Below are 61,196 nucleotides of genomic sequence, written 5' to 3'. Positions count from 1 at the left end.
TTGGACTTGACAAGATTGTTGAGGGTTTTTAGGCAGGTTTTTTTTTTTTAACCTCTTACCATCCGCCAAAACCAAGTGCATTCTCTCATCTTTGCCATTGTCGTCACTTTTTATTTCCCTTATGTGTTTTTGCCATTTTTTTTAATTACTTTTCTGCTGGATTTTTGTCATTTTTTGCTGGATTTTTGACATTTTTCTGCTGGATTTTTGTCATTTCTTTGCTGGATTTTTGTCACTTTTTTGCTGGATTTTTGTCACTTTTCTGCTGGATTTTTGTCTTTTTTCTGATGGATTTTTGTCTTTTTTCTGCTGGATTTTTGTCGTTTTTTTGCTGGATTTTTGTCATTTTTTGCTGGATTTTTGTCATTTTTTGCTGGATTTTTGTCCCTTTTTTGCTGGATTTTTGACATTTTTTTGCTGGATTTTTGTCCCTTTTTTGCTGGATTTCTGTCCCTTTTTTGCTGGATTTTTGACATTTTTTTGCTGGATTTTTGTCATTTTTTTCTGGATTTCTGTCACTTTTTTGCTGGATTTTTGACATTTTTTGGCTGGATTTTTGTCTGTTTTTTGCTGGATTTTTGTCATTTCTTTTGCTGGATTTTTGTCTTTTTTTTTTGCTTTATTTTTGACATTTTTTGGCTGGATTTTTGTCTTTTCTTTTGCTTTATTTTTGTCATTTCTTTGCTGGATTTCTGTCACTTTTTTGTTAGATTTTTGTCATTTTTTAGTTGATTTTTGTCATTTTTTAGTTGATTTTTGTCATTTTTTAGTTGATTTTTGTCATTTTTTGCTTGATTTTTGTCACTTTTCTGCTGGATTTTTGTCTTTTTTCTGATGGATTTTTGTCTTTTTTCTGCTGGATTTTTGTCGTTTTTTTGCTGGATTTTTGTCATTTTTTGCTGGATTTTTGTCATTTTTTGCTGGATTTTTGTCCCTTTTTTGCTGGATTTTTGACATTTTTTTGCTGGATTTTTGTCATTTTTTGCTGGATTTTTGTCATTTTTTGCTGGATTTTTGTCCCTTTTTTGCTGGATTTTTGTCGTTTTTTTGCTGGATTTTTGTCATTTTTTGCTGGATTTTTGTCATTTTTTGCTGGATTTCTGTCCCTTTTTTGCTGGATTTTTGACATTTTTTTTGCTTTATTTTTGTCATTTTTTTCTTGATTTCTGTCACTTTTTTGCTGGATTTTTGACATTTTTTAGTTGATTTTTGTCATTTTTTAGTTGATTTTTGTCATTTTTTAGTTGATTTTTGTCATTTTTTGCTTGATTTTTGTCACTTTTCTCGCTGTTTTTGGTCACTTTTTAGCGCTTTTTTGTTGCGTTAACATCCTCATTTTCTTTTTTCTTTTTGTCGCCATTTTGAAGAAGCTTTTAGATTTGGAGAAATTGGAGAACAGGAGAGAACATGTTCAGGTGGGAGTTAAGAGGTTAATATCTAATTCCTGATCGAAACCTGATTCTAGGCCTGTCACGATAACAAATTTGAAGATCGATATATTGAAGCAGGGAAGTATCGCGATAAACAATATTATCGACTCTAACGATACTAGATACTGTAAACTCATAAAAACGGCAAACCTTTGTTCTAAAAGTGCATCATCATATCCTAAAATACCACACAAGCTGCAATAAACATGACATATAATGCAACTAAATGTGCTTCAGTATAAAAAACTAACAAAAAATTAGGGGGAAACGCTAATAAATGTACAGACGACGCCCAACAACATGTCGTTTTTCTGGTATTTATTGAAGGATAAGTCGATGTAGTAATTATCGTGAAAGCCCTGCCTGATTTATTCATTCAGCTTATTCAAAAACTAAACGAGATCCACAAGTGTAAAGCTTTAGTGCTGACCTCTGTTTTGTACCTTTTGGAGCCGGGGCCAGTGTTGTCGGCGTGGACGGCTGAGCTCTAAGCGGCTGCTCGCATCTCCAGTGTGTGGGTTTCCCTGGTTCTGACCAAGACAGAAAGACAACAGTGTAAGAAAACTGATCACAGTTAAACCGAGAACCAGGGATGATTCATACCTACTCTTTATGATGCAGATCTACATATGTTATTAAGAGTTTGACATCATATCATAGGAGGGGTGAAAAAGAAAAACTAACCAGAGGCAGTTCGGATTAAGGTTTGGATTCTGAATCAATGTGAAGTGAATAAATAATCCACTAAGCGTCTATAATGGATATAAAAGACTAAAGTGTTGAATGTACGAGGCCAGACACCAGGATTGTGGTTCCTAATTCCCATTCATAGCAGATCATAAAAAGCATAAGAGACAAAGAAAAATCAACACAAACTGAGAACAAGGAAGACTGAGGCGGTGTCTACTTTACAAATCAACAATTATAATGAATTATGTCAATTAAACTTCCCCCTGTTTGCCCATATTTAAGCTTCTATTTCACCCTATTGTTGTAGAGTTCTACCTTTTGTGTTAAGTCATTTAAAAGCAGGACAAATCAGAATGATATCAATGGGTTTGGATGCTAAGCTAGTCCCTAAACAGCCTCGGACAATCTTATTACGACACATATTCAGTCTAAGTCCTTAAATAACAGATTGTGTTCGTTATGGCTTTATTGTGGACAAAAATCGTGATAAAAACCGGCAAAAACCCGCGTATTAGCTTAAAACACAGCCCCAAAACAAAGGCTCGCTGATGCTGCACATAACGGAGAGCGCGAGCCCCGCAACAGGAGAATAAAATAACTACTTTACAAACTTTTACGGGATTTGTGAGTCGGATAATGCCGGGAACGTGACGGGGTGGGTGAATGTAGCTGTCAGTAAGCGTGTTGTTGTCCGGGCAGGTGTCGTGAGCCTCGTAAATCCAGCTTTGCTCGTCAGTTGGGGGGGGGGTAGGAGCAGCTTTAGCTTTAGCCGCTCAGGAGTCGTCTCACCTCGGCGAGCCCTCGCACTCCAGGCCGCTGTGGACATCCAGGGAGGGCCGCAGGTCCCCGGGCGGTCAGGAGGGAGCGCGGCGGGGGCACACGGCCATGGTTCGGCCCGCAGACAGACGGAGGAGACGGGGGGTTTTAATCACACGGACCCGGAGCCGAGCACAGGCGCTACGGACGCCATTTTCTGCAGAGGCGTCACTTCCGGTTTGGGCGGAAGGGAAGTGCAAACTTTTCATTTTTACTTTTGACAAAAATGTGACAAAAAAGTGACCAAAATGTGACAAAAAAATTACAAAAATGTGACAAAAAAAAATTACAAAAATATGCAAAAAAATTGATTAAAATGTGAAAAAATGTGACAAAAAAATTTACAAAAATATGCAAAAAATGTGACAAAAAATGACAAAAATGTGACAAAAAAGACAAAAATGTGACAAAAAAAAGACAAAAATGTAATAAAAAATTGACGATAAAATGACAAAAAATTTACAAAAAAATGACAAAAATGTGACAAAAAAGACAAAAATGTAATACAAATTTTACAAAAAAATGACAAAAATGTGACAAAATGTGACAAAAAAAATTACAAAAATATGCCAAAAAATTTATAAAAATGTGGCAAAAAATGAAAAAAATATGACAAAAAAGACAAAAATGTTATAAAAAATTGACGATAAAATGACAAAAATTTGACCAAAAAATGACAAAAATGTGACAAAAATGTGATAAAAATGTGATAAAAAATTACCAAAAAAATGACAAAAATGTGATACAAAAATTGAGGAAAAAATTACAAAAATGTGACAAAAATGACAAAAAAGTTAATATTTGTTTAGGTTCTACAAGCCCATTATGCATTTTAGGAATGGATGTAGTGAGGGACGGATGGAGCGTGAGATCGACAGACGGATCGGTGCGGCGCCGGCAGTGATGCGGTCTCTGTTGCGGTGAAGAGGGAGCTGATCGGGGGCAAAGCTCTCGATTTATCGGTCGATCTATGTTCCCACCCTCACCTATGATCATGAGATTTGGGTATTGACCGAAAGAACAAGATGGCTGATACAGGAGGCCGAAAACAGCTGGAGGAGGTGTGCGTGGATTGGGAAGTCTGGGCATCTCTGCTTAGACTGCAGCCGACGCGACCCAGCCCCAGATAAAGCAGAAGAAAATGGATGGATGTAGAATATAATATATTGTGACAAGAAAGAAGTACATCATAATATAATTTATGGACCCAAGTCAAAGTAAAGCATCATTTTGGGGACTCGAGAGACTTTTTATTTCTATGGAAGAGACCACAGCAAAAGGGGGAACTCAGAACTCGGTTACATTTTACATTTATTCAAGTACTTTTTGAAAAAGTAACGACTTTTGCAACTAGTTTTGTCATGAAGTAATTTTTAATTAGTAATATTAAACTGAAGTATCTGTTTCTTACTTGAGTTAAACAAAAAGTTACTTGTGCCACTGTGAGGGTCAGTGATTCTGTAAGTGACAAATCATTTTGATGTGTAAAATAGATGTATTTTGTGTTTTGTTACTTAATTCATAAAGATTTTTATATTATTTGCTATGTATTTTCTTTATTTATGTATTCATATTACAATTTTCACATTACTAGTCACCAGAGGGTGGTAGAGTCTCAAAAATATTTACTCAAATAAGAGTTACTTTGAAGTACTAGTACAAGCAGCCTAGTGACCCAAACAATTAGGATACTTGAGTAAAAGTAAAAAGTCTGATTTATTTTCAATGACACCATAAATTGTGTGAAACAAAACAGAAAATAGAGAAAAAATGAATCATTCTACAGAACAAGGAGCACGAGACGATTTGCTTGAATATTTACTCACAGTGAAATGAGAAACAATTATTTTTACTCAAGTAAGAAACAGATACTTCATTATCATTTTACTCAAGACGTAAAAAATACTGTATGATAAAACTACCTGATGTACAATTTATTAAAAAACAAAAGTTGTAACTGTAAAAAATGTAACTGAGTACTACCCGCCTCTGCTACTCACTGGAGAAAAAGTACTTTTTTTACTCTCTCTCTCAAAAAAAAGGACTTAGGCAATTTACAGCTCCTATAGCGCCATCTGTCTGTGAGACCGCTGTCCTGCATGTCCACGTCTCACCTCATTCAAAGTGAAAGCCGGACCTCAGACGGGAACATGAGTGCAGGCAGGAGCGTCGTGAGTTTGGCTCTGATCGTGACTTTGTTCAGCTCAGTCCGACTCCGGACCGGCCACTCTGTCAAGGTGTCAGCGGCAGGTAGTACTCGATATGAGTTCTTGAAATTTTACTTATTGGAGTAGTTATATCATTGAGTAGTTTTTATTTCTACTTGAGTAATGCTGTAATGAAGTATCTTTACACTTGAGTAAAAAAACAAAGTTACATGTGCCATCGAGAGTAAATTTTGAAGTAACAAAAGCTTCATGTCGACCTAAAATATATGTCGTTTGTGTTTCATGCCCCTTTTTCTTATAAATGAAATATACATTTTAATACATTTATGCAATATTCCGATTTTCACATTATTACAAGTTTTATTTCTCTTAGTTTATGTCACAACTGAAGCATAAATCAGAATAACATTTTCTCCAAGTACTTGTTAACTTTTCTTCTATCCTTTTTTAACCAGGAGAGCCGAGTATTTATTTGGGTCACTACTTTCTTACTTGTACTTGAGTTAGATTATAGTAAATACTTTGGCGACTCTACCGCATCTGCATAACTCCGGCTGAATTATGGTGAATGGTTTATTTTTTAAAACAACAACATTGAGCTATCACATCTTGCATCTTGTTTGTGTAGCTTTGTGTCCGTGAATACTATCAATATTGTTAAATGACCTAATTAAACAGTAAAAGTGAGTGAGTTTCTGCACGTGTTGGAAATATCCCAGACTTTTATGAGCGTGCGAAGGCTTGTGTCACTCAGAGCGGATAAAGAGGGCGAGTTCTGCATGTTTAGTGTGACCAGTTTGGGGAGATTTTTTTTTGTCGCCACGACAACAATCCTCAGACTGGAGAGAGCTTTCTTTGCTCTGTGCTGTATCTAAATTAGCCTGCATTATTAAGAAAATAGAAACTGGTATCTGTCATTAACCAATAGTTACATCACTGTTTAGAGACAGATTAAAACTAATCAATGCAGTAATAACTGAATAATCAACCATAGTTTTGTTCACTCTCAGCTTTACTTGTTTTAAGTGTTCCTTTCTTAACTAACTATAATATTGTATTGTTTTCTCTTTTTTTCTGTTTAGGATACAGAGACCTGTAATCTCTGATTTGAAACAGAGACTTTGAAACATTGTTGGCTCCGCTGCACTGAATCGTACTCAGCCTAAACCGCTCCTTTCTGTGTTGCAGAAGCCAGAGTTTCGTGTGTTTATATGGAGAGCTGTGTGCTGCCCTGTAGCCTCCCTGGTGTGGCGAGAATCCCACGCTTTCAAACCTTTCAGATCTACTGGACCAGGATCAGCCCTGAGTTCACCCCGGTCTACTCCTATAGCCATAAAATTACCAATCAGAAAATTACCAATCATGAAATTATCAATCATAGAATTACCAATCATAGAATTACCAATCATAGAATTACCAATCATAGAATTACCAATCATAGAATTACCAATCATAGAATTACCAATCATAGAATTACCAATCATAGACTCAGACCTGATGGATGGATGGATGGATGGATGGATGGATCATAAAATTACCTATCATAAAATTACCTATCATAAAATTACCTATCATTTATCAAAAGACACTAAGAACCCTTACAACAACAGGGCGGATCTGTTTTTCAACCAGTTATCACAAGGGAATTTCTCTCTGCTCCTCACCCAAATCCAGACCCAGGACCAGGGCACTTACAAATGTTCCATCAAAAATCATAAACCGATCAAAACCACATTGGTCCATGTTGACGTCCAAGGTATGTGTGATTTTACTTCAGTGTTAAAGGAATGGTTTTCTTTACCCTGTTATTCTGTTCTCTTTTCTCTTGCCGGGACACCTTTCCGTCTGCTGATGACTCATTTCCACATTGTTTGTCTTCTGTTTTGACGTCCGTATCATTGCTGGTTTTCACAAAGCTCCTTTAATATGAGTCCTTTGAGGCAACTCCTGCCATTTGATTTGATCATGTATTTAGATGAAATGATAATGGATCCCCTCATGGAGCCGCCACCTTAACGTGGTGGAGGGTTCTGAGCCCGAATGATCCTGGGGCTCTGTTGTCGGGGGCTTTGTGCCCCTGGTCGGGTCTCCCAGGGCAAACAGGTCCTCGGTGACAAAGAGCGGTTCAGAAGCTCCTTATGAGAGACCAACAGGCCCGGTTAATCGTGACGCCGTCCTTCCGTGAACCCACCACCAGCAGGAGGAGCCACAGGGGCTGGTGCAGTGTGATTTACCCCACGACCGGGCAACGGACAAGTGGAAGAAGAGGGATGGATGGATAATGGGTCATAATCAAATCAAAATGGCGCATTTTAATGGTCACAATTATGAAAATGCGATGCAAGGCGGCAGTAAATTTTCTCAAAACGTGCTTTCCATTTAGGCTTGTTCTAGTTGAAACACTCTACCTTTGACAGTTAGAGAAAGCAGCACCGACGTCTCATTTAAGAGACAACTGAAAGAACGGCTTTTCTGCCAACAAAGGTGTGACCATTAAAAGGCATTAGACAGGGACGTATTTTAAAATATTTGCAGGTTCAGGTGTGTGAGTGGGCGGGACGAGGGGAGTGGCTTATGAAAGAGATGCACTTTATGTATTGTGTAGTTGTTGTCCTTGCCTGTTTTGTCTATAATGTACTGCTGTGTGTTGTGGCTTATATGTTTTGTATGTTCTTGTCTTGTTTTTTAAGGGACTGCGGATGGAAATTAGCCTTGAGCTAAATCCGGCATATTTACAGCTCTAGTTGTCTGTTCATCAATATGCACTGTCCCATTCAAATAAATTAGTAAATGAAATGAAATGAAATAATTTAGGTAATATCATTTCCCCTGAAAGCAACAAATAAAGTGTCTGCTTCACTAAACAAGGGAAATCTATCCCTTCTCCTTCTCTCAGCTCCTGTCAGACATGTTCTCCTAGAAGAAGATGGAGAGAGGCTGAAGTGCGTCTCCAGAGACATTTTCCCCAAACCCTCTGTTTCCTGGAGCCCTCAGAGTGACCACAGCACCTCAGTGACCCCATCAGGGACCGGACTGTTCTCTGTGCTCAGCTCTGTGCCTCTGACGCAGCGCCCTCTGGAGGAATACAGCTGTACCGTCAGCACTGAGACCAGCTGGAGGAGCGCCACCTACAGGAGGAACCGTGAGCATTACTGCAGAGTGTTTACTTGAAAAGAATGTGTGGTTTTCAAGATGGAGGAGAGGAGCCGGTGTCTTTACGATATTAGTTCTTTATCCCTCTCTGTATTTAGCCAAAAGGGCTTCACAACATATCGCCAAAGAGTCGTTATCACACTATTAGTGGACATAATTTCCATCTCACATTGTATGTCTGAAATATTTGTGCTCTGGTGTGTTTGCAGCTGCTGTGTTCGCTTCACAGTCCGAGGTCACGCTCCTCTGTGACACTAACTCCTCTCTGACGGACCACAGTCGTGTTTGGAAGTTCAATCGCACAGAGACCATCGTGACCCAAACCGGGAACAGGACGGTCTACGGAGAGGCCTGGAGACCGTTTGTGGCCGGAGTCTCGGAGTTTGGCAGTTTGACTTTGAAGGTGAGCCTTTAGATCAGGGGTCCTCAAACTACGGCCAAATCCGGCCCACGAGATGATTTAATCCGGCCCCCCACTTGTAGAGCACAAATCCCTGAGTATGTCCAAAAAAAAAAAGTATGTTTCTAGCCCATTCCTGTGCGGAGTTAGGATACTTTAACTAAATAACCAGTTTACTCATTCCAGCCACTAGGGGGGGTAATTTGAATAAATAAAAAATAATTTCACAGGTGTCCAGCAGAGGGCACCTTTGCTCTGCCCAATCCCGTCAGACCTTTGCAGCTAAGCAGGGAAGGGCCTGGTCGGTACTTGGATGGGAGACCATTTAGTAACACCAGGAAGTCTAGTGAATGTAGTGAGTGAGTGGTTGGTGGTGGTCGGAGGGGCCGATGGCGCAGACTGGTTGCCTCGCTTCCGTCAGTCTACCCCAGGGCAGCTGTGGCTACAATAGTAGCTTACCACCACCGAGTATGGAGTGAATGAATAGTGCAATGTAAAGCGTCTTTGAGTGTCCAGAAAAGCGCTATATAAAACCAATGCATTATTATTATTATAAGAGATCATAATATAAACACATTATAGCCCCGTGGTAAATGAAGCTTACCACCACAGAGTGTGGAGAGAATGAATAATGACGACAGTACTTTGAGAAACTTGTGACACAGGCTTGTAAAGCACAATACAAGTGTAAGAAGTTATTACTTTGATCACATTACATAATAAATAAAATTAAAATAAAAATAAATGGAAATTAAAAGAAAGTGTGAAGACTTGATCACTATTTTTGCAAACCACAGTGAAACAAATATGAGCCTGAATCAAGTGTTGATCTTGTGGATGTAGTCGTGGGGACGACTGTGCAGGCGAGTCATCTCTACTTCACTATGAGGCATTTTGGTCTGAGTCATACAATTCTATATTATAGCCAACCCGGTCCGGCCCCCCATCACAGTCAGGAACAATAATGTGGCCCCCAGAGAAAAAAGTCTGAGGACCCCTGCTTTAGATGTAGGGTTTGTCCTTTTACTCAAGTAGAAGTAAAAAGTACTGTTTGGAAAAACGACTTGTACAGTTACTTCAAAAGGCTAATTCAATACATAAAAATGAAGGGAAAGATGTTCATTTTGAAGCACTGATATAAAATATTTAAACGTCAAAATAACGTGGAAACTATTTAATGTCTAAAGGGTGTGAGTAAAGAGCACAGGGGGCTGTTCTCCTGTGAGCTCACCACGGACAGAAAGACCCTCAGCATCCGCACACGACTGGAGGATCATGTTCGAAGCAGCAACCCCCCAGGTGAGCCCTGGTTCAGACTATATTAAAGAATATCCGCCTTAAGTCTTGGGAGAGTCCTGGTTTAGTCCCATCACCTCCTGCTCCTCGTCAAATGATTAAATAATGGTGTTTTCCCACAGACGTCTCCGTTCTGGACCCGGCTGTTTTGGCTGGAGTGGGCGCTGCTGTTGGGGTCATTTTGGCCGCAGGACTAACAGCTGGAATCTGCATCTGCCGACACAAGAAGGTACTTCATCTGTTGTTATTGTTGTTGTTATTCATAACTAATAACTTACATGTAATAATATTGTATTTAACAGCAGTATATTTGAACTTAGTACAAGCCTCGTGCATTTAGCTGTGGGGGTCCCCAGTTGTTCGCATTGATATTTTGGGGGGTCATGACCACAAAAGCAACAGGCTAAAGCTTGTGTATTGTGTGTCAGTGCCAATGTGCTGCTTTACCTCCTGATGAAGGAAGAGCATCAGCTCAACAAACAACAAAAACAATGAGTAAATAGTGATATCTTATATACGATGACGACCAAGGACTCTGTGGGTATAAAAAAGTATAAACAGTCAATAATAAGTAACTACTAATAAGTCAGTGTGAGCAGTGCAGGTGGTGACGCAGGTAAGTGATGTATTCTGCAAAGGGATTATTGCACATGTTACTTTACAGCCTTGTTCAGTCTGACAGCAGAGGGGATGAAGGACCTGCTCCTTCTTGCACTGAGGGTGTCTCAGTCTTCCACTGAGAGAGCTGCTCAGCTCTTCTACAGTCCCGTGCAGTGGGTGGGAGGTGTTGTCCATGATGGAGGTGAGCTTGGCTAACACCCTCACCTCCTCCACAGAGTCCAGGGGGCCCCAGGACGGAGCTGGCCCTCCTGACCAGCTTGTTCAGTCTGTTCTTGTCCCGCTCTGTGCGGCCCGGGGCCCAGCACACGGCAGCGTAGTGGAGAGCAGAGGCCACCACAGAGTCATAAAAAGTCCTGAGCAGAGGCCTGCTCACTCCGAACGACCTCAGTCTCCTCAGAAGGTGGAGGCGACTTTTCTTTCTTGTACAGGGCGCTGCTGTTGTGGGACCAGTCCAGTTTATTGTTGAGGTGAAGGTACTTGAAACTGTCCACCTCCTCAAATTCAACTTTAACTCTTTCAGCCCCTCCAAGAATCCTGCAACTGTAGCAAAACTGTTCCAAAAAACTGCAATTTCCTCGAACTCTGCAACTTCTCCGCAGCCAAAGTCAGGGCCGGACTGGGACTGAAAAACAGCCCTGGACTCTGACCAGCCTGGCCCAAATTAGCGTAAATGTGACACTTCCACAAATACATATCTTAACCTCTTACCCCCCGCCTATGTTTTGACTGGCATCATCAGCAAAAAGAGCGGGAAAGGTGGTCGTAGAAACAGAAGCAAAATCATTAATATAAATAATAAATAATAATGGTCCCAAAATTGAACCTTATGGTACACCATACTCCACGGAATTCCTTTTAGATTCATGTTTTTTTATACTGGACTTTTAACCAAATCTAAAAGCTTCTCGACTGGAGATCAACAATGTAACGCCTCATTTGAAAGCTAAGACCTACAAAAGTGATGGAAACTTTTCGTCACGTAATTTTTGTCATATTTTTGTTGGGTTTTTTTTTTCCATTATTTTTTCTATAATTTTTTGTTGTGTTTTTCTCATGTTTTTGTTGCCTTTTCATCACATTTTTTGCCACTTTTTTGTTGCTTTTCCAGCACATTTTTGCTTTGTTTTCATCCTCTTTCTTTTTTGCTATTTTGATGCTTTTCTTTTTAGCTTTTAGATTTGGGTAAAGCTCGGTTGAGGCGGGACTGGTGGCCCTTCTGTGCTCTTCCAGAATGGACATATGGCCAGTCTGCCCCTGGCCAAAGTGACATTTTCTGACGCAATCCTTTTTGTTTGTTAACCTCTTAACCCCCGCCTGAACAGAGCGCATTTTCTCCTGTTCAGCTTTACCCAAATCTAAAAGCGACTGGAGTTTACAGCCTCATTTTAAAGCTAAGACCTACAAAACTAATCGTGGCTTCTTTGTTTGGCATCGTCGCCATGTTTTTGCCACCGTTGTGAAGCACTTTTGGGGGGAAAGCAAAGGGAGACGCCGCAGCAGAACATCGCCATGGGAGCCTGTCCACCCCCTGTCCTGCCCACTTTCTGCACCAGGTCTGAAGATTTGCAAAGAGCGCCACCTGCCTGCGCAAACGTCTGGTCTACAGCTTGCGTAGAGTGTCGTTGAATGCAAACCTTTTCCGTTCTAAATCTTCTTGTGCATTTCTGAAGCGATGCATTATTCAGACTAGTGTGTCAATTCTACTAATCATAAAGGTTCTGTGCTGGTGTCATCCTTGTTCAATGCATGGAGATTTATTTGTAACTCGCTGTCCCCGAACAATGAAAACATCTTTGTGCTCTCAGGGCCAGGCAGCAGCGAGACGACAAACAGATCTGGAGCTGGACAAGACAAAAGAAGTCCCTCCAGAAAGCGGTGAACTCTTGGGGTGAGTGCTCCTGGTAGACACGACTATGGGCTTGAGGCACTAACTGAGTTAAACCCATTCACCCTCGTTCACTGCGTATGTCCTTTTTGGACAAAGGAAGATATAACACGAGGAGGACACTTGCTCAGGGTGTGGTTGTGTGCAGTTCAAAGGCACCAGTACGGCATCGGAAAAAAGACACTGTATTACTGAAACATTTAGTACCAGACGCTACAACTGAAAAATACCAGATTTGATCGCATGGGTCCTGAGGCAGCACTACAGAAAGTTACTGTAGTTTTCCCACAGGGCATTAAAAAAAGTTATTAAATTAATTGTGCCATAATCAAGGCCTTAAAGGGATATTTCAGGATTTTTGACATAGGGCCTCATTTCCTAGTTATCCAGAGTGTTGCTGATTTCTGGTTGCAGTTGTGGCTGAGATTTTGTTAATAAGTTGCTCCTTTTGTCCAACTCTCTTTCCTCTGTTGATGAAGTGTTTGCATATCTTAAGAAATTATTATTTTTTCTGTGAAAATATAGTGTTTGGCAGAGCTGTGAGAACATTTAGGTTAGAGGGTGCTGAGGGACAAGATTGCCTCCAAAAACATCTTTTCTGTGCTTATTTCCGATACACAAACCAGCCATTGGTATTTGGGCATTAAAAAAGGCATTTAAAAGCATAACATTTGACCTGCTTCTTCCTGCGTTAATACACCTGGTCAAAGCTCAAATAAATAACTGGACTTACCTAGATTTGCTGAAGGAAATTGTTTTATTTTCTAGATCATGAATGGCGGAGCAAAGGCACTTCAAAGATTAAAGTGTAAACCAAGAACGAAGAGGCGACACTGCCCTGACATGGACTGGTCACACTGGAAGAACCGGACGCTCCCAGAACTAAGACGAGGACTGAGCTCTGCCATGATCTGTCTGAAGTTCACCGTTAAACCTCTGTGAATAATAATCTAGATTTTGAATGGTGTAAAGTCCTTGGTGTCTATAACAGGAAAATCTCATGTGTTCTCAAACCCATCTATTGAAGTAAAGTTGGCCTGAATTTAGAAAGTAGGATACTTCTAGTTTGGAAAATGTTAATTTACGATGCAGTCTTCAGGCGAGACGCTGTAGGTGAACTGGGAAACTTTTAAAATTAGTTTGAAAGTTTGGTTGTAGAGTTTTGACTATGGCTGCTTCCGAAACGGGCAGATTGCTAAGAGCTCTTACGCCAAACGGGATGTGCGTCAGCGTGCGCCATGACAAGAAGCTTCCGAATTGGTAAGTCAGTTAGGAAGTAGTTAGGAAAAGGAGCCTTGATGCTAACTATCATGGCCACTTTAGCATAGGGACCTCTGATGCTAACTATCATGGCCACTTTAGCATAGGGACCTCTGATGCTAACTAACCAGTGATTAGGAGCTATGTGCCATCCCATAAGCCACTGCGCCAAATCCCCCCACCCCCCTCGCCCCCACCCTCGAGTGATTCATGCGCAACCACTGTTGATTGACAGGAGCACATTTAATAATAACAATAATAATTGATGATTCTGCACAAGCCAAACTTTATAAAAGTGATAAATCCATGTTGTCGTCCCCACAGCTCAGTCACATGTCAGTGTTAAAGAGAAAAAAAACTCAGGAAACAGATGAAATGCTTTTGTTTTCATTTAGTAGAAACTTAAGCCACATGGATCATTTGCATAATGTAGCTTTATGAAACAGCTGTTGAAATAAAATAAGACTAAAGGGAAATGTTTGGATCATTTGGATTTATTTTTCTCCTTAAATGTCTTTGTTTGGACACTATGTTGTTGTTGGACACTAGGGGGCGACATGCACTTTTGTTTGGCCTGCACTCCACCAATAACTTTAAAGAAGAAGAAAAACAGCTGTTGGTGATGTCACTTCCCTTTCCCCTGTTTAAGGACGGATGGATTGTTCAAATGCTGCTGAAGCTCTAGTTCCCGAACTGCACAGATCTAACAGTCGACCCATGAAAGGTTAAGGAGTTAGTTGCCAGTGTTAGTGCTTAGAGGCTATGATTTGATGGTTTCGGATTGAGCCATTGTTAGAGCCAGATTGGGTCTGAATTTATTGCCGCTTTCTACCACCAGAGGGTGTGTGTGCACTACCACCTGTACGAGGGTTAAATAGGCCTTAGAATGTCCTTTCAGCATCCTGCTACCGGACGCTTGGATTCACTGCATTATATTGATAGAAATGTTTTGTTTTGTTTATTGACCTTTGTTTAACCAGGATTGTCCCACTGAGATTAAGAATCTCACTTTCAGGGGCGTCCTGGGCCTAGAGGGGAATAAATGATTGAATGATGAAATGATTTGTTTAACCTCTTAACTCCCACCTGAACATGTTTTCTCCAAATTCTCCAAATCTGAAAGCTTCAAAACAGAGGCAAAAAACGAGAAGAAAATGAGGATGAAAACGCAACAAAAAAGCTTTATAAAGTGACAAAAATGACAAAAACTCAACAAAAAGGTGACAAAAGAGCAACAAAAAAGTTACAGAAATCTGGCAGAAAAAAGCCAAAAATCCAGCAAAAAAATGGCAAAAATCCAGCAAAAAATGTCAAAAATCCAGCAAAAAAAGCCAAAAATCCAGCAAAAAAATTGCAAAAATCCAGCAAAAAAATGACAAAAATACAGAAAAAAGACAAAAATCCAGCAAAAAAAAAGACAAAAATCCAGCAAAAAATGAAAAAAATACAGAAAAAATGGCAAAAATCCAGCAAAAAATGAAAAAAATACAGAAAAAAATGGCAAAAATCCAGCAACAAAATGGTAAAAATCCAGCAACAAAATGGTAAAAATCCAGCAAAAAAAAGACAAAAATACAGAAAAAAATGACAAAAATACAGAAAAAAATGACAAAAATCCAGCAAAAAATGACAAAAATACAGAAAAACAAAAAATGACAAAAATACAGAAAAAAATTACAAATATCCCGCACAGAAAATGACAAAAATCCAGCAAAAAGAGGCAAAAATGCATCAATAAAGTAACAAAAAAAGTCAGAAAAAGTGCAATAAAAAAGTGACAAAAACACATAAGGGAAATAAAAAGACAATGGCAAAGAGGAGAGAATGCATTTGGTTTTAGTATTGTATTTTTTAGTATTTTTTTCACACAAATCTCTGGCTGGAAGCGCTTCCTTTATTGCATTGCCATTTGCCAACAAACAAACATGAACATGACACTCCAGATATACTGTATGCACATGTGACATTTCAAAACATTGTCAAACGTTTTTCACTTTGTCGTTATAGGGGACTGTGTGTAGATTGAGTAAAAAAAACAAATCAAATTTAATTCAGTTTGGAATGAGGCTGTAACATAACAAAATGTGGGAGAAGTGTAGGGGAATGTTCACTTCTTCACAGCGTAAGAGTTCTGTTTTACCCTTAACTACTGATCAAGCACCAACACCTGAACAAAAAACAACAGGTTCATTAATGTGAATCTATTCTCCATGCTCTTGAGTTTCCTGGCATATCTGTGTCAGGGGGATCTCTTCTGGATTCTGAGGTTCATCAGTCGCATCAGCTTCATTCTCTCTGTAAAGAAAGGATTTGGAATTCATGGAGCACACTCAAGATGAAGTGAAAGTCTTTGCAGAGACTTTTACATTCCATGCAAATAACAGAACGACAACACAATGTCTCCTCCAGATGCACATGGCAAACCACACTCACCAAATTCTCAAATTCATTCTCAACTTTCTTCTAAATCCGATTTAATATGAGGCTTAGTCATTATTTAACAACAGTATATTTACTACAGTGCTGTACTTTGAGGATCTGCACTTTGCTTCAGTAAAGTTACTTCTAAGCCGTTTTGTCTTGTGGACCCCTTGGATCTTTCCCTGGTAGTCCGTGTACCCCCTACCTCAAGGGTGGTGCAGTTTAATTAGAAAGCAATCACTAAAAAGCGCTGTTTGTAAGTGAAAAGACAATGTTGCGTTCAAAATAAACCTAAAATTATCCCCAACCTACAAGTTTTACTGCAAGTTTTTAAACAAGTTGCAAGTACCCCCTGCTACGTCCCCGTATCCCTAGGTGAAAAAACCTGCTTTACTTGAGTATTTGTGTTGAGAACTTATCACTTTTACTCCAAACATTTGAAAGATAAATATAACACTTTCTGCTCCAGTAAATTTCCATAAAGTAAAAAGTAAAGTGTTTGCTGATAAACGACACTGATGACCCAGGGTGATTTTAAACAGGGCTTCTCAACCTGGGGGTCGGGACCCACTAGGGGGTCGCGAGACAAATTTGGGGGGTCGCCAGAGCATCTAGATAAAATATATATTTCAATATTATTATCATGGTGTCGTAGCATACATGCTATTTTACCAGGGTATTTGTTCTAAATTTAATTCATTTTTGTTTTAGCCATTGTTTTTTCTTTGTTTTTTAAGAGTTATATAGTTTAACCTCTTAACTCCCGCCTGAACCGCCGAGGATCTTTTTCCTCACGCCATCAGATTTTTTTTCCATCTTTTTTTTGTTGGGTATTCAACTCATTTTTGTAACTTTTTCATCATTTTTTGTAACATTTTTTCGTCCATTTTTTTTAATCATTTTTTTGTTGCATTTTGGTCATTTTTTTGGTCACATTTTTTTTTGCTTTTTTGTCATATTTTTATCAAATTTTTGTCATTTTTTTGTCACATTTTTGCCACTTTTTCATCCATTTTTCGTCACTTTTTCGTCAATGTTTTCTCACTTTTTTGTCACATTTCCATCATTCTTTTCATCTCAGTTGTTGCTATTTTCACACCTTTTTTTCCAGAAGCTTTTGGATTGGGGTTAAAGCCAAACTAGCGAAAATGTGCTCGGTTCAGGTGGGAGTTAAGGGGTTAATGTCCCTGTTTTTCCCATGGTCTGACCCGGGTGGGGGTCACGATCCTAATGAACTGTTATAATGGGGGTCGCGGCTCTAAAAGGTTGAGAACCACTGATTTAAAAAATAATAATTAAAAACTCGATTTAAAGGGGGGTATTATGCAAAATTCGCTTCGCGTCGTGTTGGATCCGTAAACAAACTACAAGCCTCCGTATGTCGTCCCTCCCTGATTGGTCCCCAAAGCCATGCTGAGCAGCCTGGTACTGAGGGGGAATTCAGACCACATTTTCATGTTTTTGAATTTGCCTACAGTAATTGTTTTTCCAATCATTTATTTCTACTTTGAATTTATTTTTACTTTTACTTGTTGAGCAAAAGAATTAACTTGAGCTACTTGTGTCTGTACTTTTACTCGAGTGTTGAAATCGAGAGCTTTGGCTGGCACTTCCACAATACATACATCATCATACATCATACAAATACATCATACAAATACATACATCAGAATCACGATACTTTCATGGTATTTTTTGTCCAGCGGATACATAGATGTGTCCACAGTTCTATAACCCTGACTCAATCACAGTCACATCTCAGCCGTTTTACTCTCACCTTTCCACACCCGCGGGACTGGACGAATGCTCTGTCTCACGCCGGCGCTCTTCGGTTTGTCTCTGATCTCGGAACAGCTGAGTGTAAATTAAATGTCTCGGCATCAGAATTCCTCTACGAAACTTAAAAACAGAAAATAATATTATTTTTGGATAACTTCAGAGCTGCTGTTCTTTCTTGACACAGTTCTGAAATATTTCATCATCTGTTTTCATCATCTTAAAGGCCCTGTACCCATTATTTTTCACTTGTAATAATTTTGTCCTGAATTTGTAAGTTTTTTTTACTGCAAATATTTCATTTAAGTAAAAATTTGACTGAGCAACTTGTATTACTTTTATTGAAGTCATATTTGAACAGTAGTATCTGTACTTTTACTCGATTAATGCAATCAAGTTATTTGACTTCCTCTGCAAGTAATGTTTGAAAGGGTCAAAAGTCACAGTGCCCGGTGAGGAAAACAGTCAATGTCAAGCTCTGATGTTAATCCATATGTTAAATGAAGACATAATATTGTATTCCCATAAAGAAAGAATACTTGCCTGCAGTGTCCATGTCGTTACATGGTATAAGCAGAAGGTCCAGAAAACATATGGAAAATATGACACTAGAATCCACATCTGCACGATGACTACAATCATCTCTGTGTCTGTGTGGATGTGGCAGGAGAACCGTCCCCCATGTGTGTCCACGCTCAGGTTCTTGTACACCAGGTGGGAGGAGTCTGTGACTCCGTGCACCAACAGTCTCCAGGATGCGTTGTAGACCCGCTCTGATCCCGTCTGGTTGTAGATCATGTGTTGGTTGTATTTCCAGAGAAGGCTCCTTATTGGAGCGTTTACAGTGACGCATGGGATGATGGCTTCTCCACCGAAAAAGCTTATTTGACTAACTGAATGGGTAAAAGAAACAAAACAGAAGAAACATCACATTAGGTCCAATAATTAGGTTAGTTACTGTTGTTAGTGACTCTATTTGGTGCAACACCAGCACAATCTCCTCCAGATCAAGGCAAAATGAGCTGCAAAGTGCAGAGGAGAAAGCATCAAAATATGAAATCAAGGTCTCTGCTGGTGTGCCCCAGGGCTCTGTCCTGGGGCCCCTCCTCTTCATTATCTACATTCTCCCACTCGGTCACATCTTTCGTAAACACAACATCCATTTCCACTGCTATGCGGATGACACGCAGCTCTACCTCTCTACCAAACCATCTTCATCTCTTCCTCCATCCTCCCTTACCCTCTGTCTACAAGAAATTCATTTGTGGTTCTCCTTCAACTTCTTCAAACTGAAGAGCTCCAAAACAGAAGTCCTTCTCGTAGGCACCTCCTCCACTCTCTCCAAATCTAACAGTTTTCCTATTCCCTTCAACCTCTCATCTGTCCTCCCCTCCCCTCAGGTTAAGAGTCTGGGTGTCATCCTCGACAGTACACTCTCCTTCCAGTCTCACATCAATAACATCACTCGGTCTGCATATTTCCACCTACGCAACATCTCTCGTCTCCGCCCCTCTCTCACCCCCCCCCCATCCTCGTCCACAGCCTCGCCACCTCCCGCATTGATCACTGCAACTCACTTCTGTTCGGTCTTCCCAACAAATCCCTCCAGAAACTGCAGCTCCTCCAAAACTCTGCAGCTCGAATCATCACACGAACCTCTCATCACATCACCCCCGTCCTACAAAAACTCCACTGGCTCCCCATAAACCAAAGAATCAACTTCAAAATACTCCTCATCACATTCAAAGCACTTCATAACCTGGCCCCTCCGCACATATCTGACCTCCTGCCCGCACTCTCCGCTCCTCCTCCACTCTCAAACTCTCCGTCCCACCAGCCAAACTCGTCACCCTGGGGCACAGAGCCTTCAGCAGCTCTGGAACTCTCTCCCCTCCGACCTCCGCACCATAGACTCTGCCACTCTTCAAATCCAAACTCAAAACTCACCTGTTCAGACAGTCCTGCACCACCTAGCTACGCGCTCACCTTCTCAATCGCTTGTATTCTGTTTTATTTTGTTGCTCTTGTTTTTAATGTGTCCACGTGGACTCTAGTCGAGTGTTGATAAAGTTATTGTAAAGTTAGCTGTTAGCAAAATCTACAGGAGCAGAGTTCTTATGACCCATGACAACTCAAACTCAAGCCTTCTGTTCCCGACAGCCAAGTGGAGGATTTAACTAGACATTAACGGCCTGCTACTGGCTGCAGCGGCTCTGTCTCCCCCGCGGCTGTGACTCTTATTCTGTGAGGAAACATGTTAGTCAGGATTCTCCAGCTGCGATGTCCAGTGTGCTCTCACAGTGTAAAGGCAAAGCAAAAAAACAACTGCTGCTGAAATATAGAGGCTCAGAACACCCAAAGCGTCAGGTGATTTCTGTGTATTGTCTGTCCATAATATCCCAAGGCCAGTTAATCCAGAAGTAGGCCAAATACGTCCTTATCCAATTTCTGAATGTCATTCTTTTGCTGCGGTGTATAAATCCCATTTTGCAAGTATATATTTTTGTAATAAAATGCCATGTTATTAGAAGAAGAAGAAGAAGAAACTTTATTTATATAGCACCTCTCACAGATAAAATAACAAAGTGCTTCACTTCACTTCACAACAAAGGATCACAGAAACATTACATCATTTGGCCCCACATCATGGAGATGGGTCCCAGGCACTGCCGTCGACCACTGCTCCTTACGGGTTGCCCCAGCGGCATCGAAGGATGGGTTAAATGCAGAGGACAAATTTCCCTACGGGGACAATAAAGTATACAAACAAACAAAACATGAGTGTGCTCTGCTGTTTTTGTTTTGTAGAAGACTAGAAGAGGAAAAGGTTGGAGCCCCCTGCCAGCCTATAGACACATGGGGGAGGGGGGGCAAACGGTAACTAAACTAAAGTCAGTGATAGACCTAATATGCAGAAGAGTTTCTTACATACTGAAAAGTGGCATTTAATAAGACAATTTATATATTTATATAGCTTAACAGTCAATTGTCAGAGTTGTTTTTTTTCATTTTCATAGGAAAGAAAAAGGGCAAGCAAAGCCCTAACAGTCGAGAATGCATCCATATTTGTCATTTACTTCCTATAATGCAGGCACACAGCCACTTCTCGGGCCAAAGTGTCCGAGAAGTGGACACTTCTCGTGTTTGGCGTCAGCAGCTCATCTGAACAAAGACCTTCCGTTCAGTCTGAGTTGGCGAGGAGTTTGTTTTTTTCTGAACTAGATCGTGACAGTGACAGACTCCTCCTGGACATCCTGGTGTTTCTGTGTCAGAGGGATCTCTTCTGGGTGAAGGGGCCCATGAGTGTCAGCAGCAGACTCCTCCTGGACATTCTGGTGTTTCTGTCTCAGAGGGATCTCTTCTGGGTGAAGGGGCTCATGAGTGTCAGCAGCAGACTCCTCCTGGACTTCCTGGTGTTCCTGTGTCAGAGGGATCTCTTCTGGGTGAAGGGGCCCATGAGTGTCAGCAGCAGACTCCTCCTGGACTTCCTGGTGTTCCTGTGTCAGAGGGATCTCTTCTGGGTGAAGGGGCCCATGAGTGTCAGCAGCAGCATTTTCTCTGTGAAGAAAGACATTCAAATGAGGAACAGCATATTTACAGTGAGGTAAAATCTACAGAAAAATAACAAGTCCGTAAGTAAGTAAGTGCTTTATTTGTCATAGATCAGATGTTGGGTTAGTCTTTAGCCGCTGTGACTGAGCCGCCGCCATTGTGGGTCGACCTGACCAGCATTTGGAGGTCGGGGAAGCTGGAGTACTGCCTGTCTCCTCTGATCCTCTGAAACGGTGCAGCGCCTCCTGGGTTTGTCCCTGTTTCAGAGCGTGGTGTCCTGCACTGGTCAGCTCCTCCTTCCTCTTTCTCCTGCGCAGCTCCCTCCGCTCCTTCTCATCTTCATATGTGTCCCTTTTTCTCTTACAGTTGAGCCAGGACTCAGTGACTCTTTTGGGAAGAGCGTAGCAGATGAATATAATCCGTCTATTCTTCAGAGAACATACATTAGCCAGAACAATAGAGGGGATAGAAAACTTCTGTGGCTTAGCTTCGAGTCTTGCCCGGACACCTCCTTGAAATTTGTGGATGTGTAAGTCACTCAAATACCTTTAGATCATCATCTAGCTGTTTACTTTTGCAAAAGCTGCTTCCTTTTTGGTTTGGTTTGTAAAAAGGGCCACCAACGACTGTATTGTCTTCGGAAACTGTCCTTCTTTCATGTAGATCAAACTGTGATGACACTTTTCTGTCGGGCGTTCATAGAAGCGACCCGAGCTTTGCCTGGTCGCCTGGTACGGGAGCTCTTCTGTTCTGTTGAATCAGCTGGTCAAGTGGTCAAGTAAAGTCCTCGGCCTCAGATCAGTTTGGACTTTCTGCAGGATAGACAGTTAGAGAGGACGGCACGAAGCATCGTCAAAGACACTGAGCCTCCTTTGCATTCAGAGTTTCGATGCTTCCGTCTGGGCGTCGGTTTTTGATGCCAATAAGCCACAGGAACCGTTTTAAGAAAAGCTTTGTTCCCGCTGCCCTTTCCTTTATGAACAAGTCAGGATCAAATCGCCCCTGACACGTTTATTTTTATCTTTGTTACTGTCAAGTGGCTTAAATTTCAGTTGTTTTTGTACCAAAGGCACATCCTGTTAGTATCTGGAGCACTTACAAGCTTTATATTTAAATATGTGTGATGTTTTATCTTTGTATAATGTGTTTTAATGTGTCGACTAGTTCTCAGAATTGCAAGACGAATTTACCCACGGGTACAAATAAATTAACCTAAACCTAACCTAACCTAAATGGCCAGTACGGACTCTCTGGAGTAAAAAATCCACTGAACCCCACAAAAACATGGCAACAATGTACAAAAGCATCTTGTAAAACAATGTGGAACACAGAAACTACAAATGTAGTTATCATTAAAAGACAAAAACGCGTGTTTACACGCTGCCAGGCAAACTTTGGCCTCTTAGTCATTGACTATGAAAATATTTCCCTTTCAGCTGTTCCATGACGCACCCTGTGCTCCTCCCCTGAATCCTCTGCTCTCACTATTTTTCTTTAAGAGACTATACAGAGTTTAATTAAGTATTATTTAATTAAGTATTTTCCTCCCCTACATGTTCCAGCCATGCCCTAGAATGAGCCCAGACCTGTTCACCACAACTGCCTCTAAAATCCTGCACTGTCACTCAAAATGTTGTCATTCGAGTCTGAAGTGCCGTCATGCACGAGCTTAATATAGTGGCTGCAGTTACACGTAAGACCTGAGGTGGCAGTAATGAGCATAAAATAACGAACTTGCATCTAGCCTCTTTAAATCTCAAATTCTACTGACTTCAGTCACATCTCTGTGGAGACGAGCTGGAGACGCACCCACTCCTGGTAAAGTAACAGTCAGGTCTGAGAGCTGAGCCGCTCACAGCAAAGGCTCATGATTGTTTGTACATTTAGGAAGTATTTTTCAATGATGAAAATATCTGTCATGTTTTTATCATTTTATTTATTGGGTAAAATTCTATGCAGTGTGGCTTTAAGTACTAACACTTTTAAAGCAAAAAGTTGTTATAATGAGTTGAAACTGACATCAAATAGTGCACAAATTCAATTCAAAAAGAATGTGCAATTCAAAAAGAAAGGTGCGAGGAACGTGTTGGCCTTGTAGAACAACCTTTTTCTTCTGACCAGACCAAGAACAGAGCAGCACCATTGATATAATCTCTCTCTCTCAAACACGGACAGCGTTTAACTCACGGTGGGATGAATAAAGTTTGTAGTTTTTCCAGTGAAAGCCTTAAAAGGGGGTAGCCTTAAAGGTCCTATATCATGCAAAATCAACTTTTTGGAGCTTTTAGCCATGTTGTTATGCTATTTCCTTATCAGAAACACCCCCAGAGTGGTTTGTGGCTTCATTCACGCAGCTCTCAGTAATCCTCCTGAATCCTGCTCTCTGAGGCTCCGCCCTCCTGCTCTCTGAGGCTCCGCCCTCCTGCTCTCTGAGGCTCCGCCCTCTCCTGGTGAACGACTGAGTGTTCAGTTGTGACGTCACAGCGGAACGGAAGTGCTCGACGTCTGTAAAGCAACGTCTTACAGCCTGATTTTAATTTGTAAAACAGCTTTTTCATTATTTCTGTCGTAAGAGAGATGAAAGAGGAAAAAAAGAAAAAGAAAAAAAAGAAAAAGGATGTGCCCGAGGTGCTTCCAGGTCAGACAGTCAACAAACACATCCCCTGAGCGTCTGCAGACGTCATGTTTGCGCTGCAGCTGAAGATGGAGCTCGTTGTCATCTACTCTGGACACGCCTGTTCTTTATTCTTACCTAACGATCATGTCACGGACGGAGAAAAAGAAGCGCGTTTGGCTACGAGGACGGGAGTTTATTCAACCTTTTTCAAGGAGAGGCCACTCAGCTGTTTTTTTTCTCTGGGATTCAGTGACTTTCACCAAAATATTGTTTTTCTGTGACTGTCTCTGATGGATGTTTGGTGAACCTTCACCTGAACCAAAGTGGATTAACTTTTATAACCAACGCGAGTCCCACAATGTAAACAGCGATGGACCAGAGCGATGAGTCAGTCCAAACGCGGGTTAGCTTGTGTGTTAGCATATTAGCATGTGTGTTAGCATATTAGCATGTGTGTTAGCCATTTATGAAGCTGTGTTGCAGATGTCAACTCCGTATAACTGCATCGTGAAGCAATTTCACTTATTGCTGTTTATTTATATTACAGTAAAGTATGTGCGGAGAGAGGGGGCGGAGTTAACTGAATTGAAGCGTTGTGTCTTCCGGGTTCAAAAAATACCTCCAGAAAACACTTATATTTATCACAAAAATGAGTACTCCATAATGGTAGAGGTACAATATATCATATACATGCCTATACTTAACTTTGGAATGGCTAAAATAGCAGGATATAGGACCTTTAATGCTGAAGGAAGTACATGAGGCAGCGCGATGTAAAGGAGAAAAAGATGATGAGGCAGTAAAGGGAAAGCAGCGACCTCTTTTTCCAATAAAATCACCTTTAGATATTTTGTCAAAATGATTCAACCCTATCCTCCTGGAAACTCTCGACTAAGATGTAGCCCACAGCTTCTGAATAGTATTGAAAAATGGGTCAAATGCAGAGGCCAGACTGTGCTGAACTCTAGATTCCACCGGTGAACTATTGCAGAGAGCGAAGCATTAACCAGAAAAAAAAAGATAACTTACCCTGAGACGTCGGCCGGTGGAAGTACAGCCTTTTCTGAATCATCCTTAGAGGTCAATAAATATATGCCTGGCTGTGGCTGTTGAGCTGCATTCCAAGGCTAAAAACATAGATATATAGAATTTTTAAATAATAATTAATGTATGGAGAAAGTAGGTTAAAAAAAGAAACAATACCGGATTCATCAGGTGTAAGAGAAGAGAAATGAGCAAAAACGTAAACATAGGGTGCATGAGCCGGATGTTCAGCGGCCAGACGATGATGAACGTCTCTGTGTCTGTGTGGATGTGGCAGGAGAACTGTCCCGCGTGCTGGTCTGTGGATAACTTCCTTAGCACCAGGTCGAAGGACTCGGTGACTCCGTACACGTGCGGTCTCCAGGACTCGTTGAAGACCCTCTGTGACCCGGTCCAGTTGTAAATGATGTATTGATGGTTGAATTTCCAGAGAAGGCTCTTTATTGGAGCTTTAGGTACAGCGCAGGGGGGGAGCGCAAGTAGAGAGCTGCGGAGGACGGCATCACTGTCTGAAATCACTAATACGTCACCTGACAACAAGACACAATTTTAAGTGACACTGTAAACACTTTGCATAACATAAGATTTATGAGCACCATTGTTTTAATATCCTCTATTTCTACTTCCTCACTCTACTTCCTGGTCCAATAGAACTTAAAGGGGACTATACAGAGTTTAAAAATGTTAAAATTAAGTGTTTTCCTCCCCCTACATGTTCCAGCCATGTCCTAATGTGTAGAATGAGCTCAGACCTGTTCAGAACTGCCTCTAAAATCCTGCACTGTCACTCAGAAAGTTGTTAATTAAAAGTCAATTTATGCAAAATTGACTTTTTCAAGCTTTACATCATGTTATTCTGTCACTCCCTCATTAAAAACATGCCTGAAGTGTTGCCTTGGCACATTCACGTATTTTTGAGTAATCTGTAAAAACTCTGATGGCGGCCATTTTAGGGATAGGTTTGCCTGAGTCCTCCTAGGAACGCCCCCACCTCCTGGAGACGCCTCCGAGCTTTCGTCACCAGCCGAGTAACCAACCACTGCTCCTCAGCAGAACCCCCTCCCCACTGATGCCACAGACAGCGTGTGGAGGGGGCGTGTCTAAAGGCTCAGAGGTTCTTAAAGAGACAGAGGCCTATTTCAAGACATTCACTACAGCCATTTTGAGAGAGACATTTTATACAAGGCAGTTATTCTAATTTACTGCATTTACAGACCAACAGAAGGTTTGTCATCATTGTAGTGTGATATAGAGGTGGCAGTAGTGAGTATAAAATGGGCAACTTGCATCTAGTCTCTTTAAGTCACTATTCACTATGGATAGTGTAACCATGGACTGCTCAATCAGCAGTGAAAACCTACCAGAAACCTAAAAAGAACTGATCCTGTCGAGTCCTAGAGACCACTGTGGAACAACATGTTCCTCCGTATATGGTACTTGCCTGTCAGTATGAAAGCAGTTCTCCTCCAGCTTTTTGCAGTGCTGACGTTGCAGGAGTATATGTTAACGTCAGACCTGAGCTGGACGGAGCTGCTGACGTCGAACAGCTGGTCCTCTCTCTGACGGACTGTGGTGGAGCCCTCGACCTCAGTGAGCGGGTCACCGGTGAGCCATGTGACGGCTGGTTCAGGGTACAGTCCTTTAGAGCTGCAGACCAGCTCCAAGCCCTGCGGCACCACATCCACCTCATCAATGTCCACTGGAAAACAGCCAATGAAGCATGAGCAGGTTTAAAAACGGCCGCATATTTAAAATACACATACACTTTGACCACATTCCATATCTTATTTGACAGCTCATTCACCCACTACTCTTTAACCTCTTACCACCTGCCTAAACCAATGCATTCTGCCCTCTTTGGCTATTATATAGGCCTCATTTGAAAGGTAAGACCCACAAAACTGATCTTTTTCCTTGCGTTATTGCTGTGTTGTGTCACCTTTTTGTTTGTTTTTTATTCTTTTGGGTTTTTTTTTTGTTTTTGTTTTTTTGAGTTTTTGTCATTTTTTTTTGAGTTTTTGTCACATTTTTGTTGACTTTTTGTCACATTTTTGTCGCGTTTACATCCTTGTTTTCTTCTCATCTTTTGCGGCTGTTTTGGTGCTTTTTTTCCCAAGCAGCCTTTTGATTAGGGTAAAGCCAAACTGGAGAAAATGGGATCTGTTCAGGCGGGAGTTAAGAGGTTAAAGGTGCCTTATGGAACTTTTTATGCGGAAAAAAACAACACTTGATTTGACCCAGCGGCTGCATGAGCGGTAAAGCATGATGTCTTTTCTTTCCATCACAGTGGTCTCTATGACGCTCCTGCTTCAATTGCTTTTAGCGTTTCTGGTAGTTTTGTTTTTCTGCTGACGGACCCTCCAGAAAACCTCCTAAACAGTTGATCCGTTGTAGAGATCACATGATCGAAAGTAAAGGCGCCATGCCGACCTCACATACAGACATGGGGTCACAAAAAGGTCAGTTAGGCATACATACAAAGTTTTTTTTCCACATAAAAAGTTCCAGAATGCACCTTTAACTACTGGCCTTCCCTGCATTAGTACTAATTTGAACTTTATTGGGGGGAACAGTGTTTAGATCATGGAAAAATGTCATTATTGTGAATATCTGAAGAATGCTATCAGCAAACTTTATTTCTGATTTGACCTGTTCGCCTGGGATAGATAATTAATGTATAAATATATTCCAACCCAAACACAGTGAGAACTCAACCAAGAAAGGTTCCACATGAACCCATCTCGACAGCACTAGACCAGTTCGGTTCACTTGAGACCGGTTCATTTAGGGTAAAGTGGTCTGGGTCGTTATAGGTCATTTATTTTCATGTGACAGGAAACAACCACAGCCTGATGTCACTGCTTTAGTCCTGCATCAAAACATATGCAAAATCTGGCCATTAGGTGGGACAGAGTCTCATCAACAAAAAAATACTATGTAATTGTTCTATATTATGCCCTTTATATTGAACAGTGATAAGAAAAATCATATGTGTCATGTGTTCCTATCCTAATTTATAAAATGGACTTTAAGGCGAGACACTGCAGGTGAATAGGGAAAAAATGTATATTTCCAGATATCAATTTGAAACTTTTGCTGTAGATCACTGGCATAAATGTGAGAAAAAAATACACTGCAAGTTTTCTGTCATTTTATCTTTTCATATATGATCATATATGTGTCTTATGCCTAAAAATGCCCCAAATTTCCCATCTTTTCGGCAACGAAATCTGAATAATGGATAGAGCTACATTCAAATTTATGGTTTCATTTTATTGATGAATGAGTTACCAAGACTTTCTCAGAGGGGATTTTGGATTTCTTGTTTAGTTTTAAAATAAGCTGTTTTTTAGTGGAAAAAATTGTAAAAATGTAATTTTCGCCTTATTTTTTGACATTCAAAACTCAATAAATGGGGCTTAAGGGATTAAATAATAAAAAATCCCTCTGAAAAAATCTTCCAAACATTGTTCAGTCCAAGGCTGGAAAATGTGAAGTCTTTAGGTCCGACTGACGTGGACATAGTGTCACCACCTCCCATATAAGTCTATGGGGGAACATTGAATCAGCGCAATATTTAAACATGTTATTGTGAAGATTAGGCATATTTTCTGTTTCCGGGTGAAAACTTATATGTTCAGAGACCAATTTGGCCCAAAACCTGAAAACTGAAAAAATTGAGTTTTGCCTGCAGTGTCTCCCCTTAATATAGTCCAGTTTTCATCGGCCTCTCGGCTCAATCCATCCAGTGACCATCGGGTCCGTTCCGGTGGAAAAGCCCCTATGGTTTGGACTTGTTGTGGAGCAGCCACTGTTGTTTCTCACCGTAGACTTTCAGGTTGATAAAGCTCGTCTGGATGTCATGTCCAGAGCTGGTCAAACACACGTATCTTCCTTCATCCTGAACCTTGACCTCTGTGAGCAGCAGTGAAGCATTTCCCGCGTTGATCTCCTCCGCTGACAGAGAGGTCCGCTGTTTGTAATGCTCATCCTGGGACTGAAGCTGACCCTTGCTGATGCTGTGAACAGGAACGTCCCCTTCCGCCGTGTTCTTTATCCAGTTTATGATGGGGTCAGGTCCAGGTTCAAAGACACAGGGAAGAAGGCAGCTCTCCAGGTGAACACAGGAGACTTCTGCGTCTGAGAGAGGAGAGACATGGAACAGTTCATAGCAAACATAGGTATCTGAGAATCTGCACGATACGAGACAGAGGAGGAGGAATGTGTGCCGATTGTGACGTCATCCTCTACAAGTTTCCTTTGTTTACTAAATATGATTTGCAAAGCTAACTGCGGCAAACTTGAACCGCTGAATAAACAAATTGTATTCTGTAAACATGAATAATGTCATGATATATACTGGGATAGTGTAAAAGGTTGTGTCATGCTAAATGTGTACAGTTGATAGAGTGGGTCGTCTCATGATCGGAAGGTTGGGGGTTTAGACTGTCGTTGTGTCCTTGGGCAAGTGTGATTGGGTGAGTGGTTCTTTACTGTAAAGAGCGTTGGGCCTGATGAAGGTAGAAAAGCACTTTATAAGTTGGAATCATTTGCCATATACAGAGATTTTTGAGGGATTTTTGTAGTCGCGTGAGTTAGTATCATTAGACTCAGGTCAGGGGTAGGCAACGTCAGGCCCGGGGGCCAAATCTGGCCCTCCAGCACAGAACCTCTGGCCCTCAAGATGATTTTGAGAAACATTATTACACAAATCAGAGAGTACTTTTAACATTATTAGAGTTAAATGGGAGAAACAAAGGTAGAAATACTGTCAATACACCCAGTTCGCTCATATATTATGTACAACATTGGCATTAGAAAGAAGTGCATCGTTTTAAGGAAGAAATGACATAAATCTACTCTAAGGTTTGAGTAGATTTGGTCTGGTCTTAGATGAGATAAAACCTCTAGTAGTCGTTATTCTCTTAAATCAGATAATTTAGTTATAATAAGCAGATAACTTTTGTATCTTGGATTGGTTCAAACCGACTCAAATTCAACATAGAAGAACTTTAATTCAAGCAAATTTAAGTGATTTATCTCATGATGGTCATGTTTCCATTGTTGTGCTTTACTTTGGGCTAATAATCAGCGGCTTCGGCCCTCGGTCTGTTTACAATAAAGAAAATCGGCCCCTCCGGTAAGAAAACTTGCCTACCCCTGCTCTGGGTTCTATACTGTAGTTTTGTGGTGGAATCCATGGGACTTTTAACGATTCTGAGTCAGTCCAGGACGTAGACTCAAAAGAATTTATATTTTTTCCTTTTGTTTCCTTTTGGATCGATCTACGTTCCCACTCTCACCTATTTTTTTTTTTAGATTTGGGTGATGACCGAAAGGACAAGATCGCGAATACAAGCGGTCGAGTTTCCTTCGCAGGGTGGCTGGATGGATGTTTCCCTTTGTTGTTACCTTATGTTTTACTTTTTTAGCTTTTTTCTTGTAATGATTTTTGAAGCTTTAGACAACTTTTTGCTGCTTCCCCAAATTGGACATGTCTCTGTCTGGATTCGGTGAGTGTTGCTCACTGTTGTCATACTAATTGGGATGTTTATTGTAAACCTTTAGCTTGTCCTTTGTGCTCTCTGGGAGATGCTTGAACTCCAGGTTAACGCGTTAACATTCCGTTGCAAGCAAAGACAATCAGAATTAGCATGTTGCCGTTGTCAGTGAACTGGTTGACAAGCTAGGATGTTCTTTGGTGCAGTCGTGCAACATGACACATAAACTCTTTTCTGTCTCTGATAAGATTAAATATGTGGAGCAGACACACTGTAGTGCAAGTCTGGCCCTTGCACACGGGAGGAGCGATTCTATGATGAAGTTTGTTTTGTTTGGATCGGCCCAACTCTGGAATGAACAATGAAACCTTCGCAGCAGAGGATGTGTCGCACTTGTAAACGGAACAGCTGTAATATGTCCTTTTAGTAGTAGTAGTAGAAATGTATTGTCCCCGTGGGGAAATTCATTTGCAGTGAGTGGAGATACACAAATACAACAGTGACCACAGCAGACAGATCCAAACATTGACAACATGCAAAGAACAAACCACGGCCCGTCAACCTCAGTTTAAATTATGTTAAAATCGTTATCTACATTCCATGAAAACCTTCTCTGACAGACCAGCTGTGCAGAATAGAAAAAACACTGTTGGTTACTTCATATTGTTGGTTTGTTTCATTGTAAAATGGCTTATGGCACAAATGCCTGGTCCTGTTTTTAGACAGGGCGGGGCTCCTTTACCTTCGACCTGAGGGGAGCAGCTCAAAGTCTCTAAACAGAGGATGATTTGAGTCCGATAATATTATGTCTGCTTTATCTAGAGCTCGAGCAAAATAAATGTCCTGCAGACCCTTCAGAGGAACACCGAGGATTTTGCTGCGACTGCGCATATTTTCCTAAGGGAGTTCTTTTGTGCCTCAGTCATGGCCCCGAAACCAACAGATGATACAGAAAGTCAGAACACTCTCCACAAAAGCAACTGTAAAACATTTTCAACATGTTTCTATCCACCTGAAAGGACACCAGTTTCTTCATAAAATATAGTCTCTGTTGACCCTCTTTAGTGATCTGTATTTTTGTCCCACTTTAATGTGTCGTCTAAGATCACACCCAGATACTTGTGCTCAGAAACAGAATCAATGACTTCTCCTTTTATGATGGTCGGGCTGTGTGTGGACTCCCGCCTTTTTTGTACCACTACGGTAAAGGTCTCCAATTATAAACAAACAAACGATCGAACTTTAAAACTATAAAGGCATGCATGAGAATAGACTAGAATAAAATCTGATTCACAGCAGCAGTATTGAGTGCAGACATAGCACCACATAGTGACATAAAGCAGTGCAAATGGCTGGACTTGGACAGCTTTGGACTTTGCTGAGACCTCAACAGTTACGAGCTCGGAAAGTTTAGCAGAACAAAAGCGTTTTTCATGCAGCGGACATGTCGATGCCTGCCCCAGTTTACTTTCACTTTACAAAACTACAGATGTTGCCATTGAATGCGGCAAAGAAAACTAGTCATGCACTTACCTAGACTGGTTACAGTGAACTGAGTTAAGGAGACGGATGCAAACAAAATCAGGACTGTGTTCTTCTCCATGATCCGTCTGAAATTCAAAAGTGAAATCTACATAGAGCACAGAGACACAGAGACACAGAGACACATAAACATACACGCATCTCACAAAACCTGTTGAGCCAGCTGTTGAGTAATTCATCTTTCCTTTTGTTTTTACTTTGGCTGCCCAGGAGTGGCTAGAGTGAGTGTTCTGGTTGCCAGTCCTTTGCTGCATGGTGTTCCTCAGGGATCCGTCTTGTTTTTGTTGTACATTAGCCCTCTTGGAAAAATCATCAGCCGTTTTAAAAATGTGTCTTATCACCTCTGTGCTGATGATATTCAACTGTACTTTTCCTTTAAGGAGTCAGAAATGATATTCAACTGTACTTTTCCTTTAAGGAGTCAGAGATGTACAGACTGTCAGAGTTAATGGATTGTCTTTCAAGTGTAAAGTCGTGGCTTCATGAAAACTGCTTTCAGCTGAATTCTAAAAAGACTGAGACTTTGATTATTGCTCCACAGCAGAAAATCCCCTCGATTGTGAACCACCTTGGTTCTCTGGGCTCCTCGGTTCAGTCGAGCATCAGAAATCTTGGTGTTTGGTTTGACCAGTCTCTGTCTCTTGAAGCCACTCGAGGCACCTGGTGAAAAACTGTTTCTTCCATTTGAGAAACATCGCCAAGTTGAGGCTAATTTTATCCAACTCTGATCTGGAATTGTTGATTCATGCTTTTGTCTCGTCTCGTTTAGATTATTGTAACTCCCTTTTAACTTGTTTTAACAAACCTGCTTTGAATCGTCTTCAAATGGTTCAAAATGCTGCAGCGCGGCTTTAACAGGCTCTAGCAGACGGTCACACATTACTCCCATCTTATCCTCGTTGCACTGGCTCCCCGTCAAATTTCAAATTGAATTTAACATTTTAGTTTTGACTTTCAGAGCGCTGCACGGTCAGGCTCCCAGATATGTATAAGACCTGCTGTGCCCCGACTCCTCGGGTCGCACCCTTAGGTCCTCGGGCCAGAACCTCCTCACTGTCCCAAGAACCCGCTTTAAAACCAGAGGGGACTTGTCTTTTGAAGCCGTTGCTCCTAAATTGTGGAATGACCTTCCTCTGTCGCTGCGTATAGCCAACTCTGTTGATTCCTTCAAAAAGCAGCTGAAGACGCTGCTTTTCAGACGAGCTTTTAGTTGACAATGCTGTGATTGTTCCTGTGATTTTTATCTGTGAGAGGTGCTATATAAATAAAGTTTCTTCTTCTTCTTCTTCTTCTTCTTCTGGTTATTTCTTAAAAAGTAAAAAAAATCATGACTCTGCACAGGAATGGCCTTGTTCAGGGGTGTCCAAACTGTGTCACCAAGGGCCACATATGGAGACGTATACAGTGTGGGGGGGCACAGTCAGTGCTCAGTGCATTCAAACATTCAACTGGGTGTAATAGAGTTCGGGAATGTCCACAGTTACCATGGAGATCCGCCATCTTTGCAGCTGTTAGCATACATTTCCATAGACTAACATTACCTAAAAACAGTATAAAAAGTGGAGAAAAAAACAGTGGAACAGCTCCGTTAGCTGCTGAGATACTGCTGGTAAATACATCTAACACACTGTGGTCTCCAAGTGTTTTAATGTGAACAATAACTCCAGTATTTTAACTTTTAAAATCTCCATTAGTTTACAATGGCTGCTAATCCCGTAATGCTTAGCGATATGACGTCACATTCCCGAACTCTATTAAGAGCGGGTTAAATCGTGCCCCACATTTTTTGTTTCTTTTAATTAAATTGCAACAAAAACAATGACTGTTAGCTAAAGGCGATAGCATTTGATATATTCTATGTCCCTGTGGCCCCCCCTGACCCCGCTTTGGGAACCGCAGCTGTCGCCCTTGTAGCGCGCGGTCCAGTCCACACGGCGGCAGCAGCGCTTCGTTTTGTCCCTAAACCGTAGAAGAAGAAGAATGTCCTACATGAAACTGGTAACACTTTCTGCTCCCTTTTCTACGCATTTCTCCACATTTTCGTATAATAAACCTTTATAAATTGGTTTCTGGAAAGCGAGCACTGTGGCTAATAACGTGTTTTATTGTTTTAGCGCCAACATTTTTATAAACGTTTATAAAATACCCCAAAGCTAAAGTTAGCCGGACGTTAGCTACCGTTATGTCTACGGTTAGCTGCGACATTTACCATCTTTAGATTGATTTTACCCACATTTCAACTAACGTCATCTATATTTCACACAGATACGTGTCTGTAAACCGCTCGTGCAGTTTTACAAACCTCTTTTTACTCAAATGTTTATGTCTCTAACCCATAAAAAGCGATTTCTTATTCAGCCGGTCATTGTGGTTGTAATACCTCCCCTTGTCCCGCAGGTGTCGCTGTCCGCCGCTGCTCCGGGGCTCGTGGGGCTGATGGGCTCTGTGCACGCGGCCTCTGAGGGGAAAAAGAAGCCTCTACCCCCGGTCATCATCAGCCTGGAGGAGGCAAGTGATAATAATCTTAACCGAGACAAAAATGTGACGCAAATGCAACGGAAAAAACGCAACATTAAAGTGACTTAAGCGATAAAGTGACAAAAAATGTGATGAAAATGCAACTAAAAATGACACAATAGAGCAACAAAAGAATGTCAAAAATGTAACATAAAAGTTCAAGAAATTGACGTCAGCAAAGCGAGGAAAAATCTCTGTTTAGATCAATTTCCAGCTTTCAAATGAGGCATTACTCTGGCCTAAAGTAAAGAACTTTTTTCTGCAGGTTATACCTATGTTTTACATCAGTGGTTCTTAAAGGAACAGGCCACCGTTTTTACATACTGAGATATGTTCTTGCCTTAGCTTTGACGAGTTCTTTAGGACCTGTCTGATCTTCAGTCATGTAAACACAGCGCAGAAGGCGTTAGCATTTAGCCTCTCCCTCTCTCCTCTATAGCTCCAAAACAGGTCAAGATAGAAGCTACCAAGCTCTTCCACGTTTTCCCTATTTAAATATGGTTACGTGAAGTGTTCCACTACAAAGTATAATTACACACAATTAAACAATGTGGATTTTCTAAGCGGATAAAAGGGGGAAAAATCCGCACAGTAATCTGCACTTTACTGTGTGGATGCCAAATTACTCCTGGTATTATTACGCCTTACGATATAGTCCCCCAGGTATTTGAGCTCTTATTTGCATAATAATATTTCTCAAAATCATCTTGGGGGCCAGAGGTTCTGTGCTGGAGGGCCGGATTTGGCCCCTGGGCCTGACGTTGCCTACCCCTGTTATAAGGGAACCTGTAAAAATAGCAGATGCCATTTTATATTCTTGTACTCAATATCAGCCGATGCATAAGAAGCGTCTCCGAACTTTTGACCGGTTGTGTATAGTTTTAAATTCAATCCTTGGTTGTGGAGCGGGGAGCGTGGGAAAGAGGGGTGGGAGGGAGGGTAGGGAGTTCAGCTTCCCGATGGCCTTGTGTATGAATCTGTTCTTCAGTCGACTGGAACTGACCCGTAGATTCCGCAGCTCCTCCCTGACGGCATAACCTTGAAGAGACTGTGTGACGGTGTGTAGGGTCTCTGGTGATTCTGACGGCTTTATATTTACCATCAGCAGTTCTTTTGTAAGAAGTCGAATCGTAAATGGAGTTTTCTTTTTTTGGGGGGTGGGTGGATTATCCAGCTCTAACTGGTTTATTGAGTTTTAACCCTTTCATTTAAAGGGACTAGTTTAAAAATGTTAAAACTGAGTATTTTCCTCCCCGTACATGTTCCAGCCATGTCCTCATGTGTAGAATGAGCCCAGGCCTGTTCACCACAACTGCCTCTAAAATCCTGCACCGTCACTGAGAAAGTCATGCACGAGCTTAATATAGATGCTGCAGTTACACGTATGACCTGGGGTGGCAGTAGTGAGTTTAAAGTTTAAAACAACTTGCATCTAGCCCTTTAACTCTCTAACACATTGTCTTCCTGGCCTCTTGTACATGTTTTTAGTGGTAGGGGAAAGACAAAGAAACCTACGCAGACATGGGGATCGAGACCGGGACCTTCTGGCTGCGCCTCCGTGCAGAATAAATATGATTTGACTCTCTTTGTACCAAATATGTCAACAAAATAACCCCATAAACGCTCTGTCAAAACCAGTAATCCGATTTTGTCCGGAAAATCGTTTAAAAATTCTTTCTCTTTGTTCATTTGTGGCGACAGAAATGACACTGGACTTGAGCCCAGGCCAGTACGAACAGAGATACTAACCATAAATCATAGTAACAAGGTCAAATGTACGGTAGAATCCTGACATATCCTTCGCCTCTGTTAATCTGTGAGCTCTATACGACAACACGTGAACACAGCACTTCTCGAGGGTGTTGAACGTCTATCTCGACCCATGTTCAGGTTGGCTCATTGGTTTTCCTCTCGTTGTAGTTGCCGTCGCTCTACAATCGTCCTGAAGTCCAGCTCCAGAGCGAGGAGGAGGAGCCGCCGTCGAACGCGCTGGAGCAGAGAGTGTCATCGCTCAGAAAGTGGATGCAGCCGTTCAGCGACCAGTGCCAAGTGAGCGACGATACATTCAATACATTAAATAGGGCTGCTCGATTATTGAAAAAATAATAATCACGATTATTTTTGTCATAATTGAAATCACGATTATTCAAACGATTATTTGTTGCCTTTAAAAAAGTGACAAAAATCCATCAAAAAAAGTGACAAAAATCCATCAAAAAGTGACAAAAATCCATAAAAAAAAGACAAAAATCCAGCAAAAAAGTGACAAAAATCCATCAAAAAAAGACAAAAATCCAGCAAAAAAATTACAAAAATCCATCAAAAAAGTGACAAAAATCCATCAAAAAAGTGACAAAAATCCATCAAAAAAGTGACAAAAATCCATCAAAAAAGTGACAAAAATCCATCAAAAAAGACAAAAATCCATTAAAAAAAGTGACAAAAATCCAGCAAAAAAAGACAAAAATCCATCAAAAAATGACAAAAATCCAGCAAAAATAGTGACAAAAATCCATCAAAAAAGTGACAAAAATCCCAAAATTTAAAATTAGAAAAAAAAAAATATTTGAAAAAAAAATAAAAAAAATTGAAAAAAAATATTAAAATCGATTTTTTGCGATTATGCTAATTTTGTAATCGTTTACTGTTGTAATCGTAATCGAATTTCGATTAATTGCACAGCCCTAACATTAAATAACCTCGTCCTGGGATGTTATGTTGAAGGAGAGACTTCAGATATCGTCGACTAGACTAGGGTTGACTGAGTAGAGCATGATTTCTTTCTTTCTTTCTTTCTTTCTTTCTTTCTTTCTTTCTTTCTTTCTTTCTTTCTTTCTTTCTTTCTTTCTTTCTTTCTTTCTTTCTTTCTTTCTTTCTTTCTTTCTTTCTTTCTTTCTTTCTTTCTTTCTTTCTTTCTTTCTTTCTTTCTTTCTTTCTTTCTTTCTTTCTTTCTTTCTTTCTTTCTTTCTTTCTCTCTCGCTCGCTCGCTCGCTCGCTCGCTCGCTCGCTCGGGTTGAGTCAAACATAGCTCTAACTTGTCTATATTTTTGCAGCAAACGGGCGGAGTTGCGTTTGAGAAAGTGGAGGTGAGTCTTGTGGTTTAACCAAAGCCTTAAAATGATAAGTTAACTTAAAAATGTCTTGTTTTTGCAGAGAGTTTATAAAACAGTGGAGCCGACGGTCAACACGTCCGTCACGACCGTCTCAGGTAAAACAAAACTCACTGCTGTTCATATTTGAATCCACTGTACTCATTGTATTTGGCGGCTGTTGCAGACGTTTACCGCTTCCTGAGCGACCCGCCGTCAGACTTCTACCCCAGCGTGGCGGCCGTCGGCTTCTCCGGGTTCTTAGGGCTGTATCTGGCACAAGGTAAAACCGGCACAGCAGAAAAAACAAACATGCAGGGGAACAGAAACATCTGGATTTAGAAAGTTAATATGAGCTGCTAAGATTTGCTCTGGGGGATTTCGGATCTTGTTTTTGAATAAACTAGTTCTTGGTGGAGAAATCTGTGAAATTTGCCCTGGCGTTCAAAGCTCAATAAATCAGAATTAAATATGGAAAAAAGTTAAACTGTCAGGATCTAATTACAGGAAGTCTGTCCATGAGGATTTTACACTTAACCTCTTAACTCCCGCCTGAACCGAGAGGATCTTTTTCCTCACGTCAGATTTTTTTCCATCATTTTTTTGTTGGGTATTCAACTCATTTTTGTAACTTTTTTGTCACATTTTTCGTCAATTTTTTTTGTCACATTTTTATCAAATTTTTGTAATTTTTGGCAAATTTTTGTCATTTTTTGTCACATTTTTGTCATTTTTTCGTCATTTTTTCGTCAATTTTTATCACATTTTTGTCATTTTTCGTACCTCTTAACTCCCGCCTGAACCGAGAGGATCTTTTTCCTCACGTCATCAGATTTTTTTCCATCATTTTTTTTTTTGGGTATTCAACTCATTTTTGTCACTTTTTTGTCAATTTTGTCATTTTTTTGGGCATTTTTTTATTTATTTATTTAGGTCATTTTTTGATCATTTAAAAAAAAAAGAAGTCATTTTTAGTCATTTTTTAAAGGGGCTAGATGCAAGTTAGTCATTTTATGCTCATTACTGCCACCTCAGATCTTATGCTTCTATTTTACGCTCGTGCACGACGGCACTTCGGACCGAATGAACACCTTTCTGAGTGACAGTGCAGGATTTTAGAGGCAGTTGTGGTGAACAGGTCTGAGCTCATTCTACACATTAGGACATGGCTGGAACATGTAGGGGGTTGAAAATACTTAGTTTTAACATTTTTAAACTCTGTATATCCATCCATCCATCCATTTTCTTCCGCTTTATCCAGGGCCGGGTCGCGTATAGTTCCTTTAAAAACATTTTTTGTCATTTTTTGTCACATTTTGTCATTTTTTCGTAATTTTTTTGTTGTTGTCATTTTTTAGTACATTTTTTTAATCACATTTTTGTCATTTTGTCATTTTTTCGTCCATTTTTTAATTACGTTTTTGTGTTTTTTTTGTGTTTTTTTGTCATTTTTATCACATTTTGTCATTTTTTCATAATTGTATTTTTTTGTCATTTTTTAGTAAATTTTTTTAATCACATTTTTGTCATTTTGTCACATTTTGTCATTTTTTCATCCATTTTTTAATTACATTTTTGTGTTTTTTTTGTGTTTTTTTGTGTGTTTTTTGTCATTTTTACCACATTTTGTCATTTTTTCATAATATTTTTTGTTATAATTTTTTAGTAAAATTTTTTAATCACATTTTTGTCACATTTTGTCATTTTTTGGTCATTTTTGGTCATTTTTTATCATTTGTTTGTCATTTTTTGTCACATTTTTGTCATTTTTTCGTCCATTTTTTGTCAATTTCTTGTGACATTTTTGTGACATTTTGACCACTGTTTCATACATTTTTCGTCAATGTTTTCTCACTTTTTTGTCACATTTCCATCATTGTTTTCGTCTCAGTTCTGTCGCTATTTTCACACTTTTTCCCAGAAGCTTTTGGACTGGGATAAAGCCAAACTGGAGAAAATGTGCTCGGCTCAGGTGGGAGTTAAGGGGTTAAACTTGAAAAAACATCTACACCCATCTCATTTCTTTCTTAAAACTTGCCTCATGGACAGATTTCTTGGATTTTTCAGTGTTTAAAACCTGAAAATTGAAATGACATGAGTTCATCTGCAGCATCTGGCCTCACAGTTCCCCGTGTTCCTCAGATGTTCCCCGGCCTGGTGTTGTTTGTGTGTAACTCCCTCTCTCTCCTGTGTCTGTGTTCAGGCTCCAGAGTGAAGCGCGTGGCGTTCCCGCTCGGCCTCGTGGCGTTGAGCTCCTCCATGTTTTACCCTCAGCAGGCGGCCGCTCTGCTCAAGGTCTGACATCTTCACCTTTTAGTTAATCTCACAAACTTAACATGGCTGAACCTCATACACGGCCCAGTGATGCTGAAGGCCAGACTCTGTGGTCACATTTGTGCTGCTTTATGGTCAATATCTCTGTAAACGCTCATAGTTTTTCAACACAGGATTATCAAAAGAAGTCATATTCACAGGCAAAAAGAGCAGATTTCAGCCTGGATTTGAACATTGTCAGAGTTGAGACTGTTCCAGATTCTAGCTTTAGCCTCAGCGTGTTTAGTCCTGACTCTGGGACCACTAGGAGACCCCTCCCCTCCCTGAGATGGTTCATACGGCTGTAACATGTCAGAGCTGTTTTAACCTCTTACCACCCGCCTAAACCAAATGCCTTCTGTCCTCTTTGGCCATTATATAGGCCTGTGTAACACCTCATTTGAAAGCTAAGACCCACAAAACTGATCTTTTTCCTCGCGTTGTTGCTGTGTTGTGTCACCGTTTTTCTTTTCTTTCTTTTTTTCTATTTTTGTCACATATTTGTTGAATTTTTGTCACATTTTTGTCGAATTTTTGTCACATTTTTGTTGAATTTTTGTCACATTTTTGTTGAATTTTTGTCACATTTTTGTCACATTTTTGTTGAATTTTTGTCACTTTTTTGTTGAATTTTCGTCACTTTTTTTTTAATTTTTTTCACATTTTTGTTGATTTTTCGTCACTTTCTTTTTGAATTTTTGTTGAATTTTTGTCACTTTTTTGTTGAATTTTCGTCACTTTTTTGATGAATTTTTGTCATTTTTGTTGCGTTTACATCCTTGTTTTCTTCTAATTTTTTGTGGCTGTTTTTTGGCTTTTTTCCCAAGAAGCTTTTTGATTAGAGTAAAGCCAAACTGGAGAAAATGGGATCCGTTCAGGTGGGAGTTAAGAGGTTAAATACTATTCTCTGAGTGACTGAAGCCAGTGCAGAGACCGGAGCACTGGACTAATTTGGTCGTACTTCCTGGTTCTGGATGTTCTGCAGCCGTTACAGTTGTCTAACCTGCTGGATAAGTCTCTCTAAGTCTGGTTTTGACACTATTCCTCTGATCTTAATGTTTCTCAGATGGTAAAAAGCTGCTGATTTTATTGCTTTGATGTGGCTGTTTTAAGTTCAGGTCTGAGTCCATGATCACGCCTAGATTTCGACCCGATTTTAGAAAGAGAGACTCAAGGTGACTGATAACACTTTGTCTTGCCGGGTAGTGTCAGAGGACAACGAGGTTTTTTCCCCGATTTCCCATGAGGCTGGGGATTTGCCCTGATGTTTGTTGTGTCCCCTTATTCCTGCACATTACAACACATTTAGCCGCTTTGCTAGCTTCATTTATATCCTCCTCTGTGATGTGGATGTTGTTCTGTTATGATTGATTGTACAGTTTCTGTGATTTTATTCTGGCAGCTCCATCTGAATTCGGTTTTGAAATGTTTCTTAAGGGCCGGGCACTTACTTATGTGCAAGACTAATAAGAATAAATCAAATCAATCAATCAAATCAGTATCCTAGCTTAGCGATAGCATGAAGGCCGTGAATCTGTGGTCCTGGATCTGCAGCGGCTCCCCCTCTTGACCCGTCCAGTCATCAAATCCGATCCAATCCGATACTCTCAAAATGCCCGGATTGGCTACTGATACCGATACTGAATATCGGATCGGTACATCCCTAGCCTTGACCACGCATTTTCTCCAGTCTTACCCAAATCTAAAACCTTCTTGGCTGGAGCTTACAGCCTGTAGGCCAGTGTGACGCCTCATTTGAAAGATAAGACCTACAAAACTCATCTAAACAGATCGTGTTATCAGTTTTTTTCATATTTTTTGTAGCCTTTTATTGCTCTTTTATCGCTATTTTGACACTTCTCTTCAAGCCAAACTGGAGAAAATGTGTCTCCTCAAGTGGGGGCTTAAGAGGTTAAACTAGCAACAGTAACTAAGGGGCGGGGCTTTGGTGAAAGGTGAATCTGACCTCTGCTGCACTGACTCCCGTTTAAATCACAGCTTGTTTACGATGTCATGTCACACGAACCTACATTTGCAAAGTCATCCTTACTTAGTTCCCAAATTCCACACAGATGAAGAATGTGCTCGAACATGACGAAGAGACGCAGAACTGGTCACAGCCGGTTTGAAAGACCGGAGTCTGGAGCAGCAGAACAAGAAACATGTCATGAACTTAAAGCAGCTCCAGAAACTGTTTGGAATCATGGCCTCGTTTGGCTTGAGCTGCACAATGAGAGCACTCGTCAATACGTATTTCATCATTTCTAAAAGCTCCTGTATTTGTTAATCATTTATGCGTAATTACCTTTATTGCTCAGACCATAAACATTTGTAGAACCGATAAAACAAAGGCCAATACCTGAAACAAATGCTCTTAACATCTTAACTCCCACCTGAACGGATCCAGTTTGGCTTTACCCTAATCAAAAAGCTTCTTGGGGAAAAAAGCACCAAAACAGCCACAAAAAACAAAACAAGAGAAAACAAGGATGTAAACGCGACGACAATGTGACAAAAAAATGACAAAAAATCAACAAAAATGTGACAAAAATTCAACAAAAATTCAACATAAAATTCAATAAAAAATGACAAAAATTCAACAAAAAGTGACAAAAATGTGACGAAAATTCAACAAAAAATTGGACAAAAATCCTACAAAAATGTGACAAAAATTCAACAAAAATGGGACAAAAATTCATCTAAAATGTGACAAAAATTCAACAAAAAATTCAACAAAAATTCAACAAAAAGTGACAAAAATTCAACAAAAATGTGACAAAAATGTGACGAAAATTCAACAAAAAATTGGACAAAAATCCTACAAAAATGTGACAAAAATTCAACAAAAATGTGACAAAAATTCATCTAAAATGTGACAAAAATTCATCTAAAATGTGACAAAAATTCTACAAAAATTCCAACAAAAAATGACAAAAATTCAACAAAAAATAAACAAAAAATTCAACAAAAATTCAACAAAAATTCAACAAAAATTCATCAAAAATGTGACAAAAAATCAACAAAAAATCAACAAAAAGTGACAAAAATTCAACAAAAATGTGACAAAAATTCGTCAAAAATGTGACAAAAAATCAACAAAAAATCTACAAAAAATCAACAAAAATTCAACAAAAAATCATCAAAAATTGACAAAAATTCAACAAAAATGTGACAAAAATTCAACAAAAAAGAAAAGAAAAGAAAAACATACAAAAGGTGACACAACACAGCAACAACGCGAGGAAAAGATCAGTTTTGTGGGTCTTAGCTTTCAAATGAGGTGTTACACAGGCCTATATAAGAGCCAAAGAGGACAGAATGCATTTGGTTCAGGCGGGTGGTAAGAGGTTAAAGTAGACACAGTTTTTCCCACAGGTTTTTAGGTTGTTCCACTACTAGGGAAAATAAAATCATATATAGAGCCTTTAACTGTCCCTTGTTCCTAAATGGAAGTAAAGATGTGGAAATGTTTTATAAATGATGAATAAAGTGTTACCTGTGCCTTTACAAACGGCTTCATAATAATATAGCATCTTAACAAGAGCTCCTGAACCTTTGTGAACTTGGCTTTAGTCTCGCTCATGTATCATCAGCACATTCCAGACGTGTGACTTCATGTAAAGGAAGTTTACAGGAAGAAGTTCACAGTATCCAGATCCAGCCGGTTCTTCAGTCAGTCAGTCTGCCCCAGGGCGGCTCGAGCACCACCGACAAGTGTGGAGGGATGTCGGATGGAATTTTTACGTGACTTTGAGCGTCTGGAAAAGCTCTGCGTCTCCGGCTCGTATAATTATGACTGTGTTTGAAAACGATCATTGACTTTGTTTATTATTTGGATCTCCATTAGCGATCATAATCTTACTAATCTTCCTTTAACCTCTTAACTCCCACCTGAACATGTTTTCTCCTGTTCTCCGAGTTCTCCAAATCTAAAAGCTTCTTCAAAACAGCGATAAAGAAGAAAAAAAGAAAATGAGGATGTAAACGCAACAAAAAAGCGCTAAAAGGTGACCAAAAAAAGCGACAAAAATGACAAAAACTCAACAAAAAGGTGACAAAAGAGCAGCAAGAAAAGGCAAAAAATGTTGCCAAAAATCCAGCAAAAAAAGACAAAAAAACAGCAAAAAGATGAAAAAATCCAGTAAAAAAGTGACAAAAATCCAGCAGAAAAAAGTAAAAAAAAAACAGCAAAAAGTGACAAAAATCCAACAAAAAAGTGACAAAAATTCAGCTAAAAGGTGACAAAAATCCAGCAAAAAAGTGACAATAATCCAACAAAAAAGTGACAAAAATCCAGCAAAAAGGTGACAAAAATCAGCAGAAAAAAGACAAAAATTCAGCAAAAAAAGACAACAAAATCCAGCAAAAAGGTGACAAAAATCAGCAGAAAAAAGACAAAAATTCAGCAAAAAAAGACAACAAAATCCAGCAAAAAGGTGACAAAAATCCAGCAAAAAAGTGACAATAATTCAGCAAAAAAGGCAAAAAACAGCAAAAAGATGAAAAAATCCAGTAAAAAAAGTGACAAAAATCCAACAAAAAAGTGACAAAATTTAAGCAAAAAAGTGACAATAATCCAACAAAAAAGTGACAAAAATTCAGCAAAAAAGTGACAAAAATCCAACAAAAAAGTGACAAAAATTCAGCAAAAAAGTGACAATAATCCAGCAAAAAAAGACAAAAAAATCCAGCAAAAAGGTGAAAAATACACATAAGGGAAATAAAAAGTGACGACAATGGCAAAGAGGAGAGAATGCATTTGGTTTTGGTGGCTGGTAAGAGGTTAAACAATTCACACATTAACAAAAAACAAGAACAAAACCAATACATTGATCTTATTATACAGACGCCAGACACAGGGAGAACATCACTCCTCACAGAAAGGCCTCATCCAGATGTGAAGCATGAGGGCGAACCACTGCACTACCAAGCTGTGAACGTCCCAGGTTTACAAACGGCCTCAGTCCTGGGTCTGGGACGAGCGAAATGACCGAGTCACTTCTGGTAGAAACACTGATTATCTTTGTAAACGGCCATACACATGATACTGAAAATCCGAGAGCTACTGAAGAGGAGCTGTTGTTGCTGCGATGTGAGAAAATGAGTTCAAACTTCTCATAAACCTGCAGAAACGCTGACTCTACGCACTCATTAAGTTTCTCACTGTGAAAATGAGTGTTTCCATCGTTACTTTTGGGCGTGCGAGGATAATGAGCCGCCGCATCGTCTGTGTAAATGTCACTTTCTCTGTTTGTTTCACAGGCGAGTCGTGACCGAGCGCTTTCTCTGTATCAACGAAGCCGAGTCGCTGTGGAGGAACTGGTGAAGGACCCGCCCTTCGCCAGGAAGAAGGTCACACACACACACACACACTGCTCACGTTCCTGTACAAAATCGCAAAAAAATGACAATAGTCCAGCAGAAAAATGACAAAAATCCAGCAGAAAAATGACAATAGTCCATCAGAAAAAAGACAAAAAAAACAGCAAAAAAAAGACAAAAATCAAGCAGAAAAAAGACAAAAAACAGCAAAAAAATGACAAAAATCCAACAGAAAAAAGACAAAATAACAGCAAAAAAATGACAAAAATCCAGCAGAAAAAAAGACCAAAATCCATCAGAAAAAAGACAAAAAAACAGCAAAAATTAAGCAGAAAAAAGACAAAAATCAAGCAGAAAAAAGACAAAAAACAGCAAAAAAATGACAAAAATCCAACAGAAAAAAGACAAAATAACAGCAAAAAAATGACAAAAATCCAGCAGAAAAAAAGACAAAAATCCAGCAGAAAAAAGACAAAAATCCATCAGAAAAAAGACAAAAAAACAGCAAAAAAAAAGACAAAAATCAAGCAGAAAAAAGACAAAAAACAGCAAAAAAATGACAAAAATCCAGCTAAAAAATAACAAAAATCCAGCAGAAAAAAGACAAAAAAACAGCAAAAAAATGACAAAAATCCAACAGAAAAATGACAAAAATCCAGCAAAAAAGTGACAATAATCCAGCCTAAGTCTAGATGTTACAGGTGAACAGGGGAAAAGAAATAATATCAATTTGAAACTTTAATATGAGAAAAATAGATGGAAAACCTTTTTTTTTTTTGTCATTTTGTTTTCATATAATAATAAGGCCTATTATGCATAAAAATGACTAAATTTGCCAATATTTTCAGCAACAAAATCTAAATAATGAATAGAGGTTTCATTGATGATGTCGTTGAAGATGTTAAGGAGAAAACGAGCTAAAAACGTGTGGGAAAAAAGAAGAAATTGATGTTTTCACCTGCAGCGCCTTAAAGGAATAGGCCACCGTTTTTACATACTAAGATATGTTCTTACCTCACTTTAGACGTGTTAATATATCCCCGTCTGGTCTTTGTCCGTGCGCTCTGTCAGGCAAACGGAGCACATACGCAGCCTCTCCCACATGTCATATAGCTCCAAAAAAGCTCACGATAGAAGCTACCAAGCTCATCCACGTGTTCCCTATTTAAATAAAGTTACGTGAAGTGTTTTCATGCGAAGTATATTTACCCAGAAATGTAGCATGTCGATTTTATAAGCAAATAAAAAGGGGGACTATATTGTGAGGCGTAATGATACGAGGAGTAAAACGTCCGCGCAGTAACTCCTAAAGGTTATTGACGGAAGTGAGCGGGGGAAGTCTTTAGGAGTTACTACGCGGACGCTGTGCTCCTCGTATCATTACGCCTCACAATATAGTCCCCCTTTTTATTTGCTTATAAAATCGACATGTTACATTTCTGGGTAAATATACTTCGCATGAAAACACTTCACGTAACTTTATTTAAATAGGGAACACGTGGAAGAGCTTGGTAGCTTCTATCGTGAGCTTTTTTGGAGCTATGTGACATGTGGGAGAGGCTGCGTATGTGCTCCGTTTGCCTGACAGAGCGCACGGACAAAGACCAGACGGGGATATATTAACTTGGCTAAAGTGAGCTAAGAGCATATCTCAGTATGTAAAAACGATGGCCTATTCCTTTAAAGGGACTATAAAAAGTTTAAAAATGTCAAAACTAAGTATTTTCCTCCCCCTACATGTTCCAACAATGAGCTCAGACCTGTTCACCACGACTGCCTCTAAAATCCTGCACTGTCACGAGCTTAATATAGAAGCTGCAGTTACACGTAAGACCTGAGGTGGCAGTAGTGAGTATAAAATGGCTATAGGTGCATTAAAATGGTATTAAAAAGCTTTTCCAAAGGACTTAAACCTTTGTGTTGAAGTGGAGACGTCCTAATCCCAAATCCTAACGCACCTCGTCGTGTTTTCCAGCCCGAGGAGAAGCCGCCCTCAGACAGCGCCGCCTCCAGCTGAGACCGTTCAAGGCGTCACATGACCCGCCTGTTTCTGGGCCCGCGCCGTCCGGACAAAGAACCAGTGTTACAAGGATCGGCCAAAACATTACGACGCCGAGTGAATGGAGCCTCATGTTCGTAATGTTGTGGCTGAAATCTCCAATTGGACGTTGCCAAAGTCGTCATTATGTTTTTCTTCTTTTCATTGGGTCCAAATATTGTACATTCCCACGACTTACTGTGAATTAACATTATTATTATTTAACACATGTTTGTAAATAATAGGTTTTATTTGAATTAAAGTTAAACTAATAAGACACTGGCTCTGACCTTTCTCTACAAGCAGAAGAAGAAGAAGTAGGAGGAGGAGGATTAGAAGAAGAAGCAGAAGTAGGAGGAGTAGAAGAAGAAGAAGCAGGAGGAGGGTAAAGAAATGATCCTCTCTGAGCGTGAGTAAGTCATGTTGTCCTTGCAGCTGCTGATGTTGTTTTGTCTCCTGGCTCGTCCGCTCGTGACCTCCTGTGTAAATCTTTTATTTCCCGTTTATGACGTTTGGTCTGGGCTTTATCTTTATGCGCTCATGTTTGCGCTGCTCGTTTGACCCACAGACCTGAGAAAAACCTCTTGTCAAAACAAGCTCAGTGTGAAGGAGCGAAAGTCCAACCACATTTGAACTTGACACTGAATAGTTTGTATTTCAAATAATCGCTGGAGTAAACATTTCACTCATGGAGGGAGGGATTGGGATTCTTACTAATTCCAATATCACACAGCCCTGCCATCTTCTAGTACTGCTGTATAGTGCCTCCCCTCCTTCTCTTTTCTCCTTTTTTTCCCTTGTTTACCCCACCTCTTTCTCTGTCTTTTATCTCTCTCACTTCTCCCCTTTCTTTATCTTCCTGTTTTCTCTCTTTTCTATCTCTTCTCATGCCCCTTTCTTTCTCTTCTCTTCCTTATTTCCCTCTTCTTCTCTCTTTCGTCCCCCTTTCTTTCTCCTTTCTCCCTCTCCTTCTCTCCCCTTTCTCTTTTCCATTATTGGCCTCCTTATCCCTCATCTCTTTTTTCCCTTTTCTTTGTTCTTCCTCTCACTCTCCTGCCCTCCTTTTCCCCCTTTCTTTTTCCCCTCTCCTACCCCCCCACCCCCCTCTCTCACACAACTTTTCTCCCCCTCTCTCCCTCACTTTCTTTTCTCTCCCCTTTCTCTCTTATTTGCCCCACTTCCCCTCTTTCTCTTTTTATCTCCTTTCCCCCTTTTCTCTTCTCCCTTATCTGCCCCTGTTCTCTCTTTTGTCTCTCTCTTGCCCTCCTTCTTTCTCCCTTTTTTTGCCCCTCTCCCTCCCCCCTTCTCTCACACACTCCCTTTTGTCCCCTCTTCTCTTCTCCCTCTCCCTCCACCTCCTCCCCCTTCGTTTCTCTCTTATCTGCAGTTTTTTTTCCAGTGTGAGGAGGTGTTTTTCCGCTCGTCTTTATCTCTTCAGGAACACGGTGAGTCTGAACGCTCGTAAAAAGAAACAGGAAAGACGAGAAATGACAAAAACAAGGCGACGTCTGGGGGAGAAACTAAACCAGTCACTTTTTCTGTGCGTAAATCCTATTTATTAACCTCTTAACTCCCGCCTGAACCGAGAGCATTTTCTCCAGTTCAGCTTTACCCAAATCCGGTAGGCCAGTGTAACACCTCACTTGAAAGACCTACAAAACTAAATGGATCTTTTTCAGATTTTTTTTTCATCACTTTTTTTGTTGGGCAGTCGTCTCATTTTTGTCAAATTTTCGTGACTTTTTTTGTCAAATTCTTATCACTTTTTCATCAATTTTTTCTCAATTTTTCGTCAATTTTTTTTTCCACTTTTTTTGGTCAATTTTTGTAAATTTTTTGTCACTTTTTCGTCAAATTATTCACATTTTTTTAGGTTTAGGTTAATTTATTTGTACCCGTGGGTAAATTCGTTTTACAATTCTGAGAACTAGTCGACACATTAAAACACACAGATAAAACATCACACATATTAAATATAAAACTTGTAAGTGCTCCAGATACTAACAGGATGTGCCTTTGGTACAAAAACAACTGAAGTTTAAGCCACTCGACAGTAACAAAGATAAAAAGCCGTGTCAGGGGCGATTTGAACCCGTCTTGGTCATAAAGGAAAGGGCAGCGGGAACAAAGCTTTTCTTAAAACGGTTCCTGTGGCTTATTGGCATCAAAAACCGACGCCCAGACGGAAGCATCGAAACTCTGAATGCAAAGGATGCTCAGTGTCTTTGACGATGCTTCGTGCCGTCCTCTCTAACTGTCTATCCTGAAGAAAGTCCAAACTGGTCTGAGGCCGAGGACTTTACTGGACCACTTGACGAGCTGATTCAACAGAACAGAAGAGCTCCCGTACCAGGCGACCAGGCAGGAAGCTCGGGTCGCTTCGATGAATGCCCGATAGAAAAGTGTCATCACAGTTTTATCTATATGAAAGAAGTACAGTTTCCGAAGACAATACAGTCGCTGGTGGCCCTTTTTACAAACAGCAGCACAGTTTTCATTAAAATTCAGTTTGCAATCTATAATTGTTCCAAGACACCTGTAGGACTCCACACACTCCACTTGTTGTCCCTTTATATATGTTACATGTGGGAGAGCGCTCTTCCTAAAGTCGATGATCATGTCTTTTGTTTGATCATCGACTTTAGGAAGAGCGCTCTCCCACATGTTTTTGGTCAAATTCTTATCACTTTTTCGTCCTTTTTTTTCGCAATTTTTCTCACTTTTTTCTCATTTTTTGTCACATTTTCATCCTTGTTTTCGTCTCAGTTTTGTTGCTATTTTCACAGCTTTTTTCCAGAAGCTTTTGGATTGGGGTAAAGCCAAACTGGAGAAACTGTGCTCGGTTCAGGTGGGAGTTAAGGGGTTAATATTGCCTGCAGTTCACAAACTATCCACCGGGGGTGCTGCAGCCCCCTCAGCACCCTGGGTTCCCACGGCCTTGGCGAGTTCTCTGGCATTTCTGTGGAACTGACCCTGAAAGTTATGAAGTGCAGATAAACTCGTCCTTATGAAGACGTGGGGGCGACAAGTGTGTCCGGAAAGTTTGGATAAAACATTTTCATTTAGTGGCTTCATCTTTGTCAGTGAAAGAGTGGTTCCCAAACTTTCCGTCTGGGGGAACCCCTTGGACCTTCTGTTACCTCGAGGGTTTTGATGATTATTTAAAAATTGACAACAAAAAGTGCTAATTATTAGTAAAATTACAAGGATTTTGCCTTGAAAAGCAGCAAAAATACACACGCATCACCAGGTGCTAAAAAAAAAAGCACATTTACTAATATAAAAAACAAAACTAGAATAGTCTCAAATTCATAGATGTTATTGCTGAATCCAGTGTTAATTTTGACAACATAATTTAATTTAGTTTTAGTCTTTTGACAAAAATGTAATTTGATTTTAGTCCAGTTTTAGTCAAAAAAAATATCTTCAAAAAAACGTTTTAGTCTAGTTTTAGTCGACTAAAATTGCATGTCAATTTAGTCGACTAAAACTAAGACTAATTTAGTCGACTTTGCATTAATATTCATTCTAATCATATTTAATCAAGGTCCTCGACTTCATGTTTCTGCTCCACATGAACAAAGCTCAGAGCTGATCCTTTGGCAGAGAATTTACATGATCTGAGGCTCTTTCAGACGCTCAATAGAAGCTTGGATGATTTTAGTCTCTCCTTTTCATTTTTATTTAGTCTTATTTTAGTCACAGTTTTAGTCTCATGAAAAACTTTTTAGTTTTAGTCCAATTTTAGTCGACAAAAATATCACTTTGACTAAAATTAAGACTAAATATTTTAGTCGACGAAATTAACACTGGCTGAATCATATTTAAAGAGACTATATGGAGTTAAAAATGTAAAAACTAAGTAATTTCTTCCCCGACATGTTCCTCCATGTCCTAATGTGTAGAATGAGCCCAGACCTGTTCACCACAACTGCCTCTAAAATCCTGCATGAGCTTAATATAGAAGCTACAGTTACGCATAAGGCCTGAGGTGGCAGTAGTGAGTTTAAAATGACCAACTTGCATCTAATCTCTAAACTCCCACCTGAACCGAGCACATTTTCTCCAGTTTGGCTTTACCCCAATCCAAAAGCGTCTGGAAAAAAGGTGTGAAAATAGCAACACAACTGAGACAAAAACAAGGAGGAAAATGTGAAAAAAGTGAGAAAAAATTGATGTCCAAAAATGGACAAAAAAATGTGAATAATTTGACGAAAAAGTGACAAAAAAGTCACAAATATTTGACAAAAATGAGACGACTGCCCAACAAAAAGTGATGAAAAAAAATCTGACGATGTGAGGAAAAAGATCAATTTAGTTTTGTAGGTCTTAGCTTTCAAATGAGGCGTTACACTGGCCTACAGGATTTGGGTAAAGCTGAACTGGAGAAAATGCTCTCGATTCAGGCGGGAGTTAAGAGGTTAAAAAAGAAAAAGTTCAAATAGCATAAAGTCCAGCTTCTTTTTAACCTCTTACCCCCCACTTTAACCAAGTGCATTCGTTCCAGTTTGGCTTTACCCAAATCAAAAAGCTTCTTGGCCAGTGGAACGGCTCATTTGAAAGCTAAGATCTGCCAAGCTTTGTCTCGTTTTTCTTACGTTTCTTTCATCACATTTGAGACCTTTGTCACTCTGTAGCTTTTTCACCACAGAAGCTTTTAGATTTGGGTGAAACCAAACTGGAGAAACTGCTTAGTTCAGGTGAGGGTTAAGTCTTTGGGCACCACTAGGGGTCCCCGTACCCCTGGTTGGGAAACATTATTGCTCTGTTCTGACAAACCAAGCACAGGTAAAGTCCTGGTATAGAAAAGTCATTCCATGAGCCGGTTTAAATACAACTTTATTAGTCATTTCTAACAGTGAATAAAATAAACACTACAGTTATAACTACGGCCCTTTTTATACTCGGTCACTAAGAACCTTTCCTTCATTATAATCCCGGACCTTTAGGACTTTACTCCAGACTAACTACAGTCACACATATAAGACGCTCCAGACGCTCCGCCGCGGTCACTCCTCGGGGGGCGTGGCCATCTTCACCAGGCTGTCCTTGTCGAAGCGGTAGAGCCTCCAGCCCTCCTCCTGAGAGAGGTCCTCGGCGCCGCGCCGCTTGTAGAACTGGATGGACGACTCGTTGTTCTCGGCCACCACGAACATCATCCCGCTGCAGCGCGTCTTCATCGCCAGCTGTCGGACAAACGGGGGCGGGGTTAAAGCAACGGGATCAAGGCGCAGGACGAGAACTACAATGTTACCTTTAAAATGTCTGACCAGAATGAATGATCTAAAGGTTTAAAAGCAAGTGTTAGGTAAGTTGATCCACTCATTTTGGAGATTCCATCTTGCCAGACCAAAAAAAAAGTGATGAAATGGCCAGAAAATAACTTTTTATGAAAGGTATTTTCCACTGAATTTTTGGCATGATCAAGACTTTATTTTTTTAAACCAACATCTTTAAAACCAATTCCAGAAGACGTTTTAAAGAGGGGGTATTCTGCTTTTTTCAGTCCCACAGCACCAGTCTATATCACACTACAATGATGACCAAACCTTCTGTTGGTCTGTAAATGCAGTAAATTAGAATAACTGCCTTGTATAAAATCGCTCTCAAAATGGCTGTAGTGAATGAAAATAGCAACAAAACTGAGACGAAAACAATGATGAAAATGTGACAAAAAAATGACGAAAAAATGACAAAAATTTGACCTAAAGAAATGACAAAAATTGATGAAAAGTGCCAAAAATGTTGCAAAAAGTCAAAAAAAAAAATTGATTAAAAAAAAGACAAATGTGATAGAAAATTGAGAAAAATTGACCAAAAAAATGACAAAAATGTGACAAAAACTTGACGAAAAAAAGAGAAAAAAAGTCTACAAAAATTACAAGAATTGACAAGAAAATGACAAAAATGTGACAAAAAATAGGCCTCTGTCTCTTTAAGAACCTCTGAGCCTTTAGACACGCCCCCTCCACACGCTGTCTGTGGCATCAGTGGGGAGGGGGTTCTGCTGAGGAGCACTGGTTGGTTACTCGGCTGGTGACGAAAGCTCGGAGGCGTCTCCAGGAGGTGGGGGCGTTCCTAGGAGGACTCAGGCAAACCTATCCCTAAAATGGCCGCCATCAGAGTCTTTACAGATTACTCAAAAATACGTGAATGTGCCAAGGCAACACTTCAGGCATGTTTTTAATGAGGGAATGACATAACATGATGGAAAGCTTGAAAAAGTCTATTTTGCATAACACCCCCCCCTTTAAAATACACACTAGGGCTGGGCACGAATTTTAATCTAATGGTGATTTTAATAAAGGTTGATCCCGATAATCACGTGGTGAGTTTTAATCGAGGAGAATTGGCCAGAACTGTCACAGTCTGGAAAACAATATGGACGGCGCAGCTGCAGCGCCTGTCAGGTCAATCCCAGGGAAACACTGGGCCCAAACAAACAGGAAGCACAGATGACACATGCGGCACCAAGAGGACCTGGTAAAGCTGCATGAACTCGTCTAAAGAGCAAAACAAACGCGTGAAGCTGCACAATGTTGGTTTTAATCACAGGGCTGGCAGGCAAAGAGTTAACGAAGTGCCAAATATAGAGTAGATGGAAGTAAATTTCTTCAAATACCGTATGATGGTAGTGTATTGTGAATGAATAATGAAAGTATTTAACATCCAGGCAGCAGCAGGTTGAATGTAATGCTTTTTAATGCCATGTTAAACTCCAGTTACTACATTTTTAATGCCGCAAACGCAAAGAATCACAATTTTACCCCAAATTTACCCCATATTTTCTCCATTTCCCCTGGTTCTTTTCCACAATTTCCAGCTCTCATTGATGGCATTTGTAAAAAAGGATCAGCTTGTGTGAAATAAGGGGCAGCTCTTCTGTCTCGAGCTGCTTTGACTCAGTGTGTTACATTTCTTTGACGTCAAAAGGCAGGTTTGTTACTCACGTCGCTGAGATGTCTCATGATGTGCGAGCCGATCCCCAAACCTGAACGGAAACAGAAACAGAAACATCAGCGTTTGATCCAGACACCGAGGCCACAGCTTCTGCTTCAGCGGCTCGTGCAGAGGCCGTCGTCATCGTTTGGTCGTTGTGGTTGGAAATAACCCTGGACGAGCTTCACTTTTGATTAACAGAAGCCTCAGCTCAGACTAAAAACTAACTCTTTCCACTTTAGTGTCTTTGAACAAACTCACTGACGTTATGAACCCAAACTGATGAAATGGTGGAAACCTCAGCACGTGTGGAACTTTAATCACACGGTAAAAGCATTAGACCTGAGCCTGAAAAAACTCAACACTGACTGAGCTCATTTATTCTCGTTCAGAAATGTGAGAGGGAAAGTGCTCAGGATAAGGAGAATAGAAACAAATAAGTATCAGGGATGGAACCATCTCAAAGGAAGTCACTGAGCGAGATCTAACAAAGAACACTTCTGCTTGTGACAGTAGAAGCACATTCATGTTTTTAGCTGTGGGTGTCAAGTCAAACAACTAAACCATTGTCTCGTCACAGAGCTACGCGACCAGTGTGACCAGTGTGACAATATAGGCGACTATATCCGTGTTTTTGACTGACAGAAGAAGAGCTGCACTTGTGTTCTACTGAATCAGAGCAAATTCACTCATCACAGGGGATCTGCAGAGCTGGACAAGTCAAATTTAAGACTTTTTAAGACCTTTTTAAGACCACAAATCTCAAAAATAAGACCTGTTTTTGAACGCGCGATATATAAATAGACTGTAAAGAAAATCACTGTCACAAAAATCCAAGTGTCAAACTGTTGTTTCTGATTTCACAGTGGGATGTTCAAATGTAAGAACTTCATTTTTCACATTAGGCATTTTAACCATTCAAGTTTTAACCTTATCCCATAATAAGAATATTGAGATTGAATAATTACTCACAATTATCGACTGAACGAAAGAAAACAACAGATATTTAGTTTGGATTTAAAACGCTTTGTAATACTTGAGCTGGTAAAACATTCACTGTTTCTAAAAATAAAAGCAGCTTTTCCACTCGTTTGCCTAGAACAAAACACTGTCAACTTTACAACTCATTAATCATCATAATTATTTTAATGATATTATTATTAGGCCAGAATCTAGGTTTTCTGTTTTCTAAACTTGTTTGTCAGATGTTTTGATGAACAAAGTGAGAAACGTGTTTCTAAAGCAACAGGACTTTCTCTTTCCTTCTGTCCCTGAGCAGAGGAGCGTTCGCTTTGTGTTTCCCAACATTTGGACAAACTTTATTGTGAATGATGCCGTTCATGACCTTGAGTTGGATATTTACAGTGAAGGATTATCTCCACGTTGTTTCATATTGGACGTATCTTTCCCCCGACAGCAGCATTACGGATCCATCAGCCACACCTCGGTCATGTTCTGGATTCCTAAACTCTGCTGACTTCAGTGGTTTTTCTGGGCGGATAAAGCTCTGAAGGAGAGTCCTTCTGCCTGAGTTTACGTTGTTTGTGGCGGCGGCCAGAGCGTCAGCGTCGCTTCGCCCTCTGGGACCATGAGCAGCACCGGGCGGCTCCTCATCGCTGCTTCTGTCACTTTATTTGTCGACTTTTTAAACTAAATTGTGCGCAAATAACTGGGTCGTTGAACGTTAATTTTTAAGACCAGTTTACCCTGGATTTAAGACCAAATAGGCCAAATTTTAGACTTTGCAAGACCCAGCGGATACCCTGTCTTCAGTTACAAAAGTGCGATCAATGTAAATGCAACAAAAAGCCTAAGATTCATGTAATGCCCTGCGGAAAAACCCTGAAGACGTTTGTCCCAAGTCTAATTTCTCCATGAGCAACTTCCACACATTAAAAATCCACCCTCCTCCTCCCCCGCGCCTCTCGCTCCTCGTCTGTTCACATGTAAAACACTGACGCGCCTCAGTCTTTAGACATTTATGAACGACCATTAATACTGCAGTCACCTCTGTACTCCTGAGTGATGTAGAAGTCCTCCAGATAGAGCTGCTTCCCGACCCAGGGGTCATAGGTGAAGTAGTACATGGCGAACCCCATCACCTTCACATCTGCGAACAAAGTTTATACGGAGTTTAAATCAGGACAGAAAAACAAAAGAGGAAACGTGTGAAAAACCAGCTGATCCAGTCAAACTAGAGAAAAACACAGACCTGTCACGAAAAACTGGAAAATATCATGAACCTAAAGATACTAGATACTTTCATCTGTAAAGTATAAATATGACAGTAAAGCTATGATCTAAAAGCGCATAATTGTATCTTGAAATGCCACAAAGACGGAAGAAATAAAAGGTTGATAAATGAACAGACCCAGAAGTTCGAGATGTATTTGCTGTGAGTATTTAAAAAGCCCTTCGAGGGACGGACTTGGCTAATTAGCCTTAACTTTAGCTGTGGTGGTGAAGTACATGGCATTACTGTAAATATACCTGACCTTTCTGAGCCAAAATGTGCTGAAAACAATTTTAGACATTTGATGAGTTTATGCAGAGCAAAGTCCATATTCTACAGCCAGTTTAATCCAAGTCAGTGCCACAAGTGAACGCTGTTTGCTCTAAAGCTGAAGCTAAACACACTAAAAACGATTGAACAGCTGCAGCCTCAGTTATCAGTTGTGTCTTGGATATTGTGAGTTATCAGACTGGCTATTTCTGATAAAAGCTTTAATAACGGCTCTTTTTGTTTCTTTTTTTTCCACAGTGTCGCAGTGATTGAGGATAGAACTGGCAGACGTTAGAAACACACCAGCACCGAAGACATAGCACTGCATTTCCTTTCCCTCCGTACATTACACACACGAGTACAGAACGACCACATGTGTGCCAAGAAGAGGAGGGCGAGCCGGACCGTTGAACGAGCGGCTCCCAGAAAAGAGCCGCAAATCTCATCACCAGAGACCGAGGTTAGCTCTACTATGACTCTGACTACCATTACTCTGACTGTCTTTAAAGTGTGTGAAAGCACCGTTACCTTCACTGGCGTCCTGATTCTGCAGCTCTTTGTCTTTAAAGTGTGTGCAGGTGCCGTTACCTTCACTGGCGTCCTGATTCTGCAGCTCAGCGATGACGCAGTGATAGAACGGGGTGTCGCCGAAGCCGTCCTCCAGGAGATCTGCCCAAAACATCCACAAAAGTCTGACTTAGCTTCTTCTAAACATCTCGTCTCGCGTGTGTGTAATCCGGGGTTTACCTTGCTCGGTGAGTCTGACCTGGTTCTCCATGTCTTCATATTTGGCCAGTTCCTAAAAAGACAAACGAATGAATGAACTTCAGGCTGGGGACATGTTATCGTCACGTGACCAGGGCTGTCAGACGAAACGGGGCGATAGGTCACGGTAAATCCGCCGCGGGGAGATTAGAGCGCGCTGAGATAACGAGTCAAACCACTGCGGAAATACAGTCTGGGTCACAGAATTAGGGAAGAACCAGGACTCGCCGCATAAACCAGGATTACCGCGGGACAAACACGACTGAAGACTGGGACGGGGATTTACTGATAGAAATGGCAATAACGTCCACACAGGTCCCTTTGTAAAAACTCCAAAACACTTCAGTAAACGTCACATGGCATTTGGTTCATAAACTTTACACACATGACTTTTCACACATTTTAAAAAGGTAACCATACTACTTAAAAATGACTTAATATAATTACATAATTATACTGCAATAAGTACATATATTGGCCCCTGAGTATCGTGATATGTATCTGATCACCCAATACAATACTCAGAGAAAGAAATGTAAGTCAGTCACCATCAGTTAGGCCTTTGAGACGGAGCACTGGTCTTAAACACCTCAAAGGGAGGTTTACCATCTAATCTGTGACACAGGCTGTCAGTGGCCTATTGGGGCATCACCTCCAGCTGTGTGTATAGAGCTCCACAGTCCCGCCCCTTGCAGTCCTGTTGCTCCAGAAGCAAAAAATCCCTGTCCACACGACCGTCGATTTTCCAAAAATTCAAATATTAAGAGTTTTAACGTCAGCGCAAAAGCTAATCAGCGATGTAGCAATTCGTGACCATAAAATGTTTCATTTCAATCCAAAAAGAAGACGACATGTTGAAGAAAAGGCAAAGGTACAAGGCTGTGACATCATTCACTTCCTGACTGTAGAAACTCCGTATCCCAAGAACCATTGCGACATCGCGCCCGCTGGTCAAGGCAACCAGGTTTTCAGCAAACACGGCCAGTTTCTTTTACTTTGCAGACAAACGTTCTATATTATTTCACTATTAAACAATCTGAATCCTGAAAATGATCGGTGGTTCGTTTAAGTGGATCGTTGGGAACATTTTTTGGACGTTTTTCTTACTCTCAGTGTTAGATGTGGATAAAACGTCCACTATCTGCCTGCATTATGTTTTAATACATTGTTTATAATATGTCGTCTACATTACAATAAATAAACACGTGTGGGAACATGAAGCTCCACCAATCAAAACCCTCGTAGTAGATCACGGGACTCCCGAGCATCCTGGGTAATGCAGTTCTAGGACGAAAGCTCGCAGTTAAACTAGATGGATCTCAGACGTGCTTTTTTCACCTGCGTCTGACTTTGCGGTCGCTTTAGAACCACAGAGCTGGATTCAGCCCAAGAGTTAAAGACTTTATTCCAAATCAATACGGTGTCAAAGTAAGGGGAGTTTTACTTCCGGACCGGAGAGGAGGCGGGACTGTGGAGCTCTAAGAGACCAGTGCTCAGTCTCAAAGACCAAACTGATGATGATGTTGAAACAGCAACAAATCAAAACAAAAAGTCCAGTTGAAATATTTAATTTTGAAGCATTAATGTTACCTGGATGTAAAAATGATCTTACATAGACGTATATACTCAACGTATTTTTGTATTTTCAATGCACTTTGTACAAAAAGTTTAGACTTGAGCCACATTTTCTCCAGTTAAGCAAATCTAAAATCTTCTCGAGTGGAGTTTACAGCCTCATTTGAAAGCTAAGACCTACAAAACTGATCGCATATTTCTCACCGCATTGTCCTCACTCTTTCGTCGTATTTTAGGTTTTATTTGTCGTGTCTTTGTTACCGTTCTGTAGCTTTTCTGTTGCATTTTCCTCCTTGTTTACGTTATTGCTGCCATCTTTACGCTTTTTAGATTTGGCTAGAGTCGCACTGTAGGAAATGTGCTCGGTCAAGGCGGGGGTTAAGAGGTTAATGTTATCAAAGGCCTTCATTTTAAAACACAACGCCCTGCGGAAACCCTAAAACGAGCCCCGAAAAGAGTCAAAAAAAATGCAACAAAACAGCCTAAAAACCGTGCAAACTCGCAGGTTCCCGGATGTCCTTATGTGGAAACTTGGCCGTGACGCGGAAGTGGGTCGTCTCAGATGTAAACAAAGGAGGCAGGAATTTTCCACCTGCCTCGGATTACGAGTATCGGGGTGTTGCGTTACAAACAACTGCGAGGCTTGTTTTTCTTATGAATATTACGTTTGCAACGAGCGAATGACGTAAAGCAACTAAAACGGGAAACTGGAAAGAGACAATAATAAAGACATAATAAAGAGTAAAACACTAAATCAGGTGTTATACAAAGACAGGAAGTGTAAACAGACGTGTGGCTAATCTTAAAAACCGTTAACTAGCTAGCTTAACGGTCAAAAACAAAGACCGTTAGATGAGGCTAACGGGGGAAACGCGATAAAAAACGGCGTTTCGGTGTGATTTTAGGATGTGTTTAAGGCTCACGCGTACGTTACGGCTCGGTAAGTCTCACGTGAGGGCTGACATCCGCATAAAACGTGCCTCGGTGCAGCTTTACACCGAATACGTGGCAGAGGAAGCACCCGGGCCTGGCCTACCTTCACCAGTCGTAGGATATCGGGCACGTCCCTGGGTTCAGCCTTTCGCAATTTATACTCCATTTTCTTCTTTTGCTCTTCTTTCCTTTCGTGAGAAGTCCTCTGTACGTGAAGTGGAAGATGAGTTGTTTCTTCATTCGCTTGAGAGTGGCTTTCCCTCCACGATCAGCCTCTGGTCGGGACGCGTTGGTGGAGACAGGGACATTCAGCAGCTCTCAGCCCGCGCGGCTCCTCTGCACTGACTGCTCCCCCCGGCCGCACACCCGCCTTTATATACCCGCCCACGCGCTGCGCTCCCATTGGGCAGCTCGGGTTACGCGGCCAATCAGTGACGCGCTGGAGCCGCCTCCCGGCCAATCCGCGTCCAGACACACAAAATCCCCACCGCCTTGTTGTTGTTTTTCTCCCTCGAAGCGAGCCATGGAGGAAGAAAAAGTACTCAGTCGGGACCGAAAATGTACTTAAGTAAAAGTAAAAGTATGAATTGTAAATGTTCTTTAGAAGTAAAAAGTATTTAAAAGCAGGAAGTAAACCAGGTCTAAACCGGACTAAACTAGGTCAGGTCTAAACCAGATCTAAACAAGGTCTAAAGAAGTAAACCACTAAACCAAGGACTATAATAGGTATATATTGGTGAATAGAAAGTCTCTTTTCATTTCAGAATGGTTCCCTAAAGGTGTCTGGGCCCACTTACTGGATGAAGAAGGAAATATTTTACAACATAATGATTTCTGTGACAAATTTGAAATTAGATGCACCCAGAATAAGTTCAAATAGATTGTGAAAGCTCTCCCAATATCACTTGTAGCTATGATATAATACCGTAAATTCTCTAATACTGGCCTGTATTCCATTAGCGGCCGGGTCTCCGACAGGGGCCGGGTTCGCGGCTGGCGGAGGCAAATTAAAGCCGGTCTCTAAAACAGG

General features: G+C 40.5%; 3 protein-coding genes across 3 annotated transcripts; 2 read left to right on the top strand and 1 right to left on the bottom strand.

The window, feature by feature from the left end:
• Window positions 1-5,086: 5,086 nt before the first annotated feature.
• Window positions 5,087-13,260, top strand: LOC306977867 (uncharacterized protein; the record flags this gene model as incomplete). Its single annotated transcript, XM_079576306.1, has 7 exons — window positions 5,087-5,186; window positions 8,001-8,246; window positions 8,467-8,660; window positions 9,845-9,956; window positions 10,076-10,182; window positions 12,380-12,462; window positions 13,228-13,260. The coding sequence occupies 7 exons, from the start codon at window positions 5,087-5,089 to the stop codon at window positions 13,232-13,234; spliced, it is 849 nt and encodes a 282-aa protein (XP_079432432.1). The 3' UTR covers window positions 13,235-13,260.
• Window positions 13,261-34,118: 20,858 nt separating this feature from the next.
• Window positions 34,119-47,468, top strand: apoob (apolipoprotein O, b). Its single transcript, XM_079576305.1, has 9 exons — window positions 34,119-34,170; window positions 34,570-34,680; window positions 36,610-36,738; window positions 37,743-37,775; window positions 37,843-37,897; window positions 37,966-38,061; window positions 39,982-40,073; window positions 45,354-45,443; window positions 47,389-47,468. Exons 1-9 carry the CDS (start codon window positions 34,153-34,155, stop codon window positions 47,428-47,430), a joined length of 666 nt encoding a protein of 221 aa, XP_079432431.1. The 5' UTR covers window positions 34,119-34,152; the 3' UTR covers window positions 47,431-47,468.
• Window positions 47,469-52,410: 4,942 nt separating this feature from the next.
• LOC306977717 (diamine acetyltransferase 1-like) lies at window positions 52,411-60,515 on the bottom strand. The gene is made up of 6 exons (XM_079576145.1): window positions 60,270-60,515; window positions 57,641-57,692; window positions 57,482-57,562; window positions 56,399-56,500; window positions 54,402-54,442; window positions 52,411-52,637 (listed from the first exon to the last, which is right to left on the bottom strand). The coding sequence occupies exons 1-6, from the start codon at window positions 60,330-60,332 to the stop codon at window positions 52,461-52,463; spliced, it is 516 nt and encodes a 171-aa protein (XP_079432271.1). The 5' UTR covers window positions 60,333-60,515; the 3' UTR covers window positions 52,411-52,460.
• Between the last annotated feature and the right edge of the window lie 681 nt (window positions 60,516-61,196).

Source organism: Gobius niger, assembly GCF_951799975.1.
Source record: "Gobius niger genome assembly, chromosome: 18".
In the NCBI taxonomy this organism is placed as follows: domain Eukaryota; kingdom Metazoa; phylum Chordata; class Actinopteri; order Gobiiformes; family Gobiidae; genus Gobius; species Gobius niger.
Note: the sequence above shows the minus strand (reverse complement) of the source record. Positions and strands in the feature narration are given on the sequence as shown.

Bases quoted from the DNA above. Each gene is read 5' to 3' on its own strand.
- LOC306977717 (XM_079576145.1), bottom strand. From the start codon at position 60,332: ATGGAGTATAAATTGCGAAAGGCTGAACCCAGGGACGTGCCCGATATC. The intron at 57,693-60,269 runs GTAGGCCAGGCC...TTGTCTTTTTAG, and splicing joins ATATCCTACGACTGGTGAAG to GAACTGGCCAAATATGAAGA. The intron at 54,443-56,398 runs GTGACTGCAGTA...GTTTCCGTTCAG, and splicing joins CATCACTCAGGAGTACAGAG to GTTTGGGGATCGGCTCGCAC.
- apoob (XM_079576305.1), top strand. The intron at 34,681-36,609 runs GCAAGTGATAAT...CTCTCGTTGTAG, and splicing joins TCATCATCAGCCTGGAGGAG to TTGCCGTCGCTCTACAATCG. The intron at 40,074-45,353 runs GTCTGACATCTT...TTTGTTTCACAG, and splicing joins AGGCGGCCGCTCTGCTCAAG to GCGAGTCGTGACCGAGCGCT.